This window comes from Anolis sagrei, chromosome Y (assembly GCF_037176765.1).
Source record: "Anolis sagrei isolate rAnoSag1 chromosome Y, rAnoSag1.mat, whole genome shotgun sequence".
Taxonomy (NCBI): domain Eukaryota; kingdom Metazoa; phylum Chordata; class Lepidosauria; order Squamata; family Dactyloidae; genus Anolis; species Anolis sagrei.
In genome coordinates, this window is record NC_090035.1 from 66946534 (window position 1) to 67005376 (window position 58843).

At 42.2% G+C, this 58843-nt stretch overlaps 1 protein-coding gene across 1 annotated transcript; it reads right to left on the reverse strand.

Annotated features, from left to right (window-relative positions):
* Window positions 1-2175: 2175 nt before the first annotated feature.
* Window positions 2176-34478, reverse strand: LOC137095491 (sialic acid-binding Ig-like lectin 8). Its single transcript, XM_067462226.1, has 7 exons — window positions 34396-34478; window positions 32031-32324; window positions 30512-30562; window positions 26902-27138; window positions 19135-19243; window positions 6849-6930; window positions 2176-3049 (listed from the first exon to the last, which is right to left on the reverse strand). Exons 1-7 carry the CDS (start codon window positions 34454-34456, stop codon window positions 2867-2869), a joined length of 1017 nt encoding a protein of 338 aa, XP_067318327.1. The 5' UTR covers window positions 34457-34478; the 3' UTR covers window positions 2176-2866.
* Window positions 34479-58843: the final 24365 nt, after the last annotated feature.

Genomic DNA, 58843 nt, shown 5'->3' on the forward strand with positions numbered 1-58843 from the left:
AATAACTCTTGTCTGCTTGAGACAAGTATGAATGTTGCAAATGGCCACCTTGATTAACATTTAATAGTCTTGCAGCTTCAAAGCCTGGCTGGTTGCTGCCTGGGGGAATCCAGGCAGCAACCATGGCTGCTAGAAATGCACTCACATTGCATGCATGTGCACACACATGGAACACATGACAGTTGGATGACTAAAAAATGGATGTTTATTTGCAGCGGAAACAGCTGGGAGCTTTTGGTGCTTTCTGTCTGGATTGCACCGCACTTGCAAAGGGCAGGTGGCCCATCAGAGCTGTCATGCAAGTCATATGGTTACAGATCCCTGTCAATGTGAGATGACAGGTGGCTTGGAAAATGTATGTATGGCTTCCCTTGCTCACCTCTCCCTTTGTCTCTTCTTTCCAAAGCATTTCAGACACAGTGCTTATCTTTTTTCCATGTATTTATTTTAAAATTCTGTTTCACATTTTTGCCCCATGTTTAGGGTAACTTTTCTTTCTTATTACAATCAAATACAATGCAATAGAATACAATATATAAATTACACTATTATTATTATTTTAAAAAAATGCCATGAAGCCTGACTTCGCCACAGTAGTCCACGCTATTGTTGCATCCTGTTTAGACTACTGCAATGCGCTCTACATGGGGTTGCCCTCAAAGACTGTTCGGAAGGTGCAAATAGTCCAACGTGCTGCAGCCATATTGTTAACTGGGGCACCACATAGGGAAAATACAACCCCCATGTTGCAGCAACTCCACTGGCTGCCTATTAGCTACCGAGCATGATTCAAAGTGCTGGCTTAAATGGCTCCGATCCAACTTACCTGTCCAAACATATCCCCCTCTATAATCCAGTTCATAGATTAAGATCTTCCGGGGAGATCCTGCTCTCATCCCCACTGATCTCACAGGTGCAGCTGGTAGGGGACAAGGGACAGGGCCTTCTCGGTGGTGGCCCCACAGCTGAGAAACTCCCTCCCCAGTGAGATCAGGTCGGCCTCTTCCTTCCTGACCTTTAGAAGACAGTTAAAAACCCTTTTGTGGAACTAAGCATTTGGCCCATCATAGAAATATTTAAAGTCAAATTGAAAGTTGAAAGTACAATGACCCAGGAGTGTTTATGGACAATGTGATATGTAATTTTATGTGCTGTGTTTAATGATGTTTAATGTTTTATCGGGGGGGGGGGGGGGGGTCAATGTTGATGTTTTATACTGTTTTTTATCAAAGGCATTGAATTGTTGCCAACACTGCGAACCACCCACAGTCCCCTTTTGAGGTTGAGAAGGGTGGTATAAAAATACCACAAATAAATAAATATCTGAAATAAATGAAGGCAGCAACGTGACACTGGATGGAGGGTTAGGGGAACAAACAGCCTCAGACTTACAAAAAGAAATTGTGGGGCTTTCAAATAATAAAATAATCAGAAACTGAGGACATCATAGATACAAGTCAAATATCATCGAGGAAGGAGACAGGCAGATCATCCAGGATCAGGTATTACAATTAAATAAATTACACCCAGTTATCCACATTTGTAGGTTTAACTCTCTTGAAATGTCTAAATTCTGGTTGATGTTGACCATTCAGTAACACTGAAGGACCTAAAAAAATCCTAGAGAGGGAATCTCTCAGGTTAAAAAAAAAATTCCTTTCTATTATTTACAGTTTTTCAACAAGACTTCCATCCCCTCAAAGGTCCTCCCAGATATTTTGAACAGTCCAAACCAATATGGCTGATGATAAGGTATTATGGCAGTTGTAGTCCAAAGCCAATGCAAGACCAAAAGTTCCCTAATTCCCCCAAGCTTTAGATCATTTTATGGGGGTTATTTTACTGTGTCCCTACAATATTCTTACAATACAATAACGATCTCCCCTCTTGACATCTAAACAGGCATGTAGCCGGGGGGGGGGGGGGGGGGGGGGGCTTAATTCTGATGGTGGTCTGCGAGAAGGCCTTACTGGTACATTATTTAAACTGTTATGTTTATTCATATCATGATCTGATCACCATGCTCAATATATCCCATATGCATGGGGGTATTGGGGTAACGATACAAAAGGTTTGCTAGGGTAGACCCTCTTTCACTCAGACTCAGCCCCCCCCCCCCCCGAACCAAACTCAGCCCCCCTGAAACAAACTCAGCCCCCCCCCCCCCCCCCGGAAACAAAATCCTGGCTACGGGCCTGCATCCAAACACCATCAAGGAGGAAGACAACCAGATCTTCAAGAGCTGGAGATCACCATTATACAAATGAATCATTAGAGTCGGCCCTCCAATTTTCTGGATTTGATGTTTTTCTGATTTGATTAACATGGCTTCTTTAGAAATCTCTAGTTTCTCCATTGCAACTCTATGGTCTGGACAACATTGACCATAGAGTAACACTGGAAGACTGAGAGATTCCTAGAGAGGTATCAACAATCCATTCCAGGATCAGAGGTAATCCGATCCTGGAATGGATTGTAAGCAAATTACAAATGTTAATCATGCTCTACAATTGAGGATTTGATTGTTTCCAGATTTGATTAATATGGCCTCTCTAGGAATCTCTTGGTCTTCCAGTGGGACTCTATGGTCACATTCTGATGGGTCTAGACCAAAGAGTAACACTGGAAGATCGAGAGATTCCTAGAGAGGCCATATTAATTAAGGTCTTGGTGAATGGTCAGGATGGCAACTATATTATTAGTTGAAGCTGTGTAATCCAGTACAGGCAAGGCCATAGAAGGAAATGATTTCTTCTAAAGGCATACAGGAGATCAGAACCAGGAGGCAGCCTTCTCCTCAATTTCAATTAGACTGAAGAGTCTTGTTACTTGATGTTTGTGTTTTCACCGAACTGTCTGAGAGCAACTATCTCTTGATTTCAGCATACTCTGTTTGAATTTCTTCTGGAATCACATCTGGTATGTCCTGCCGTGCAATAAACGTCAAAGATGCATAATGAAGGTCTTCAGGGTCATTGGGGACTTTGTCAGTGGATTCTTCAGCTTTTTCTGGTTCTTTGGTAACATCATTATCTATGGGGTTGGGATCCTATTGGCAAGAGGAAGAACAAACACCCAATATTATACAAATGCCACAATTCAGCTAGTATTGCAACCTGTGTACAGGACTGTAATTCTGGAGGAATTGAAAAAAATAGCACACTGAGACATGCCAGGAAGAATAACACTCCTACCTTCTGATGGAATCCATCTTGCTCTGTACCATCTCTCCATGGTCAATTAATGACTAGTGGAAAGAGGAGCAGCAAAAAAAAAAAACCCAAAACATCTGGCTATGTGGCTGCAGCCAGATAAACCATAATGATGTCAACCTATGAGACCTTCTCAGGATCCTTAGAGTTCCTGGAGGACAGCTCTGTCCATAAGCCTTTAGTGTCATTGCCAGTTTTGATAGTAAGGATGAGCTGGAGTGGCCAGCAAAGGAGATGGAGGTCAGCAGCTCCCAGAAGTCTCCCCAACCTAGCTCAGGTACTGCTGAAGATGACCCTTTAGCAGTAGCATTTGCTCCAGCAATCTGATTAAGCTGAGGCAAATACACCTGAACAGGCTATCAACAAACTAAACATACACCCAGCTTTGGAACACAGGAGAGAATCATAGAATCATAGAGTTGGAAAAGACCTTGTGGGCCATCCACTCCAACCCCTTGCCAAGAAGCAGGGCAATCGCATTCAAAGCACCCCTGAAGATGGCCATCCAGCCTCTGTTTAAAAGCCTCCAAAGAAGGAGCCTCCACCACACTCCGGGGCAGAGATTTCCACTGCTGAACAGCTCTCACAGGCAGGAAGGTCTTCCTAATGTTCAGATGGAATCTCCTTTCCTGTAGTTTGAAGCCATTGCTCCACGTCCTTGTCTCCAGGCCATCAGAAAACAAGCTTGCTCCCTCCTCCCTATGACTTCCTCTCACATATTTATACATCATGTCTCCTCTCAGCCTTCTCTTCTGCAGGCTAAACATGCCCAGCTCTTTAAGCTGCTCCTCATAGGTCTTGTTCTCCAGACCCTTGATCATTTTAGTCGCCCTCCTCTGGACACCTTTCAGCTTGTCAACATCTCCCTTCAATTGTGGTGCCCAGAATTGGACACAGTATTCCAGGTGTGGTCTAACCAAGGCAGAATAGACAGGTAGCATGACTTCCCTGGATCTAGGCACTAGGCTCCTATTGATGCAGGCCAAAATCCCATTGGCTTTTATGCTGACACATCACATTGTTGACTCATGTTTAACTTGTCCACAAGGACTCCAAAATCTTTTTGACATGTACTGCTCTCGAGCCAGGCATCCCCCATTCTGTACAGCATGCTGAATTTTGCTAGTCTGCTATTTTTGCAAGATTAGCAGAGAAACGAGCCTTAAACAAGCAACAGCTGACAGCATAGGATAAAGAGATTCTCAGTGTGAAGGTTTGTACTGGCAGTCAACATGGTTGTTTTTTGACTGAACCTTGACTGCTACTATTAGGACTCTTAGCATGCAGGACCCTGGATTGTGGCCTTGGCTATTGTTTGTTTTTGAAGTGACTCTGTATTTCTCTGGCTTGACCTTGCTAATAGGACTTTGGATCACAGCATTGGCTCACCCTATTGGCTTGTTGTTTAAACTTTATTTTTTAAAAAATTATTATTCTAGACTCTCGACTTTGTTTGGCTTACTCCTTTCTGCTATTCATTTTGGACTGCACTTCTGATCAAACTCAGATGTTTTTAATAATGAATTTTAAACTTCCACTTTATGTCTAATTTTTGTTGGTGTATTTTAATGTGTATTTTATGGAAATATGTTTTAATATTAATATGTGTATTCTACGGAGTATGTGTGTTTTGATTTTGTGTTTTGGCAATGTTGTAACCTGCCTCAAGCTACGAGGAAAAATGGGGAAGAAATAAAATTGTTATTATTTGAAACACAACAAGATTAGTAAACAGCAAACAAGATCACTATGCTGGTTGTTGTATTGGAGCACACATCGGACACTTCCCAAGTGTCTAGGGCTATGTGATGTATCGGTGAATAATGTGTGCAGATCGCATTAGGGTGGCCTTTTGCAATTGATAGATGGTAATTTTGTTAGCGCCAATTGTGTTTAAGTGCAGGCCACGGTCTTTAGGCACTGCGCCCAGTGTGCCGATCACCACTGGGACCATTTTGACTGGCTTGTGCCAGAGTCTTTGCAGTTTAATCTTTAAATCCTCGTATTGTGTCAGCTTTTCCAGTTGTTTCCAATTATTATTATTATTATTATTATTATTATTATTATTATTATTTGAAACATAACAAGATGAGTCCACAGCAGACACTCTGTTGGCTGTTGTATTGGATCACATGTCGTACACTTCCCAAGTGTTTAGGACTGTGTGATGTATCGGCGAATAATGCATGCAGATCCCAGTAAGGTGGCCTTTTGCAGCTGGCAGATGGTAATCTTGTCAGTGCCGATTGTGTTTAAGTGCAGGCCAAGGTCTTTAGTGTGCCGATCACCACTGGGACCACCTTTACTGGTTTGTGCCAGAGTCTTTGCAGTTCGATATTTAAATCCTCATATCGTGTCAGCTTTTCCAGTTGTTTCTCGTTAATCCTGCTGTCACCTGGGATTGTAACATGGACAATCCACACTTTGTTTTTTAACATGATCGTAAGGTCAGGAGTATTATGCTCCAAAACTCTGTCTGTCTGAATCTGGAAGTCCCAGAGTAGCTTGATGTGTTCATTTTCTGTAACTTTTTCCGGCTTGTGATCCTACCAGTTCTTTGTTTCAGGCAAATAGTATTTTTTTGGCACAAGTTCCAATGAATCATCTGAGCAACGGTGTTATGCCTCTGCTGCGCGTTCTTCTGTCTGTGCGATCTTCTTGTGGCAGCTGAGAATGTGATCTATTGTTTCATCTGCTTCCTGGCAGAGTCTACACTTGCAGACTCTACACTTACTACTACTGCTACTACTACTACTACTACTATTATTATTATTATTCACGACATCTGACTACAGACACATAACAAGATACTTCTCCGCCATTCCCTGCACTCCACTGGCCACCAAATGGCCATGGGAGGCCCAGCAGCAAGGTGGGCTTTGAGGAGAATGGGGAAACTTTGAGTGAGAGTAATAATGAATTTTTCCTTCCCCAGTGATTAAAAGAAATACATCTGCTACTAATACACAGTTCTCTTTCAGTCCCACCATGTTTACTCCTCTGCCTATATAGGCAGAGAAGTGTCCATATGGAATCTTTGCTGTCAACTTTATCCTTGGGAAGATATGCAGAGCCATAAGTGTTTTCATTTGTGGCCTCAAGAGAGCAATGCAAATGATTAGCTCAACCTTTAGCAGAATCTAATCTTGCTGCACAATTTGCAGATCCATAATCTTGAATCCCTCGATCTTAGAGATACTAGATAAATCAGGCATGGGCAAACTTTGGTCCTCCAGGTGTTTTGGACTTCAACTCACACAATTCCTAACAGCTTCAACTCCCACAATTCCTAACAGCTGGGAGTTGAAGTCTAAAACACCCGAAAGGCCAAAGTTTGTCCATGCCTGAGATAAATACTAGTAAAGCAGTATAAGGAACCCTGGGAGCAAGGCTTGGAAAGATTACTTCTCAGACTACTTCCCCCAAATCCAATACATGGCAATGGGATTCTGAAAGATATTCCTAAAAATGTTATTTATCTTGAGAGCTGCTTTGGGAGTGAAGAACCAGTAGGGACTCAAGACCCACCTGAAGGTCCGAAGACCCAGCTCCAAACCCTTCACATTGGCTGCTGGTCAACCAAGTGTTTATATGGATGGCTTAACAGTAAAAAAGGAGAAAGGAGATGCTACACACCTGGTCACTAGGGGGGAAGTCGCTATGGAGTGTTTGGAGTCTTTTATGAGATTCCAAGTCCATCATAGATTTCCTCCGGTACCTGAAAAGAAATGTCATTTCCTTTATATCTAACAGAGCTTAGACCAGCTCCACATAAAATACCAACCCTCCATGAACACAAGCAATTTACAGATTCACCGCCATCAATTGTACACATTCATTGCTATCCATAATGATAACAGCGACAGAAGAGTTGATTGTGTTAGTAATGGTTTAGTGGGCATGATGTAAATCATGATTTGCAGAAACACAATCAATGCACTGTAGAATATTTAGACACGCACAGAACATCCAAGGTTCTATTTACACTATACAATTATAGAGAAAGGAGTCCACATAACAGCCATAGCTCTATCCTATTAAATCCACGGATTGGCAGTTTAGGGAGGAGTATTTTGAATTCTCAGTCGGAATGTTCAAATGGCTCAAAAGACTACAAATCCCAGCCTTTCATAGACTAAAGTGAAATAATAGCACTATAACCATGTAGTGCAGCATTTCTCAACCTGGGGGTCGGGACACCTGGGGGGGTCACGATGGGGGGTATCAGAGGAATCGGCAAAGACCATCAGAAAAACAGTATTTTCTGGTGGTTATGAGGGTTCCAATTGGCCCAATTCTATCATTGGTGAGATTCAGAATGCTCTTTGATTGTAGAGGAACTATAAATCCCAGCCACTACAACTCCCAAATGTCAAGCTTTATTTTCCTCAAATTCCACTAGTGTTCACATTTGAGCATATCGAGTATTCATGCCAAGTTTGGTCCAGACCCTTCATTATTTGAGTCCACAGTGCTCTCTGGATGTAAGTGAACTACAACTTCAAAACCCAAGGCCAATGCCCATCAAACCCTTTTCAGTGTTGGTCATGGGAGTTCTGTGTGCCAAGTTTGGTTCAATTCCATTATTGATGGAGTTCAGAATGCTCTTTGATTGTAGATTAACTATAAATCCCAGCAACTACAACACCCAAATGACAAAATCACCCCCACCCCCAACCCCACCAGTATTCAAATTTGGGCATATCAGGTATTTGTGCTAAATTTCATCCAGTGAATGAAAATACATCCTGCATATCAGATATTTACATTACAATTCATAACAATAGCAAAATGACAGTTATGAAGCAGCAACGAAAATAATTTTATCTTTGGCGGTCACCACAACATGAGGAACTGTTTTAAGGATTCGTGGCATTAGGAAGGTTGAGAAACACTGGTGAATAGGCTACATATGTGTTCTAATCCTTTAAAAAACCCAAAACAAAAGCAGTTGCCCTAGACTTCTTCCCTTGATAGAAGAACCTTTCCAGACATTGTTTCCTCCAAGAGATATCTCTCTCTTACATTCAATTCTGAACGTAAGAAGCAATGTTCTACATCTTCACATACCAAGAGAGATGAGATTGTCTAGGTTTTAATAAAAGATCATAATGTAGGAAGCATGCACTAGTAAGGGTGAGGGGAAATTACACAGACTTGCTTTTTTGTTTTCAAAACCAGACAAAACCCAAGACAAAAATGGAACCAAGGACAGTACGCTGCATTTGGATCCTATGCACATAATGCAGATGGGCATCAAAGAGATTTATTCCCAGTATGATTTTCTCTGGATGTTACACATTAATGGCAAAAAAGGAACGTTAGTTGACAGAGAGTTAGTAGAAGTACAGGTGCTGAAAAGTATCATTTGAAAGTTTTGGTTTCAGAACTAGTTAAAAGTGTCAGTAACAAAGCAGGAGACAGATGGTATCATCAGAAGAATACAATGATAATTTAGACAATAGATTAGACAGACAAAAAAGGGAGAAAACAGAATAAAGAAGCTTACCTGAAGAATCTGGAGAATATTTTCCAGAACACCTGGAAAAGTTATTTGCTTGTTTAATAGAAATAATGTTTATCAATGAACAGTACTGCTTTGGGCACCTTTTAGAATTAACATTGCACATCCTCTAAACATGTAATACATGAGGATATGATTTTGAGACTTCAAAGGTGCAAGCAAAATGAATAGAATTCAAAACTGGCAATAAAAAGGATGTGGTGCAGATATATCTGATGTATAATTGTGATTGCTTCAAAGAAATAAGATGGGGAGGAACTATTATGTTTAAATATGCAATTTGAAAAGTTTATAAATGATTATTTTGAAGGACCTGATCAGGCATAAATGATTTCTTTTTTGCTTCTAGACTTGAACAGAATCCACAGTTCCTAAAATTATCGGAATGAGGGTTTACAACAGCAATCTGAATTCAGACCTAGCTAGAAAGTCTAAAAGCAGCATAATCCATAAGGGCAGTTATGCAATGCAAGTAATACTATCAGGAGAGTTGTAAAATATTAGTCAAGGCAACTCTCTCTTGTTGCCAGTGGTCTGCAAGAACTAGAATATGGTCCACAGTCTCACCATTATATGATGATTACTGAATGGCATATGTTCTTTATCAGAAACTAGAGCTGATGTGGTCTATCCAATGCAATTTTCTTAATCAGCATCCCAAATAACCAAACCAAATCCAAAGTTGACCAAAACCCAATTCATAAGCCTTTTGGTACTAATGTTGGAGAGTGGTCCCTGGTCAAAAAAAGGTTGGGAACCACTGCACTATATGGAGTGATCTATAGTACTTCCACCATGTTTTCCACATGAATACAATGATAATTTAGACAATTATGGATTTTTATTCCCACAAGAATAAAAACCCACAATGGGTCAAACATTTAGTAGAAATGTCTGTGCCTTCAAGTCACTTGTCGATTTCTGGTAACTCCATAAAGAGTTTTCTTAGGCAAGTAATACCCAGAGGTGGTTTTGGCAGTTCCTTCCCCTGGGATATAGTCTTATAGCAGGGCTTCTTAAACTTTCCCCACTTTTCCCAAAAATATTTCTGGCTGAGATATTTTGATGTGATCCCAGGTATATATGTATATATGTATATATACATATATATACTGTTTTAATGAATGTTTTACTTATTGTTTTAATTGTTATTATATTAGGTTCTTGTGGGTTTTTTCGGGCTATAGAGCCATGTTCTAGAGGCATTTCTCCTGACGTTTCGCCTGCATCTATGGCAAGCATCCTCAGAGGTAGAGGTCTGTTGGAATTAGGACAATGGGTTTATATATATCTGTGGAATGGCTGGGGTGGGGCAAGGAGCTCTTCCCTGCTCCAGTTAGGTGTGAATGTTATTATATTGTTGTGTTATATGTAGTTGCATCAAATTGCTGCCAAATGTAAGCCGTCCTGAGCCCCCCTTTGGGGGCTGAAAAGGAACAGGATAGAAATACCAGAAATAAATAAATAAATAATATACATAAATATTAAAAAACAAAAATTGACTAACAATAAATCAGCATTTCCAAGACTTACTACACAGGCTGATTTTCCTTTTTGTGGAATAGGATGCTAAGAAATCCTAAGCAATATGTCCTAAATGCACTTTACGAGAGACTAGAACTGTCTGCACGCCCACCTATCCCTAAAATATCTATCCTATTTCCCTTGAACATGCCCAGCATTTTTAAATTTTAATCCTTACATTTGGCCCTGCTACATGTTTTTAAAATGTGTCATTTCATTATTGTATTGTTTTGCTTTGTTATGAGTTATTTATTGTTGTTTGTTGTTGTTATGTTTTATGATGTATTTGGGCTCGGCCTCTTGTAAGCCGCATCGAGTCCTGCGGGAGATGGTAGTGGGGTATAAATAAAGGTTTATTATTATTACAACTGAAGCATTTTCTGCAAAATTGCACTGCAAACACTAGCCATTGTTGCTAACAGATTTGTGTGAATGGGTGGCATTCAGAAACTTTATCCTGTTGCTAATTTCTTGGGGACCCCCAACATTGAGCAACATTGGGGCCAGAACCCACATTTTTAAGAAGCTGTGGTCTATAACACCTGATATCCTAGTGTTCATTGCTTGTTTCCCACCCAAAACTAACCAGGACTGATCTTGCTTGGTTTCCAAGATCAAACAGGATCTGGTGCCTTATGCAGGCCTACTTTATAAAGGTATCTGTAAGCAAACAGATCAGTGGAAAGATCTGTCTCTGACTTTAGATGTACTGGTTTAAGTGTTGGTGACTAGGGTTCAAAACCCTTCTTGGCCCAAGAAACCCACTGAATAATCAAGTCATACACTCTCATCCCTAAATAAGGCATTTACAAGCTCACTCTGAAGACTTTCCCCACAAGAACAACTCCACAATAGGTTTCCTTTGGGGTTGCCATAAGGTAGATATAACTTGAAGGCATGCAACAATAAGCTCCCTTCAGTTTTCACTTGGGAAACCTCTGAAAACAGGAGACCTCAGCACCCCTGTTCTCATCCAACTCTTCCAACCCTACTTTGTCAGGAAACACAAGCTTCTTCATATTCTGTGAAGAAATGAAGGACAGAATATGGGCAAGACCAGATGCCTGTGTCGTGTAGAGGTTAGTTTTAGAACAAGACTCATTGGAATCCTGGTTATAATCCCTATGGAGCTGTGATTTTCTTTGAAGGGTATGTCAGCTTTCCATGTGCAAGTTATATGTTTACTACATGGCATGGCTGAGCCTTGCATAAGGAGCTGTTCTCCCTTTTCTTGTTGATGTGTTTCTCTCTTTAGTTACAGGTCTGATTCTATGCATGCAAACAAACAGTCATGGGTTAAATAGTGTGATAAATGAAGAATAAACAGCAGACTTTTTGAAAGCAATCTAAGAATATATTAGTTAGTCAAAGAACACATTGATTTAAGCCTCAGGCATTTGAATATGTTACCAAATGACAAATCGGGGAGGCTGTTCTATGAGCCAATCATTATTACATCAAAAGAAAAATAAGCAAACTTGGATTTTGGATTGATTCACAAATATATGAATAAGGGAAGGATAACTTTGGTGATGAAGGAAAGCTATTCCTTAGAGAAGCTAATATTAGGAATGTGTTTCAGACTTCAGAGAAATTGTTTTTCTTGGACTACTGTTCCAAGTATTCCTTGTGGTCAGGGTGATTGGGGGAGTTGTAGGACAAAATAATTTTTAAGATCTGGGATTTTCGATACCAAATCACCAGCCAATATTAGTTTTCAATATTATTTGGCTATTATCTTATTAGACCTCGAGAGGTCTATGCAAAGGTACACATGATTTTTCCACATTAGATTTGACTAGGGTTGCCAGAGTAAAAACTGGAGAGGGCTAGTGTACCTTTGATGAAGGCATTTCAGCAAGTATTGTTGACATTCCCTCTTCTGTACAACTATTAAAGGTAAATGAGATATCTCAAGATTTCTGTCTCCAAAGCCTGGGTTCAATTTATATTTGTTTAATAGAGGAATACAGACATGTTTTTAGCAAACAGAAACATGGAGAGACCAGTATGAGTGCACCCTCCAACTGTCCTACAAGTGAAAAGGTTTCCCCTGACATTAAGTCTAGTCATGTCTGACCCTGAGGTGTGGTGCTCATCTCTATTTCTAAGCCAAAGAGGCAGCGTTGTCTGTAGATGCCTCCTAGGTCATGTGACAAGCATGACTGCATGGAGCGCTATTGCCTTCCCGCCGGAGCAGTACCTATTGATCTACTCACATTTGCATGCTTTCGAACTGCTAGATTGGCAGAAGCTGAGGCTAACAGTAAGACCTCACCCCGCTTCCCGGATTCAAACTGACGACCTTTTGGTCAGTAAGTTCAGCAGCTCAGTGGTTTAACCTGCTGGACAACCTAGTACTGACACTCAGAGGCTATTTAACAATCCAGCTTTTCATGAGGATATTCTGGCCACTAGGGGAGCTGTCGCTTCAGCGTCCATTTGTGACACTGATGAAATACTTCCTCATTCCTTGCATGCTTGCTGGAGATTTTTATGGTCTTGTAAATTAGTTAAATTAGTTAAATTAGCCTCCCCACATAAATTTCCTACTTGACAGATGCAACTTGTCTTTCGGGCTGCAAAGGTCGACAACAAGCTACACAAATTGGTCGGAAGATCGCTCCAACCAGGGCTGGCTTCGAACTTATGATCCTTCGGTCAGTAGTGATCTTAATGCAGCTGACTCCCAGCCAGGATGTTTTCAAACTAGGTTGGCAGAAAGTGGATCTACTTAGGTAAAGACAGACCCAGTTAATCCTCTGTTCTCCCTCTTTTACATCTACTGTTAAAATGCCCCAATTTCCCCTTAGATTACTTCAACTGCTGTAAAAGTAATTTTTGTGCAATTAAATCAGCCGGGACTGGGAAAGGGGGTCAGCATCTTGCTCTTCCCAGTAAGTTCAGGCAAATGCAAACTGCTGTAGTCTATTCTAGCTTGCATTTTCTTGCGAATGAATAACTTTTGCTTTCTTGACCACATTGTAATGTTGCATGCCCTGATTTCCAGTATAAAGAAGGCCTGGGCTCATGTTTGCAGCCCACATCTGGCAGGTTCGATCCTTAGCAGAAGGCTGAGGAACATCCAGCCTTCCAGATTTTATTGGGTCCTGTCTTGTCAACCTGCACTATAAGCTGTGTTGGTAAGGTCTGATGGGAATTGTAATCAAAGAACATCTCAAGGGCAATATTTTGCTCATCCCTAACCATAGGCACACTAGTAAATAATAGGTATTTTAAGTCTCATACTTGGAAAGAGCATTGTCAGAGACCTTGAGGAGACCTCTGTACCAGTCACTTTCATATGAAGCTGAATGAACCAACGGCGTGTCTCCGTATAAACCAGATCTATCTTCCTGATTTCTCCCTGCTTCAGAAATATCTCTTTTTTTCAAGCTGCCTACTTGGGAGCTTTGGCAGAAATTGATTGTAACACAGCATATTTAAGTTGATCAATTATAAATAAGACCGACTTTGCTCTGGGAAATTAAATAATTTGTTATTGTCAGACAACGAGGTAGTGTACTGATGAACTAAGGGGATTTTTTTTTCAGACTTAATAACACTCCCGAGAAGGATAAACTAACTATATGGGAAACTAATAAAGCTTATATGAGGGAAGCATTCATAAAAATTTTCATATTTGAATTAAAGAAGAAAAGGGAGAGAGAAGAATATATTAACAACACTGAAACAGTAAAAAATGGAATGTTAAGAGAAAAAGGACAGATTATCTTCTGCATAAAATAGAAGAGAAGCTTTTAAAATAAATCTCAGAGATTATTCACAGTGCAGATAATCTTTTCAAGGAGAAAGGAGAGAATATATACAGGCAAATCATCGCTTAATGGAATAAACCAGCCTTCTGCAAGATGTGTTGGTCTATATCTCCAGTATTTAGCTTGGGTTGGCTGGGATGATGGGAGACATAGTCCAAGACATTACGATTATAAATGAGATACAGTAGAGTCTCACTTATCCAACATAAACGGGCTGGCAGAACATTGGATAAGCGAAAATGTTGGATAATGAGGAGCGATTAATAGGGAAAAGCTTATTAAACATCAAATTATGTTATGATTTTACAACTTAAGCACCAAAACATCATGTTTTAAAACAAATCAGCAGAAAGAGCAGTTCAATACATGATAACGTTACATAGTAATTACTGTATTTATGAATTTAGCACCAAAACATTGCAATGTATTGAAACAGGTGTGGACCCAGGTGGAAGGCAGACTGCGTTGGATAATATAGAACGTAGGATGAACGAAGGTTGGATAAGCGAGACTCTACTGTAACTGGAGTAATATACTTCTTTAGATGTTTGGCTGGCCCTTGAAACACCAGAGTTCTAATTTACATTTAGCCATGACATTCACTTGGTGCCCATGGAGCCAGTAAATCCCAGCATGGCCTTCCTTACAGGATTGTTGTGAAGTTATGAGGAGGATTGGGAGAGCCATATATACTGCCTTGAGGATCTGTGGTGTAAATAGGGCTGCCAGGTTTGCTTAAAGCAATAAAAGGCAAGGTCCCCCCCTTTCCAGGTCAATTTAAGACTAACCAGGGCTAACCAGGGCAGAAGCAGGGTGTCTATACAAGTCTCATGCAAGAAGTTATAGGGAGGAGGGGACAAGCTTGTTTTCTGCTGCCCTGGAGACTAGGATGCAGAACAATGGCTTCAAACTCCAAGAAAGGAGATTCCATCTGAACATTAGGAAAAACTTCCTGATTGTGAGAGCTGTTCAGCAATGAAACTCTCTGCCCCGGAGTGTGGTGGAGGCTCCTTCTTTTGAGGCTTTTAAACAGAGGCTGGATGGCCATCTATTGGGGGTGCTTTGAATGCAATTTTCCTGCTTCTTGGCAAGGTATAGGACTGGATGGCCCATGAGGTCTCTTCCAGCTCTATAATTCTATGATTCTAAGTGGAGCCCCTGGTGGCACAGTGGGTTAAATCCTTGTGCTGGCAGGAAGTCTAACTGACAGGTCAGCAGTTCAAATCCGGGGAGAGTAGGTCGGGCTCCCTCTGTCAGCTCTAGCTACCCATGTGGGGACATGAAAGAAGTCTCCCACAAGGATAGTTTAAAAAAATCAAACATTCAGGCGTCCCCTGGGCAATATCCTTGCAGACGGCCAATTCTCTCACTCCAGAAGCGACTTGCAGTTTCTCAAGTCACTCCTGACATAAAAAAAGAAATAAGCAATCCCCCTGAAATCTCTCTGTGAGATTTCAGCTCTTAAGAGAACCCAGAAAACATGCTCTTAATCAGAAGAGAAAAAGGTCACAGTGCTGCTTAAACAGTCTCTGCTGTCCAGAGGCAGCAGCAATGTGGTCCCCATAGAAGATCCTTAGGTTGCAATGAGGTCTGACTGCCATAGTCAAATGCTCAGAGAGTGTGACCCACATTGTTCAAGTGACATAGGATATAGGCTCCAAGCTCTCAAAAATAGGATGTCCCATATGAAACAGTTATAAATCTAGCTCATAGATGTATGCTGTTGATGTATTGTCAAAGGCCAGGCATGTAGCCAGGGGAGGGGGGGGGGGAGGGGACTCAGAGGGCTTCAGCCCCCCCCCCCCCCCCCCAATTCTCATGGTGGTTCGCGAAAAGGCCTTACTGGTGCATTATTTAAACTGTTATGTTTATTCCCATATGCATGGGGGTATTGGGGTAATGATACAAAAGGTTTGCTAGGCTACACCCTCTTTCACTCAGACTCAGCCCCCCCCCCCCCGAAACTCAGCCCCCCCCTGAACCCCCCCTGAAAATGTTTTAGCCCCCCCCCCCCCCCCCCCGAAACGAAATCCTGGCTACGGGCCTGTCAAAGGCTTTCATGGCTGGAATCACCAGGGTGTTGTATGGTTTCCGGGCTGTTGGCCATGTTCTAACAACATTTTCTCCTGACATTTTGCCTGCATCGGCGAAATGTCAGGGGAAAATGTTGCTAGAACATGGCCCGGAAACCGCACAACACCCCAAGGCTTTTGATGTTTGTGTTTTCACACCAATGTGCCTCTGTACTACCCTGTGTGAACTTTCTCTCCAAAGACCAATTCCAATCACTAGGTCTATAAAAGATCTATGTGATAAACATTTGAGAAAATGGGTTTGACTCCATTTGCTACTGCAAGCAGAACTGTTGATAGCTCGCCTCAACTAGCCTGTCCTGCTACTATGTCATTTTTACCTAAAGCCCTCCACTTGCTGCTATCAAATTGACTGGGAGAGTGTAGAGTAGGCATGGGCAAACTTCAGCCCTCCAGGTGTTTTGGATTTCACTCCCACAATTACTAACAGCCTACTGGCTGTTAGGAATGGTGGGAGTTGAAGTCCAAAACATCTGGAGGGCTGAAGTTTGCCCATGCCTGGTCTAGAGCCTGTAATTCCAAAAAGAGATTTTCCAAAGCATAGGGAACAGAACAGAAGCAGTTAGTGGGAATTTCAGAGTTTGCGTCTTATTAAATGTTCGACAACCTCGTTTTTCATAACTTTTACATATTTATTAGGCATAGTCATATTCCCAGTGAGCTCAGGGTAATGTCAAGGCTATCTTCCACCTAAAAAAGCATGTTCACAACAATCTTGTAATTTGTACATTTCAAGGGAAAGGGCAAGAACAAATAAATGGACTGTTTTTCTCACCTTTGCAAGAAAGTCCTTGACAACTGTGGGAATTTTGAGGAATACTTACAATTCAAGATTTATTCTACTCCCATCTCCTTTCGCAAATACCCAAAATATGGGTTGCTTAATTGGAAAATTCCATTTTCGACATACAACAACAAAAGTGCATTGTTTCGTCTGTCCAAGATTCTCCTTGTCGGGGTTTCCAAGAGCCCAAACCTCATTTTTATCTCTAATTGATTTTTTAAACTATTTTATCTAACCTGTGATATAAGTAAAGCTGAGAAACATGGAATGGTTCAAAGCGATTGTGTTTGGGAGCTCAGTGGTGGCTTAAACCTGGACCTCCCAAATTCGCACTTAGTTAATCGAACAATGACACTCAAACTGGTTCTCTACCATGATAAGAACATCTTGGTAGGGAACCAGATGGCTTTCTCTGGACCCAACCAAAAATATATCTGGCCTGGTCCATGATCTTGATTCCCAAAAGTGATACACTAGATTCCTTTAGGAAGTTCAAAAGCAAATAGGAGTAGCAGCCCTGCCCCACATGGATCACCCAACAATGCATGCTGTGGGTTGTAGGTTTTTTGTGCTATATGGCCATGTTCTAGAAGCATTCTCTCCTGACATTTTGCCTGCATCTATGGCAACCATCCTCAGAGGTTGTGAGATCTGTTGAAACTAGGAAAATTGGGTTTATATATCTGATGCATGCTGTTTTGAGGTTTATATATCTAATGCATGTTGGTTTTGCAAATACATATCCATGGGGGATACATTCCCATACTGTGTGGATATGCAACACCATGGATAATAGCAAGCCCTATTGAAATGAAAACTTTAAGCCATAATATCATATAGTAAGACAGGACCTAAAATGCCTTTGTTGGAAGTAGATAAATGAAACTGTGGGTACTGGTCCTGTGAATACAAGAGTCATACTGTAAACATCACAACTATTACTAGAGGTGGGTGAGATTATCTGGATCTTCATCCCAGACAATGCCTGAGAAGGTTCTAGCAATCAGTCTGCAAAAGAGATTAATGGTCACAAAAAGCAGCCATTTACCCGCCAGGACAACAACAACCAGATGGGAAGTGTGGGTAGCCGTTCAGGACCCTTCCACCCAGCTATACAACCCAGAATATCAATTTATTTGTTATTTATTTATTTACTATATTTGTATACCGCCCTTCTCAGCCCTCAGGCGACTCAGGGAGGTTTACAGAGGCAACAATTCAATGCCCAACAACATCATAAAACATTTAAAAACATTAATACATAATATAAAACCAGAACAATAAAAACATAAATCGATTTCATCTCCTAGTTAAAACATTGTCCAATCTCATTGTCCAGTCGATGGACGATGCCCAATCTCATTGTCCAGTCATCAAGGCAAGAAATCATACAATATCTGCTTTGAACTGGGTTATCTAAGTCCGCACTGCCATATATTCCAGTTCAAGGCTTTCCTGCCTTGATATTCTGTGTTATATGGTTGTGTGGAAGGGCCCTTTGAGAGAAGATGAATGTCTGGGAAAGGTCCTAAGACTTGTCAGAGCTTGGAAAGATCACTTTGCATAGTTGATTCATGTTGTCTGGAAAACGTTTGACACTGTCCTACCTGAAAGCGACTTTTCCAAATTCTGAGAAGTGGCTCACATAATGTTGTAAACATTCCTATAAAATGCTCACCCTACTCAAAAGAATTAAAAGTTCATTTCAACTGCACATTTCTATCATTGTAGGAGACTGAGACAATGAACACCTTTCAGACTTGCAACATACAGGTGCTGTTTTCATTGCCTTAGTTATTTTGCCTTCCCTTTTTCTTTGGGTACCAAAACTGCACCGAGTTTCTAAAGGCTCAGCTGATGTTTACAGTTACTGCAATGCTAGACATTTGGGAACTGATGATGGAACATTTCAAGGGGGTAGAATTCTTATTTGGGGGCCGGATCCCCTCCCTTACCTGTAGATGACACTATTGGGGATTTGCTTGGCTCAGTATGATCCAGCCATTTTTATATCAGGCTGGATGCTCATAAAAATCATCTTGCAAAATGGAAACAACAACAAACTATACTGTGTGTGTTCATGTGCATAAGGATCACAGTTCACTCACAATGCTTTTCACCTTCTTGCCACATATTCTCCCTGTTCCAGCTCCTTTTAATTGTCAACTCGCTTCTCCATCCATCCAGAAATTAACAAAAAGCAATAATTGTTACTTACCTTTTGAAAATCAAGATGATTGCAATGATCAACGCGATGACCGCAATCACAGCCAGGGCACCCACCACTGCATAAACAGCATTCGATGGCTCCGTCGGATTCCCTGATGCTAGTTATGAGAAGGAATGGTAGAGGTCAGTGGAGCAGAATGTTTGTCCTTCCTAACAACTCAGCCTCCCAATATATCTTGTTTTATTCCTACTGTACAGCAAAGAGATTTGGTGCACAAGCCACACATTCCCTAGAAGTAGGAGCAGGGTAGTTAGCAGCAGCCAGTGGGGTGAGCTAGTCCACTCTAGTTTTAGTCCAAAGTTTAAATGTTATCTCCCATGCAGAACCTATGAGGATTAGGGTTTTATATTTCAGATAGTTCCTTTTCATTCCTGACTCAAATCGGAAGGTGGATTTGGGGGTTAGATGTTCTCTGTATGTGGATGATGTTCAGCTCTATCACTCCTTCCCACCTGTCACTAAGGAGGCTGTACAGGTCCTGAACCGGTGCTTGGCTGTTGTGTCAGTCTGGGTGAGGGCGAACAAATTGAAATTGAATCCAGACAAGACAGAGGTACTCCTGGTCAGTCAAAAGGCCGAACAGGGTATAGGGTTACAGCCTGTGTTCGACGGGGTTGCACTCCCCCTGAAGACACAGGTTCGCAGCTTGGGGGTGATCCTAGACTCATTGTTGAACCTGGAACCCCAGATTTCAGCAGTGGCTAGGGGTGCTTTTGCACTATTAAAACTTGTGCGCCAGCTACTCCCGTTCCTTGGGAAGTCTGACTTGGCAACGGTGGCCCATGATCTTGTTACATCCTGAATAGGCTACTGCAACGCACTCTACCTGGGGCTGCCTTTGAAGACTGCCCAGAAGCTTCAACTAGTCCAACGGTCGGCAGCCAGAATGCTCAGCGGAGTGGCGTACAGGGAGCATACAATTCCTCTGTTGTGCCAGCTCCACTGGCTGCCGATCTGCTACTGAACACAATTCAAAGTGCTGGTTATAACCTTTAAAGCCCTAAATGGTTCTGGTCCAGACTACCTGTCCAAACTTATCACCTGTTACAAACCATCATGAAGTTTAAGATCATCTGGAGAGGCCCTGCTCTCAATCCCACAACCATCACAAACACAATTGGTGGGGGCAAGGGACAGTGTCTTCTCAGCAGTGGCCCCCCGTCTGTGGAATTCTCTCCCCAAGGACATCAGACTGGCCACCTCCCTCCTGTCCTTTGGAAGGAAACCCAAGACTTGGCTGTTGGGCCACTCGTTTGACCATTGAATAGCAGCAAATGAGAAGAAGACTTAAGCAACCTGAAGCAACAATGAACTGACCTGGAGTTTGATTTTAACTGGCATGTTTTTAACAATTGTTTATTTAATGTCCTGTTTTTAATGAATTTGTTGAATGTCTCTATAATTGTGATGGCACCGAACGGTGCTTGCTGTGAGGCCGCATCAAGTTCCCCCTCGGGTGTGAGAAGGGAGGGATACAAATGTATGAAATACATAATAAATAAATTTACCATCCTACTGATATGGATATTTCCAGTGGAGAACCATAGAAATGGCACCTAATTTGTTGTAGAGTGACTCTGTAGGGACAAAATGGTGCCATGCTCCAGCCCATGTCAAGAAGAGGGGTGTCCGATTCAGAAAAAAACCATGCCATTTTCGGTCCTGTTTTTGGCTCCCCCCCCCCCCCCAGTTCTGTTTACCTGGAAGTTCCCGAAACCAGCAAGGGGGTTCTGTTTTTCTTCTGGTAAGTTTTGAGCCATTGGTGCTAATGAGGAAGGTATTAGAGGCTCATTTCTCCATCATTTTTAGGCCTATTACCATGAAACCCGACTCACTTTTAGGCCACAGTTACGAATACAAGCCTGCCAAGTTTCAGAACATTTCGCCAATCCAATGATTTTTGGGACTGAACAGGCTGACATTCAACATGCAATATCTCATAATTAAAAATAATAATAACAATAAAACCCATCACACTGAGGGTAGTATGCTACTTCATGAGCTTAAAGCCAAACTGTAGGTTACATACAACTTTGCCCTCCAAGGGATAAGGAGGAACCAATGGCTATGTTCCCACATGCACACATACATATAAACATCTGATGCTTGGGGCAATTCTTATATTGCCTAATGATAGTGTTGGCCGTATGTGAAACTTTCAACATTATGTATTGTCGAAGGCTTTCATGGCCAGAATCACTGGGTTGTTGTGAGTTTCTGGGCTATATGCCCATGTTTCAGAGGCATTCTCTCCTGACATTTTGCCTGCATCTATGGCAGACATCCTCAGAGGTTATGAGGTATGTTGGAAACTAAACCCATTTTCCTAGTTTCCAACAGACCTCACAACCTCTGAGGATGCCTGCCATAGATGCAGGCGAAACGCCAGGAGAGAATGCTTCTGGAACATGGCCATACAGCCCAGAAAACTCACAACAACCCAGTTTCAGTATTACATTCAAAATGGCATTTTCTACACTTACAAACTTTGTTCCAGCCTTGCTTTTTGAGGCAGCAGAGAATAAATCCATTCCATCTCCTTCCAAATGACTAGTTACATATTCAAAGGCAGCAAGCATGTTTCCTCATAATCTTTCCCAGCCTAAGCAAAGACTTATTTCAGCTCTTTCGGCGCTTTCCATTATTACTCCTAAGACACAATTTCCAAACCTAATCACACCTTTCTGAATATGGACACTTCTATACTACACCCTTTCTAAATTATGAGTTCTTAGATTCTTTCCTCCTCCTCCTCCTCCCTTTCCAAAATCAATTGGCTATGCATGGCTGCAATAAATATATTTCAACAAGGCTGCACGTCATCGCTTATTAAATTTTATGGTTTGCCCATTAAATGAACAGATGTCAAAATGTGCCTGAAAAATAAGCAATGTTCTGGTCTCTTCACTCTACCCCTCCTATTTCAAAGGCTTTCTGTTTGTAGTTATTTAAAGGTCGAAAGGACATGGTCAGCATTTGAAAATGTGATTGTATCTTATTGTTCTACCCCATGAACTAATATATGTGGTTAGAACAGTCCATTCCAACCCTTTCAGACCAAGGTTGGCTTTTTTATGCATATTTTTTTCTTCTTGCAGGGAAATGTTTTCCATCCATATTCTTCCCCCATCACCTTCTCTTGGCAGGTATCACTCCATTGGGTATGCCCTCATTTGTAGACTGGTGTATAATGTAGGGGGGGTGAGATCATCAATTGAGTTTTCTAGATGCACCAATAAGCCTTTGTAATCCCTAAAACAACATTTGCAGCTATTCCCATTAATATTGTTGTTGTTGTTGTTGTTATTATTATTATTATTATTATTATTATTATTATTAAACTTTATTTGTACCCCACTAGCATCTCCCCCGCTAGCATTTCAGGACTCGATGCGGCTTACAAAGGTCAAGGCCTCAACACACATATACAATACAAAACCTAAGGAAAATTAAAACAATTAAAGCAATATAAGCAACAAGCAATAAACAATACACTAAGACACAATAAAACTGGGCCGGGCCAGAGTAATGGGTACAGGATTAAAAGTGCTGATGTGACAGGTGGTATATAAGGCTTATAGGGCAAGTGCAGTGTGCAGTGTGCAGCAATCTTAGTTCTAATAAAGTGCTTATGGGACTTGGTATTGGAGATTTCCTATTCTGGGAAGGCACATCGGAACAGCCAGGTCTTCAAGTTCTTTCTAAAGACTGCCAGTGTAGGGGCCTGTCTAAGATCTTTGGGGAGGGTGTTCCAGAGTTGGGGGGCCACCACAGAAAAGGCCCTGTCTCGTGTCCCCACCAAACGCGCTTGCGACGCAGGCGGGATCACGAGCAGGGTTTCTCCAGATGACCGAAGTGAACGCGTGGGTTCGTAGACAGAGATGCGGTCACGCAGGTAGGGTGGTCCCAAACCGTTCAGGGCTTTGTAGGTAAGCACCTGCACCTTAAATTGGGCTCGGAAAATAAACAGCAGCCAGTGGAGCTCCTTGAACAGGAGGGTTGACCTCTCTCTGTAAGGGGCCCCAGTTAACATCCTGGCTGCTGCTCGTTGGACCAGTTGGAACTTCCGAATATTGTTCCCATATTCGAAATGGAAATATCAAGGCAACAAGATCAGAATTTGTCCAAAGCCTTCTAGTGCAGCATTTCTCAATCTGGGGATCGGGACCCCAAGGGGAGTTACAAGGGCGGGGGGATCAGAAAGGTCAGCAAAACCCATCAGGAAACACAGTATTTTCTGTTGGTCATGGCAATTATGTGTGGGAAGTTTGGCTTAATTCGTTGACGGGGTTCAGAATTCTCTTTGATTGTAGGTGAACTATAAATCCCAGCAACAACTCTCAAATGTCAAGGTCTATTTTCCCCAAACTCCACCAGTGTTCACATTTGGGCATATTGAGTATTAGTGCCAAGTTTGGTCCAGATCCATCATTGTTTGAGTTCACAGTGCTCTCTGGTTGTAGGTGAACTACAACTCCAAAACTCAAGGTCAATGCCCACCAAACCCTTTCAGTATTTTCTCTTGGTCATGGAAGTTCTGTGTGCCAAGTTTGGTTCAATTCCATCATTGGTGGTGTTTAGAAGGCTCTTTGATTGTAGGTGAACTATAAATCCTAGCAACTACAACTCCCAAATGACATAATCAATTCCCCCCAACCCCACCAGTATTCAAATTTGGGAGTATTGGGTATTTGTGCCAAATTTGGTCCAGTGAATGAAAATTCCTCCTGCATATCAGATATTTACATTATGATTCATAACAGCAGCGAAATTACTGTTATGAAGTAGCAACAAAAATAATTTTATGGTTGGGGGTCACCACAACATGAGTTACTGAATTAAGGGGCCACGGCATTAGGAAGGTTGAGAACCACTGCTCTAGTGAATTCACAAATGAGTTGGGTTTCGAACCAGGGTGTTGTAAGACCTACATATCCCACCATTGTATTGCAGTGTTGTATGTGTTTGGTCAGAAGGAAATCCAATGAATTGAATGGGGTGATTCCCAGCTCTCCAGTCTCCAGTGAATTGGACAAAGGATCTTTTATGAACACAGCAAAGACGTCTTCCAGTCTAGCATTAAATGAGCGGCAATTGCCAATGTTATCCCTCGTTAAAACTGCACCTAAAAGCATGGCGATGATTTTTAAAAATCGGAAGTATTATCTCTACAATTAAAAATAAATACATGGAAGTGCTCATGCTAATTACTTTCTTTGGCTAGCCATTAGAAGAAAATAATAAACTTTTAACAGTTCAGCACTAAATTATTCTAATAGCAATCATTTATCTCTAAAATTAAAGTTATTAACGCGGATACACTTAATAAAATTTCACTCAAGCTTGCCTTCGGGCCAAATGCTGAAAGCTCTTTAGAGAATTGGGAGGAAAGAATGATAAAAATCACATTTGAAAACTCAGGAAAATACAGTGCTGGTCCAAATCTTCATTTCAAGTCAGTAATCAGTCCCTACTACTGCGGTTTGCCAAGGCCAGGAATTGATTTCTGAAAGTGAGTAAAGAAACAGGGGCGTCTGAACATGTACTGAGTGCCTGAGACAGAGATGAAAACTGAGTAAACAGCTAGTTGAGAATGGAAGTAAGGATGGAGGGAGGGAGGAAGAGGGAGGTGACGGAGGAAAGAAAGAAGGAAGGAAGGAAAGAGAGAGAGAGAAAGGAAGGGAAAGGAAAGGAAAGGATGGTGAGAGAGAGAGGAGGGCCTAAGAAAAGAGCCCAAGGGACCGCATCCGGCCCCCGGGCCTGGGTTTGCCCATACCTGGTTTACAGTGGACTCTGAAAGAAAATGCTTCAGCTATACTTCATAAGAAGGAAAATCTACCTGTCTAGCAAGTATTGCAAATGTTGATTTATTATCATTAAATGTTTAATTTTTATGCCTATTTTCTATGTTTATATACCTGAGGTCATGTAAACATTTCTCTTCCTGAAAGGTGATCAGGAGTGAAATATATTGTCGAAGGCTTTCATGACTGGAATCACTGGGTTATTGTAGGTTTTTTCGGGCTATATGGCCATGGTCTAGAGGCATTCTCTCCTGACGTTTCACCTCCATCTATGGTAAGCATCCTCAGAGGTAGTGAGGTCTGTTGGAACCAGGAAAAAGGGTTTATATATCTGTGGAATGACCAGGGTGGGACAAAGGACTCTTGTCTGCTGGAGCTAGCTGTGAATGTTTCAACTGACCACCTTGATTAGCATATAATGCCTGACAGTGCCTGGAGCAAACTTTTGTTGAGAGGTGATTAGATGACAAAAATTTGCTCCAGGCACTGTCAGGCCACTATATGCTAATCAAGGTGGTCAGTTGAAACATTCACACCTAGCTCCATCAGACAAGAGTCCTTTGTCCCACCCTGGCCATTCCACAGAATTATAAACCCTTTTTCCTAGTTCCAACAGACCTCACTACGTCTGAGGATGCTTGCCATAGATGCAGGCGAAATGTCAGGAGAGAATGCCTCTAGACCATGGCCATATAGCCCGACAAAACCTACAACAACCCAGAAGTGAAATAGTTTAAGATGTCAGGAATGACTGGCTTCCCTTTCTCCCAATACGGTGTTTCCTCACTTATTGCAGGGGTTACGTTCCAGGACCTACCACAATAAGTGAAAAACCACGATGTAGGGATGCTATATTTATTTTAATATTTATACATTATTTTAGTAGTTATACGCTATTTTACTTAAAATAAAGTGAAGGAAAGGAAGGAAAGGCCCTTCAAGTCTGGGGGGAGGGAAGACTGAGGAGGGAAAGCGCTTTGGAGAGTGGTGGCAGCAAAAACCCGCAAAACAGCAAAAATACTGTGATATATATTTTAAATTAATTTTTTTTAAACTGCAAAACAGCGAGTCCACTAAAAGCGAATCGCAAAGTAGCGAGGGAACACTGTATACCTCTTGGGAGAAGGGAACTAGATTCAGTAAATTATAAGACTTGGAATGGAATTCCTAACTGGAGAAGAAACTAGGAATTCTCTCCCCACTTGTTGCCCAGAAACTTGTGGGGAATTCAGAATGTTGTTGGATTGCAATTCCCATCATGCTTTGACATGTTACCTGAGCTGGTACGAAGCTATAGGCACTCTGGACCTGCTACAAATCACAGGATATAATTATTTCTCTTTGCCAGGCTCTAATTCAGCTTCAGGTCCCAAGACCAAGAGGCAATTCAGACCTACAAAGGACCTGGAATCTGAAGTCTATTGAAATATAGTTCAGCCTATTTAATGACGTGGTACATATGCAAGGTAGTAAAGGTAAAGGTTTTCCCCTGACATTAAGTCAGCTGTGTCCAACTCTGGGGGTTGGTGCTCATCTCCATTTCTAAGCTGAAGAGCTGGCGTTGTCCATAGACACCTCAAAGGTGATGTGGCCAGCATGACTGCATGCAAACTGTGCATTAAAAATTAAATCCCTGATTTATAGTTCCCTAATTATGTCTTTTTTAGTTGATGTAACATGGATAAAAAGCAAAGCATGATTAAATCGTTCTTAATTTTGCTAGCTACATAAATGAGCAATGCTTGACTGGAGGTCACTTGTTTTGGGGAGAAACCCCTCCCTTTAGGTCTAAATTTCCATCACCATAGAACCCATATAGAGAGGAAAGATTTGAAGACTAGTCTCCTAGAAAATTAGAATGATTCTTGCTGGACTAGACCAAACACCTCCAGTTCAGATTCACTTTCCCACAGTGTTCCCCACATGCAAATCTGAAAGCGGCATTACTTACATTTTAGGAGGATGCGGAAGTCTTTATTATTGGAGCCCTCTGAATTTGTTGCCAGGCATATGTAGTCACCTTGGGTCTTGACCTTGTAAAGCTTCAGTTCATTGTCTGCTATGATATCATTTGATCCATTTGACCATGTTACGTTGGCTGATGGGTTGCCCACTGCTTTACAGTATAAGACCACACTTTCGCCTTCCTCTATGGTGATCTGGGAGGCATCTGTTCCATTTTCAGAACCTGAAAGATTTCAAAGGGACAGTGAATTGGGCAAGATGGTGGGCTAAAATGCACGGCAACTCTCTTCAGGAATAGTCCCAGGCATCTGAAAGGTTATGGCCACCCTGTTCTCATTTCACAAGCTGCTGACTGGACTGCAGGTTGAATACTAGCGATGGAACAACATCCTTAACTATTTCTGAGAATGGAAAGCCAGCTAAGGACAATAAGGCAAGCTGTGAGACACAGCCAGTTCTCTGTCCTGCAAAAGAAGAGGATGTCCAGTGAGCTGTGAAGCAGTGTTTCTCAACCTAGGGGTCAGGACCCCTGGGGAGATCATGAGGGGGTTTCAGAGGGGTCACCAAAGACCATCAGAAAACATATTTTGATGGTCGTAGGAACCCCTTTATTTATTTATTTATTTATTATTCAAACTTATATGCCGCCACTCCCCTGGGCTCGGAGCGGCTTACAAGAATGGCTAAAATCTAACTCAATTTAAAAACAATTTAAAACAATTTAAAAACATCAATATTAAAAACCAAAGGCCAGTCGAAACAGGTATGTCTTGCATGCCCTGCGGCAAGCTGATAAGTCCCGCAAGGCACGGACTTCAGGTGGCAGAGTATTCCAGAGTGATGGTGCCACTGCTGTAAAGGCTCTGCATCTGGTTGCTGTTAGACGCAAGGTCTTAACACTGGGAATTTCCAATAGATCTTGGTCCTCAGAATGGAGGGATCTCTGGGGTTGGTAGGGGGTGAGGCGGTCCCTCAGGTACATCGGCCCCAGACCATGCAAGGCCTTAAAGGTGCGTACCATCACTTTGAAAGTGATCCAGTGCTCAATTGGTAACCAATGCAGCTGCAGTAAGATTGGTGGCATCTCATCGGAATTCCCACAAGAAGCCAAGCAGCTGCATTTTGTACCAACTTGAGCTTCCGGATAACCGACAGAGGAAGGCCAATGTAGAGGGTGTTACAGTAGTCCAGTCTTGAGATGACCGTGGCCTGGATCACCGTAGCTAGGTCGTCCCTGGACAGGTAGGGGACCAGCCGTCTAGCCTGCCGCAGATGAAAGAAGGCGGTTCTGCTAACGGCGAAGACCTGGGCCTCCATCGTCAGCAGAGGGTCCAAAAGGACTCCCAGACTTTTTACCAATGATGACAGGCGTAGCGCCTCGCCATCCAGGGTAGGCAGCTGGATGCCCCCACTGCCCAGTCGACCCGGCCATAGGATCTCCGTCTTTGCTGGATTCACCCTTAACCTGCTGGCACACAGCCATCCAGTAACGGCCTCGAGGCACTGATGGAAACAATCGGGTACAGAGTCCGGTCGGCCTTCCATCTTCAGCACCAGCTGAGTGTCATCAGTGTACTGATAACACTCAAGCCCAAAACCTCGAACCAGCTGAGCAAGTGGTCGCATATAGATGTTAAATAACAGAGGGGAGAGAATGGCCCCCTGAGGAACCCCACAAGATAGAGGGGACCTCTCAGAGACCAGACCTCCCCTCTCCACTCGCTGTCCACGGTTGTGAAGAAAGGAGGACAGGCAGTTTAAAGCTGTCTCCCTGACTCCAGCAACAGCAAGACGGTGGATCAAAAGATTGTGGTCGACTGTGTCAAATGCTGCTGTGAGATCCAATAACACAAGCAGCACTGACCCTTCCAGTATTTTCTGTTGGTCATGGGAGTTCTGTGTGCCAAGCTTGGTTCAATCCATCATTGGTGGAGTTCAGAATGCTTTGATTGTAGATGAACTATAAATCCCAGCAACTGCAACTCCCAAATAACAAAATCAATCCCCCTCCCAACTCCACCAATATTCAAATTTGGGTATATTGGGTATTTGTGCCAAATTTGGTCCAGTGAGTGATAATACATTCTGCATATCAGATGTTTACATAATAATTCATAACAGTAGTATAATTACCGTTATGAAATCACAACAAAAATAATGTTATGGTTGGGGGTCACCACAACATGAGGAACTGCATTAAGGGGTTGTGGCATTAGAAAGGTTGAGAAACACTGTGATAAAGGAACAGCATTTGCCTGGTATACTAGAAGATCAGTTCTTCTCTTTCTACTTTCTACCTTCTCCTGTTAGGAACTGAAGCTGCATCTACATCAGGCATGTAGCCGGGGGGGGGGGGGGGGGGGCTCGGGGGGCTTCACCCCCCCCCCTCCGAAATTCTCATGGTGGTTTGTGAAAAGGCCTTACTGGTGCATTACTTAAACTGTTATGTTTATTCATATCATGATCTGATCACCATACTCAATATATCCCATATGCATGGGGGTATTGGGGTAATGATACAAAAGGTTTGCTAGGGTAGACCCTCTTTCACTCAGACTCAGCCCCCCCCCCCAAAACTCAGCCCCCCCTCCCCGAAACGAAATCCTGGCTACGGGCCTGATCTACATGATGGATGTAATGCAGTTTGAAACTACTTTAACTGCTGTGGCTCAATGCCATGGAGTCCTGAGAGTTGTAGTTTGGTGAGCCATCATATTACTGAGCTGAGCTATGGCAGTTAAAGTGGTGTCAAACTGCATTACTTGTACAGTATATATACACCCTTTGTTCAATAAGCTAAAGTAGTTCACATTCAATTAACAGCAGCAGGGGACATATTTTTGTCCTTTCCAGTAAAGACACTTTTCCTTGTGTGTATCTTCTTCCTCATTAATAATGTTGGCCATCTTGACCACACTCTGGTTTTAGTTGAATTGTTTTCATTCATGAAAGGTTGGACAGACTGCTGCAGTGCTCCTCTATAGTAAAGGTGAAGGTTTTCCCCTGATATTAAGTCCAGTCATGTCTGACTCTGGGGTTGGTGTTCATCTCCATTTCTAAGCCAAAGCACTGGCGTTGACCATAAACACCTCCAAGGTCATGTGTCCGGCATGACTGCATGGAGCACCATTATCTTCCCACGGGAGTGGTATCTTTTGATCTATTCACATTTGCATGTTTTCGAACTGCTAGGTTGGCAGAAGCTGGGGCTAACAGTGGGAGCTCACCTTGCTCCCTGGATTTGAACCTGCAACTTTTCGATCAGCAAGTTCAGCAGCTCAGAGGTTTAACTCACTATGCCACCGGGGGCTCCAGTGCTCCTCTATGGGTCTGTATTATTTTACAGATGGGAAACAGAGGCTTGGGATTTGGAATGGCCACAAGCACCCAAAGACTGCACAGCAGAAGTGTCAATTGATTACAATAGCCTCAAAATGCAACATGGGTAACCCAGGCACATAACTTTTCATGCAAGGGTCAGTGGTTCTTAAATTGATTAAGATTCATTGCTGTTGCCTAAAGAATTTGTAAGGTAAACCAACAACCTAAATATAATTTTAATAATACCATGGCTTTTCAAGTACATGAAAACTTACTGTTATCTAGATGTCTAATTTCGTAATTGATAACTGGCGTCTGGGGTGGGTCTGTAAGACAAGAGCAAGAACTTTGTGTGAGTGAACCATCCTGCTGAGAATTCAGGATATTTTAGAAGAGACTCTGGTATTGGAACTTTCCCATCCCACTCCGTTATTAAAGCAGAAAATCATAATGTTGGCTTTGTCCATGTGGTCTCCTGCAGTAACCAACCAGTATTAGTCAAGGAAACTGGGATTACGGTGGGTCATTTGCAAATAATTCCCCCAAGGGATGCAGACATTGTATAGCTAACCTCAGTAAAAGCTGGGTATATCTATCATATTCCATTTTTCAACACTAGTAGGATTGTGTGATGAGTTAAATTGGGGTTCAAATCTCCATTTGGTTACGGAAACCCACATTCTTCAGCCTTAGATGAAGGCAATGACTATCTGCTTCTAAGCAAATTTTGCCAGCGAAAATCCTACCTTGGGGTTGCTATAAACAGGAAATGTCTTGAAAGCACACAACAACAACAACTACTACTACTACCTACAGACAGCAGGACCTGGATTCTTTAGCTGCTTCAAAGTCTTGAGGTCCATTCATTATATGTCTAGAATTACTTGAAGGCACACAACAACAACAACAACCTACAGACAGCAGGACCTGGACTCTTTAGCTGTTTCAACGTCTTGAGGTCCATTCGTTATATATCTAGAATGACTTGAAGGCACACAACAACAACAACAACAACAACAACAACAACAACAACCTACAGACAGCAGGACCTGGACTCTTTAGCTGCTTCAAAGTCTTGAGGTCCATTCGTTATATATCTAGAATGACTTGAAAGCACACAACAACAGCAGAAGCAGCAGCAACAAATTTTCCCCAACAGCAATATGCTGTACATCAGGACTAACAAATTCAGGTTGCTTAGCATCAATGTATTGTTGAAGGCTTTCATGGCCGGAATCACTGGGTTGTTGTAGGTTTCTCGGGCTATATGGCCATGTTCTAGAAGCAGTCTCTCCTGACGTTTCGCCTCAGGGGTTAAACAAATTGTGTCTTCATATACTGTACTTTGTTCATTCTTTTTTTTACAGTTGTGTCTGGATACTCCTGTTACATTTTAATAGTGAGTCTGATAGAACTCACCAATTAACCCACTGACCGATCCATTGGTCTATATAAAGATCACCTTGAGATCCAAGTACCTGATCCAAGAAGGGATCATTGGGGGGGGGGGCACAGTGGGGAACAGAACCCAAGGGCTTGGAACTGTGGGACAGTTCCAGAGAGGAGATCCATCACAAGGATGCCAAAAGCAATGCTCAGACAAAACACCTGCTTTCAGAGGCAAGAGAATGAATAATATGACTGACAATTATTTTATGCAGAACCAAGCCTTTTCTTGATGTGTTCTCCCTCGCATACCTATTTCAGTCCCACTCAGACTAATTTGAACAGCAGTGTTGGTAAAAACATTAAGACCTTAAAATGCTCCTGCTACAAATAGCAAGAGCCACTCACATGTGACTTTCAGAAGGATAGTTGTCTCCTTGTTGATAGAGGTGGTTCCATTTCCATAGGTGACTGTGCAGGTGAGGTTCTGCTTGTTGTCTGCCACTGAGGGTGTAAAATCAAACACATTGTGAACGTGGGAATCATTTGACACAGAGGCCCTCAGTGTGAAATTTCTAGCCACTGTTTTACAGGAGACATGTGGAGGCTTCAAGTAACAACTTCCTGGCACTGTGAAAGTGATATTTACAGGATCGTTCGCCTTAAGTTTCCCAGAAACGTTTATTACTGGGCCTTGCAATCCTAAGGAAGGAGGAAAAGAGAATCATTAGTATACAGCTACTCACACCAACCCTGTATTCTTTTCCCACAACTGGGCTTCATCTCACATAGAATACAACATGTTTTGTCGAAGTCTTTAATGGCCGGAATCACTGGGTTGTTGTGAGTTTTCTGAGCTGTATGGCCATGTTCCAGAGGCATTCTCTTCTGATGTTTCACCTGCTTCTATGGCAAGCATTCTCAGAGGTTGTGAGATCAGGCCTCACAACCTCTGAGGATACCTGCCATAGATGCAAGCAAAACGTCAGGAGAGAATGCTTCTGGAACATGATCATACGGCCCAGAAAACTCACAACCACCATACAACATTTTGGTTGGTTGTTCCACTCCAGGAGATTATAATGGGTACATTTAGTTTTCTATGCCTATGTCCCAGGATATAAGGAATCGGCAAAAGAAAAATGGGAAGTCTCTGGAGTTCAACCTGGAAGCCATTCTACATATATATGAATGAGGAGTGTCATTAGGGGAAGGGGACCATAAAACACTCCTGTTGATGCAAATTATTTCCTAAGCACCTGGATAGTTCTCCTTGGTTCTTGGATATCCATGCCTACAATTTGCCTGCCAACATATTATAATCCCATAGGTTTCACAAAGTTTTCTCAGGCAAAGAATACTCAGAGGTGGTTGTGCCATTTCCTTCCTCTGAAACAGCACACAATGCACAAAAGAAGGGGTTGCAAATAGTAACCTTCAGTAAAAAAAAAAGACAGGTTTGCCCTAATATTAAATCCCTATGCTGTATTTGTTATGCTGGAAATGTGACACAAATTTCTACCATATCCCCACAGCTCTGGGTTTCTCAGGTTGGGCAATTTAGTGGAGGAGTGTGGCATCTTGAGCAAGAAGGACGGCATGAAAAATGGGCACTCTTGTGACACCGTATGATGAGTGGGGAAAAGGAGCAGAGGAATGTCTGTGACAGCTCTTCCTTGGGATGCCTTTATTTTAGGATGCATAAAAATGAGGATATTGCATTCATATGTGAATGTATGAAGAGGGATGGGAGTGCAGTTCTCAACATCTTTAGACATGTTTACGATGTTTGGAAATGCTCAGTATTGTCTCAGTAATCTCTTTATCCAAGAGGAGCTACGGAGACCTTGGGAACTATCCAATTTTCACCTCATCACTTCTAGAGGAGCCCCCAGAGGTGCTATGGATTAAACCCTTGTGCTGGCAGAACTGCTGACCGAAAGGTCAGTGGTTTGAAACTGGGGAGTGGGGTAAGCTCCCATCTGTCAGCTCCAGCTTCTCATGTGGGAATATGAGAGAAGCCTCCCATGGATGGTAAAACATTTGGGCATTCCCTGAGCAACATCCTTACAGACAGCCAATTTTCTCACACTAGAAGTGACTTGTAGTTTCTCAAGTTGCTCCTGACACCAAAAAACCCCACTTTTTGAGATGTATTTGCATGGCGATATAAATAATATGGGTACTTAAAGAGAATAAAAGCTTTGTCAAGGGTTGGTTTGAGCGAGTCTCAGATGTCCTATTGAAATGACCCAAGGGTCTCCACAGTCCTCTGAGTTTCAAAGGCAGTCTGATTCAGAGGGCAAAGGATTCCACTTGCTCTGGAATTGACAGAACCCCCATCCTCAAATGCTCCCATTTCTCCCTCTTACACTATATTACATTCCTATTACATACATGTGCCTGTGTTTGTGGCATAAAGAGTGTACACTACATAACATAGAATGGTATGTGGCAGCAGAACATGTTCGCTATGCTTTTAGCAGGAGACAGCTTTGATAACCAGTGAGGGATAAAGGAGCACATAGACAGTTGAAAAGTAGTGCCACAGTTTGTAACCCCTGCTTGCCCAGACCATTAATTGTGAATTTGACAGATCCCACCCATTGTCAATTGTTGCTTCTTGTTGAACTTTGGTTTGTGCCTGTGTTCATAGCACACCACATTTTTGGAAGAGTGTATGTGGAGAAGATCCTGTCTGGTGGCAAAGGATGCATTTGTGTATTTCACTTTAATCTTCTGCAGAGAGACTGATGTCCCTATCACCACTCACCTTTTACAGTCACTGTCAGTTTCTCTTTGAAATTATACTTTGCTTTAGTTTCTTTCTCCATTCTGAAGCAGTACTCCCCACCATCACTTATTTGGGGATCATTGATGACAAAAGAACAGTTGCCTTGTCCCACTTCCCTTGAAAGAAAAAAGCGATTCCGAGCATTGTCTGCTATAGTTTTATCATAATTTGGATTGTTGGTGACCACTAAAGGAGAAGAAAATGGACATCCTCCCTTGGACCAGTATCCATACAATGTAGAAGTGTTGCTGGCATCAGCTGGGTCATAAGTGAAGTGGCACTGGATGAAGACACAGAGTCCCTCTTGGACTGTCACAGGTTGGACATAAAGCTTATATAGTTTTTCATCACATTGCACACCTGGAAAGACAAGAAATTTAAAATTTACAGGCAGAGAACACCAGACTCACTTTTTCCCCTTGCTCACATCTGGGGATGATCCAGAAAGTGTATGCTGTATTCCTCCTCGCCCTCTTCCCAGTTCTTACCCTCCCAAAGCAGGCCAGTTGAAAGAAGCCCAAAAACCAAGATTTCAAGGGAATAGCCCATCTTCATTTCTCTTCTTGATAAAATGTTGGTCTTAATTTTTAATTCTGCTGTTACCCAAAGGATCCTATGAAATGGAAAGAATGAGAAAGAAGTGAACACCAAAGCAAGAAGAATGAGACCTTTTTTGGGGGGGAAAAAAACGATGAGATGAGGACAATATGTTTGGAATAAGATATTAACATCACATCCATTCCTGTTATGGGACACGAGAGAAGCCTCCCATAGGATGGTAAAACTTCTCGGCATCCCCTGGGCAACATCCTTGCAGACAGCCAATTCTCTCACACCACAAGCGATTTGTAGTTTCTCAAGTCATTCCTGACACAGACATACAAAATTCTTTGTTGTTTGTTTCTGTTTCTAGTTTTTACTTAGGATCTGGAGATGGAACAGTATCCCAGACACATATCCAGAATCTGGGAATCTAAAAAACCACCAGTAGCCTCCAGAAACAGACTGAACAAAAAGGACATTGTATTTTATTTATTTGTTTATAATTCAAACTTATATGCAGCCACTCCCCTGGGGCTCGGAGTGGCTTACAAGAACAGGCTAAATCTAACACAATTTAAAAACAATTTAAAACAATTTAAAAACAATTTAAAACAACAATGTCAGAGATCAAAGGCCTGTCGAAACAGATATGTGTTACATGTCCCGTGGAAAGCTGATAGGTCCCGCAAGGCACGGACTTCAGGTGGCAGAGTATTCCAGAGTGATGGTACCACTGCTGTAAAGGCTCTGCATCTGGTTGCTGTTAAACACAAGGTCTTGACACTGGGAATTTCCAATAGATCTTGGTCCTCAGAACGGAGGGATCTCTGGGGATGGTAGGGGGTGAGGCGGTCCCTGAAAGTAATACTGCAGTGAATCCTCAAAGGATCTCTGCCAAATTTCTGAGGTACAAAAAAGAGCTGGATTCCTGCATTTTAATAAATGTCTAGATGCATGTGTTTGTTGTCATTAATTTCAAAATATGGCAGGTTTGTAAATGAGAGACTGCCAAGTATCCTACTTATCAACAGCCCTGTTCAGCTCTTGCAAATTCAGGGGCCTAGATGCCTTGATGGAGTCCATCTTGATGAAGGCCTTCCTCTTTCCCTACTGCCCTCAATTCTACCTAACATTTGGGAAAATGATGCCATAACCTTTTGGAAAATGGCATTCACCATAACCTTTTGGGAAATCAGGAAGCTTCCTGAGAAGGGTTAAAAACTCGCTTGAGTCAACTTAGTGGTAAATATCCCCTACTCTCTCTTTCACTCTCTCTCTGCAGAGAGAAGCAGGGGTTTTTTAACATCTGTAGGGAGACCAATGTGCTTATTTATAAAGCTATTATCCTCCCAACCCTGCTATATGCCTGCGAAACCTGGACTGCCTACAGACACCACACTCAACTCCTGGAACGATACCATCAATGATGCCTCCGAAAAATCCTGCAAATCTCTTGGGAAGACAGGTGGATAAATGTCAGCATGCTGGAAGAAGCAATGACCACCAGAATTGAAGCCATGCTCCGACGCCATCAACTCTGCTGGACTGGTCATGTTGTCCGAATGCCTGATCACCATCTTCCAAAGCAGTTACTCTACTCCCAACTCAAGAACAGGAAATGTAGCATTGGTGGACAGGAAAAGAGATTTAATGATGGGCTTAAAGCCAATCTTTAAAACTGTGGCATAGACACTGAGAACTGGGAAGCTCTGATCCTTGAGCACTCTAACTGGAGGTCAGCTGTTACCAGCAATGCTGCAGAATTCAAAGAGGCATGAATGAAGGGCAAAAGAGAGAAATGTGCCAAGAGGAAGGCGCATCAAGCCAACCCTGACCGGAACCGCCTTTCACCTGGAAACCGATGTCCTCACTGTGGGAGAACACGCGGATCAAGAATCGGGCTCCACAACCACCTATGGACCCACTGCAAAAACACCACATTTGGAGGACAATCATCCTCGGGCTACAAGAGATTGCCTAAGTGAAATTTACCCTAGCATTCATGCAAGGCAATGGGGTTTCTCAGCTGGTAAACTGATATATCTAGATATTTCTTTGAACTGTTAGAAACAAAGATATGCCAATGCACTATGTATATGTGTATATATATATATGTAGCAGTTTCAGAAGTGTTCTTTTCAGTTGCCCAAAAAACATCTGCTCTCCCTTAAAACATCTTGGTTTAAATCATGTTCTCAAGAGACAAAAATAAGTGGTCTTCATTGTAATAACATCGTTGGTTTACTCACAAACTTCATGTATTCAGCATTCAGGTACATTGCATATCAATCCAGTTACAGATAGGATTTGAAGTAGTTTCGCTGTGCAGATAACACAGGGCATCTTTCTTGTAATCAATAGTCCTTAGTCTAAAGCATCTCTCTATATTTGAGTGCAATAGAGTCTCTAAAGTCTGTTTCAATAGTCGTCTAAAAGCATACTGTTTCTACTGGCATCTGAAAGCATACTGTACTGTATCTAAAATGGAGTCTGAGTCCTGAATAGTACCAGTTCTGATCACATGTTCTGCAGCCCCTCCCACAACATAGAGTTAAGGAAAACAGCATACCAATACACACATACCAATACACACAGTAAGCAATCTAAATTATATACCTAACAAATAACCAGTGGAGGCTTGAAGAAGGTTGCTATTTCCAACACTAGCAATATCATATTTTTGATATATCCAAGTCTCAGTTTAGTCATCTTTATTTTAGCGAGAGTTCAGGATTGATTTAGGACGCATCTACACCATAGAATTATGACAATGTTTTAATTGTTTTGGCTCAGTGATATGGAATCCTGGGTGTTTCTGTATTAAAAGGCCTTAGCCTTCTTTACCAGCGAGGACTGGTGATTCCATAGTACTAAACCATGACAGTTAAAGTGGTGTCAAACTGAATTAATTCTGCACTGTAGATACACCCTCTGACTGGGGCCCCTTCCACACAGCCCTATATCCCAGAATATCATGGCAGAAAATCCCACAATATCTGCTTTGAACTGGGTTATCGGAGTCCAAACTTAGATAATGTGGGGTTTTCTGCATTGATATTCCAGGATATAAGGCTGTGTGGAAGGGTCCTCACTTGTTTGTCTTTTTGGGATCTAGATGGCTTCCTCCAGCACTGCATTTCAAAGGCATTGTTTCTCTTCCTGACAGCCTTCTGCATTTGCCCAGTTTTCAGAACCACCCATTCCATAATAATCAGAAATGCTATGGCATGAATAATCCTGACACTGGTATTCAGTCTCTCTATTTACATTTGAGGATCCGATCTAGTTCCTTCATAGCCATCTCTAGTATTCCGAGAAAGCTACTTTTGCTGATATTTTCCCTTGTACATAGTTATTATAAGTCTGAGAGGTCTCATTTGCATTTAACCACTCTAGCCCTGTACATCCATCCAATTTCCTTCTTCTTCAGAGTTATTAAAGAAAGAAGCACGTCATCCTTTTTGCATCTAGTTACCCATATTGATTCTCCTGGTTAAAGTGTAACTACAGAAAAAGGAAGCTCAGCAACAAAATATTAGATGGGGAAAAGGCTGTTCTTTTGTCTATCCTGAATTTTCCACAATTCAGTTAATGGAATAATTTTACCTTCTGTTTATGGTAAGAGGAACAAAAGGGCAGAGGGAGCATGCAAAGACTTTCTCTTTTCACTTCTTCAATGTACTTCATGTAGTAAAGGTAAAGGTTTTCCCCTGACATTATGTCCAGTCATGTCCAACTCTGGGGTGTGGTGCTCATCTCCATTTCTAAGCTGAAGAGCCGGTGTTGTCGTAGACACCTCCAAGGTCATGTGGCCAGTATGACTGCATGGAGTGCGGTTACCTTCCCGCCGGAGCGGTACCTAATGATCTACTCACATTTGCATGTTTTCAAACTGCTAGGTTGGCTGAAGCTGGGGCTGACAGTGGAAGCTTATGCTGCTCCCTGGATTCAAACCTGCGACCTTTCAGTCAACAAGCTCAGCAGCTCAGCACTTTAACCCACTGCATCACTGGGGGCTCCATCAATGCGTGTATATATATATGTGTGTGTGTGTGTCACTTCACACAATCACACTAAATGTCCTTTTTACTAAAGTTAAAATCCCCAAATGTCAAACCAGCCTCACATATCTGGGTTCTGGAGAAATGTCAACATTCCCAGGCCCTACTTCTTCCCTTTTGTAAGTGAACCATTTGTGGTCTTTGTAATGTACAGGGCGGTAAAGAGGAACCAAAATGTGATGTTCTCTGTGCAGAACATGCTGCTTTCCTTGCAAAACCACACATTTATTTTTGAATATAATTTCCCTCTCTCGTCAATATAAAAAGCCCAACTCTAGCAGTTAAAGTGCCATCAAACTGTATTCATTTGGCAGTGTAGAAATGCCCTAAGAGGATAATTCTAAAGCTTACAAAAAACTCCAACTTTCACCCAAGTCAAAAGAAGAAGCACAGTTGCAGCCCTGGCAGACTTGCAAAAAGAATCTGCAAACCCCACCTTCTCCAAGGGGAACTGAACCACCTAAACTGGGCTCTACAGGCTGATGGAGACTCCACCACAGACATCAGAAATGCTACAAGACCAAGAACAAGCCATGGAAGGAAAGATCAACCCAGAGGAAAAGATGGGTTCAAAGCCAATCTTAAAAACTGTGGCATAGACACTGAGAACTGGGAAGCCCTGGCCCTTGAGCGCTCTAGCTGAAGGTCAGCTGTGACCAGCAGTGCTGTAGAATTTGAAGAGGCACAAATGGAAGGTGAAAAGGAGAAACACACAAGAGGAAGACTCATTAAGCCAACTCTGACAGGTACCACCTTCTGTCTGGAAACCGATGTCCTCACTGCAGGAGAACACGCGGATCAAGAATAGGGCTCCACAGCCACCTACAGACCCACCGACAAGACACCACAACTGGAAGACAATCATTGTCAAGCTACAAGGGATTGCCTAAGTAAGTAAGTAAGTAAGTAAGTAAGTAAGGGAACCACTGACTGCAGAAGGAAGCTGATGAAGAAACACAACCTACAAATTATCTACAGACCCATTAAGAAAAACCAACAAATGATATGTTCTGCAAAGGACAAGAGGGATCCCCTCACCTCTGTAGAAATCTAGCATATACCATGCAGCTGTGGACAAGTCTACCATAGGGACCACTAAATGCAGCTCCCAAACACGAATCGAGGAACATGAAAGGCACTGCAGAGTACTTCAACCAGAGAAGTCAGCCATAGCAGAGCACCTGATGAACCAACCTGGACACAGCATATTATTTGAGAACACAGGAATCAGCCAGGCTTTGAAGCTGCAAGGCTATTCAATGCTAATCAAAGTGGCCAATTGCAACATTCACACTTGCCTCAAGCAGACAAGAGTTCTTTATCCCACCCGGACATTTCACAGATATATAAACCTCACTTGCCTAGTTTCCAACAGAAAAAAGCAGAAAAACCCACATTATCTGAGTGTGGACTCAGATAACACAGTTCAATGCAGATATTCTGGGATTTTCTACCTTGATATTCTGTGGGATATATATGGCTTTGTGGACTGGTCCTGAGCTGCAAGGTCAGACAGAGAGCTCAAACCACATCATTTTATTTTCAGCCCTCCAAGTTCCTCCAGGCAGTTCAACTTCTGTGTTTCTTCACTTAACTTCCTACATTCACATACCATAAATTTCCAAAGCATCTGATGTTGTTTCACTTAATACTGTGTGTGTGTGTGTGTGTGTGTAGTTCGCCTACAATCAAAGAGAATTCTGAAGCCCACCGATGGTAGAATTGGGCCAAACTTCCCACACAGAACCTCCATGACCAATAAAAAATACTGTGTGGTCTTTGGCGATCCCTCTGCCACTCCCTTGCGACCCCCAGGTTGGTAAATGCTGCCTTACATCAATTATTATCGATATCATTATTATCACCTGCCTTTTACCTATTTTGGAACTCCAACAGTTAAAACAAAGATATTTAAAAATGAATGGCTTCAAAAGGTCACAAAGCAATTAAGCTAGCCAAAAAGTAACACTAGTTAGAAATATAAACCATTAAACTTAAATTAAAACAAATAGCTTTAAAAAGGTTAAAAACAAAGCAGTTAAGCAATCCAAAAAGTAAAGCTAGTTTGAAACATAAGCCATTAAAGAAAAACAACATCTCGAAGTCTATCATATTATCCATATTATCTAAAAAATCAATTCCCAAAGCCTGGTTGAATAAATAAACATTTTACCTGCTTGCAAAATGATAGTAGGGCCAATGATACTGGGAAGTTATTTTCTTTGCCTAAGTCATACCCTTCAAGAAGACCAATGGTCTTACCTTGTTTCAGTGTTGTTCTTAACTCGCTTAGAGTCTCGGTGCTGTTGTGCCTCTCCTGTTCTCTTGACAAAACTGTACTGAAGGAAGCAGAGTTTCCTGGAAATAAATACCTACAAAAAGCAGAAGTGGTTTTATCCCAGAAACTGTCAACCATCAATTGCAACATCATTTCAGTGTGAACAGTGAAACGTGGAGATATGGTGTTGGGCAACACTGGCAGGAGCATCTTTGAGTACAAGTGATTCCCTATTGACTCAGTCCATTTTGATTCAAATTTGAAAAATATCTACCTATCCAGCATGAAAGATCCTTGGAGTTAAAAACCTATGATTATGATAATTTTCCTTGGCAAGAAATGGTTGAACCCTGGGGGGGGGGGGGGGGGTCAGAGGGGTCACCAAAGACTATCAGAAAACACAGTATTTTCTGTTGCTAGGAAGTTTGGTCCGTTGGTGGGATTCAGAATGCTCTTTGTAGGTGAACTGTACATTCCAGCAACTATAACTCCCAAATGTCAAGGTCTGTTTTCCCTAAACACCACCAGTGTTCACATTTAGGCATATTGAGCATATGTGCCAAGTTTGGTCCAGGTCCATCATTGGATGCAGGTGAACTACAACTTCAAAACTCAGGTCAATGCCCACCAAACCCTTCCGGTATTTTCTGTTGGTCATGGGAGTTCATGTTGGCCAAGTTTGGCTCAATTCCATCATTGGTGGAGTTCAAAATGCTCTTTGATTGTAGGTGAACTATAAATCCTAGCAACTACAACTCCCAAATAATAAAATGATTGAAAATTGCATTCAAAGCACCCCCGACAGGTGGCCATTCAGCCTCTGTTTCAAAGCCTCCAAAGAAGGAGCCTCCACCACACTCTGGGACAGAGAGTTCCACTGCTGAACAGCTCTAACAGTTAGGAAGTTCTTCCTCATGTTTAAGTTGAATCTCCTTTCCTATAGTTTGAAGCCATTGTTCTGTGTCCTACTCTCCAGGGCAGCAGAAAGCAAGCTTGCTCCTTCCTCCCTATGACTTCCCCTCACATATTTATCAATCACCAAATCAATACTAGGAATGGGGAGACATTAGTTCACAGGCAATTTATGCCCCTCTGGTGTGGCTCTACCCCATCTCCAAGGTCCCTCTACTGCAGAGGCTTGTGGGGCCTGAAAGGTGATGGGTTGCAGCCCTAACACTCCAACTCAGTTGCTTTCCAGGAAGCAAAATGTGAAATTTACTGCATGCTTGGCCAGTGTTTCAATGCACCAATTGTGTACTAAGGCTAGGACCCAGCTAAGTAAGCTCTTTGAAATCATCATGCAAAGGGATCTGTAATACCTGAGAAGTTGTACTGCCTCAGATGCATCTGAGGAAGAAGACTTACCATCAGTCTTCAGAAGTTTGCTACCAACTTCCTTTTCTCAGTGAGTTTCTAAGGTGCCACAAAATCCCTTTGTATACTGAATCCAAGCTAACATGGCTAGGTCTTTGAATTAATCAATGTTTTGTGAGAGTTCAGTAAATCTCATTTGTCATCTATGTTGTCCATGGAAGCAACAGAAAGTTGGCTGTGCATGAAAGCTGTGGGTGTGTCATGCCTCCAACTTTCCCAGGTGGAAAACCAGGAACACGGGTGGCCAAACAAGATCAGAGTGTAGTTGAGACGCCAAAGGTTATGAATGAGAAAGAACACACATGGTGAGAGCATTCTATTTTTGCCTGAGCCTCCTGTGAAGGACAAGATCCTATCTTCTCCTGTCTGAGTTAATTGAGTGCAAACTACATTTTTGCTTTGAAATCAGTTGAGGCAGGATCAGAAGAAAGAAGAAAAAGAAGGAAAATCTGGGATAGTTTTAAAGCAGTTAAAAATGTGGGAAGGCAAAGAATTAGACAGGAATGTTCCTACAAAATTGGGACAGTCTCAGGGTATGTAGTATGTATCAGGAAGCAGGGGAAAGAAGCAGAGAGAGTGAAGTTAAGATTGAGAGGGAGGGAGGGAGAGGGGTGATAGCAATTTGCGGTGTGGAGCTATGGATAGGTTGGGTGCTTGCTGTTTTCCTAAAGCTGTGTCAGTGACATAATGTTTGAGGAATTTGACCATCTTGTGTCTAGAAGGGAAGATACTGTGTATAGAAGGAATGAGAAGTCTTCAGGGATTTCAAGTACTCATGAAGTGAGGTGATGTTATCTGGAAGGTATAGTCTTTACAGAGTAGAGACATCACACTGACAATGAAGATCTGCATAGTTAAAATAATGATATTCCCCATAGTAATCTATGGATGCGAAAGCTGGACTATAAGGAAGGCTGAGCTAAGAAAGATAGATGTTTCTGAACTGTAGTGTTGGAGGAAGATCCAACCAGTCTATACTCCAGGAAATAATGTCCGGCTGCTCACTGGAGGGAAGGATATTAGAGGCAAGGATGAAATACTTCTACCACATAATGAGAATACAGGAAAGCTTAGAGAAGACAATGATGCTGGGGAAAATGGAAGGAAAAAGGAAGAGGGGCCAACCAAGGACAAGATAGATGGATGGTATCCTTGAAGTGATTGTCTTGACCTTGAAGGAGCTGGGGGTGGCGACTGCCAACAGGGAGCTCTGGCATTGGGTGGTCCATGAGGTCACAAAGAGTCGGAAGCGATTGAACAAATAAACAACAGCAACCTAGTCTTTACAAGCAACTTCATACTGAACATGTGCAGCTCACGCTTATATCAAAAATACAACGTGCGGCTCCTATGCTCCAAATGAAAGTAGGGATAACAAAGCCCCCAAACCATTTCTATTCAGGAAAGTTGGGAGCTCACAACTGTACTAGTTGACTCACAACCATAGTATTCATGCTTTTTGGGAACCCTGGGTTTGAATTTCTGCAGAATTTCATTTAAACTTTTCAAATAAAACAATCTACGTATGATGAAGATGCAGTCAGATCTTCATGGGAAGTATCTCAGTTTCTGTCAACTCAAAAAAGAAGGTTGGTTCAGTGAGTTGACTGTAACAAGGAATTATACCGGATGAACTTGATGCCATCATTTTCTCATAGGCTCAGATGTGAATAAACAGAATTCTGTCAACCGGATGAGTTAAGTCACATGTAAGAAAAAAAATGGGAGAACCTTTCTTCTTTGCCAGTGACTAAGACTGATTGCATCACCCCTACAAATGGGCATGAGATCACGGCTGGGTGATGCATGAGATATTGACGGTGACTGATCTACCTAAAGCGAAAGTGGCCATTAATCAGTTTAGGTCAGGGGTCCTCAAACTAAGGCCCGGGGGCCAGATAAGGCCCTCCAAGGTTATTTACCCGGCCCTTGCTCAGGGTCAAACTAAGTCTGAAATTACTTGAAAGCACACAACAACAACAACAACAACAACAATCCTATCTCATCAGCCAAAAGCAGGTCCACACTTTCCATTGAAATACGAATAAGTTTATATTTGCTAAAATTGCTCTTCATTTTAATTATTGTATTGTTTTAAAGTGTTTTTCCACTATAAATAAAATATGTGCAGTGTGCATAGGAATTAATTCATTTTTTTTCCAATTATAATCCGGCCCTTCAACAGTTTGAGGGACTGTGACCTGGCCCTCTGTTTAAAACGTTTGAGGACCCCTGGTTTAGGTCAAGGGTACTCACACTTTTTCAGCTGTGGAGCCCTTTTTGAAGCAAAAGTTTCTGGTGGAGCCCAATCAATGTTTGTTTATTTATTTATTTATTTATTTATTTATGATATTTATACCCCACCTTTCTCACCCCGAAGAGGACACAAAGCAGCTTACAAGTAGGCAACAATTCAATGCCACATAAACAGACATATAAATAAAATACATATACATTAAAACCAAAAAGATAAAACATCTAAACATTAAAACCAATAATGAAAGTCACACAATTCAAAATCACAGTTCAGGAGTCATTCCAGTCGTAATTGCACTTATTTCATATTCACTTGTTGCACGGAATTATTGTTCAAAGACTTGGTCCCACAGCCACATTTTTATTTATTTTTTCTGAAGGTCAGATGGGAGGGAGCTGATCTGACTTCACTGAGGAGAGAGTGCCACAGGCAAGGGGCCGCCACTGAGAAGGCCCTGTCTCTTGTCCCCACCAACCACACCTGAGAAGAAGGTGGGACCAAGAGCAGGGCCTCCCCAGAAGATCTTAACCACCAAGATGGTTCATAGAGGGAGATACGCTTGGACAGATAAGCTGAGCCAGAACCGTTTAGGGCTTTATAGGCTAAAGCCAGCACTTTGAATTGTGCTTGGTAGCAGACTGGCAGCCAGTAGAGCTGACGTAACAGAAAAATTGTATACCTTATATTATATGTAATGTATATATTATCAGACACGTGCTGGACCAGTGACAAATGGATGGAGAGTGTTTGTTTGAACTAATTCACACAGTGCAAAAATATATATACAATATTTAGATGAAGAACAATTTTAATCAGTATAAACTTAACAGTATTTCAGTGGAAGACCACCAGGGCCATCCAGTCCAACCCCCTCTTGCCATGCAGGTAAAACACTACCAACAGATAGCTATCCAGCTTTTGTAATAATAATAATAATAATAATAATAATAATAGCAGAAACCTCAGAGGAGTAGGGGTGCCATCGGAGCCACTGAGTACCTCTTGCTGAGCCCCTAGGCAGGCATGTAGCCGGGGGGGGGGGGGGGGGGGTTCGCGAAAAGGCCTTACTGGTGCATTACTTAAACTGTTATGTTTATTCATATCATGATCTGATCACCATACTCAATATATCCCATATGCATGGGGGTATTGGGGTAATGATACAAAAGGTTTGCTAGGGTAGACACTCTTTCACTCAGACTCAGCCCCCCCCCCAACTCAGCCCCCCCCCGAAATCCCCCCTGAAAAGAATTCCCCCCCCCCCCCCAAAACGAAATCCTGGCTACAGGCCTGCCCCCTAGGGCTCCCCAGAGCACAGTTTGAGAACTGCTGGGTTAGAGAGCTGTATTTGTCCTTCAAGAAGCTTTGGGGATTCTGCCCCCCCCCCCAAAAAAAATCACTGTTTGCCCCCAAATGTCCCTTCATGTTCCTTTGGGCAAGGAGAGATTTTTTTTCACATTTTCCACCTTCCTAGAATTGATTTACTCCCATAAATGTGCCTTCTTGGTAGCACACTTACTGCTAACTCACTTCATGTTTTTCGAGTTTTTTTTGAAAAAAAAAATCATTTCTTGGCATTATTATTATTCCTTTGTTGTTGCTGCTGCTCCCCCCTCTGCTAATTCCTTCTTTCCTTTTATTTTGGAAGGCAGCTTCAATTAACTCAATTTAGGCAATTTCCCCATGCTTAACATGAGTACACTAGAAATTGTAGAGCACTGAAGCCTTACCAACATTTGGAAATGTTCCAGTTTTTTAACAATGAGGTACACATTTATAATGATTCATTGTTCCTTTTTCATATCAGAATATGGCAATATTTTATGAATTAAAACATGTCAAGAGGAAGGTGTATTAAGCAAATCCTTGTCAGGACTGCCTTCCATCTGGAAACCAATGTTCTCATTGAGTTGCTGTGAGTTTTCTGGGCTGTATGGTCATCTTTCAGAAGCATTCCCTCCTGATGTTTTGCCCACATTTTTGGGAGGCTTCCTCAGAGGTTGAGAGGTCTGTTTGGAAACTAGGCAAAGTGATCCCAACAAAGGATCCCCCCTGACAGCAACCAGCCAGGCTTTGAAGCTACAAGGCCATTAAATGCTAATCAAGGTGAACAATTGCAACATTCACACTTGCCTCAAGCAGATAAGAGTTCTTTCTCCCACCCTGGACTTTCCACAGATATATAAATATCACTTGCCTAGTTTCCAAACAGACCTCACAACCTCTAAGAATGCCTGCCATAGATGTGGGCAAAATGTCAGGAGAGAATGCTTCTGGAACATGGCCATACAGCCCGGAAAACTCACAGCAACCCAGTGATTCTGGGCATGAAAGCATGCAACAACACAATGTTCTCATTGTGAAAGAACACACAGCCCAAGAATTGGTCACCTACAGACCCATCTCCAAGACCCTACACTTGGAAGGCAATCATACTCGGTCACGAGTGAAAGTCTGCGATGATGATGATGATGATGGCGATGTTTATTTTGATATAATATTTTGTTTTATGCATATATTATTTTGCATAAAATAATATATGCATAAAACTCCCAGCTGCAAAACTCCTTGGACCCAAGACAACCAGAGACTGTAATGTGTATTTTCCTTTACCCCTTTGAAACTTCCAGCTTATTGCCTTAAAGGGATAACTCTTTGTGAACAATTAAACTTATTTTGAGTTATCTACAATGTTTTGGTCTTTGGAAGTTCCAGTTTTCCTAAAGGAGGGCAAGAAGCAATCCCCTGGGGGAAAGATGTCATGTCCATGCCTCTTTCACTAAGAGTTATAGCCCCCAGGCACGACGGCACAGTACATCCTGAAAAGTTGGCTATTCTGCAATATGTGTATGAGATGTTTCCAGTCCTCTTTGCTCTTTTAATCCTGGTAGGTGGTTGTATTTACAATGTTAATGAGGTGGAGAACCAAGATAGGTATTAATTTAATTTTTATGTGCTATCCAAGCTGTTGAAAATATCAAGGAGGAATAGGATTCAGCATCTTGGATAGCTTTAAAATTAGGACCACTATAATAAACAGGAGCTCCCGATTACACAGTAGGTTAAACCACTGAGCTGCTGAACTCGCTGACTGAAGGGTTGGTGGTTCGAATCCGGGAAGTGGGGTGAGCTCCATCTTTTAGCCCCAGCTTCTGCCAGCCAAGCAGTTCAAAAACATGCAAATGTGAGTGGATCAATAGATACCATATGATTGTATAATTAATGTTATGTTTTTAATTTATTGTATATCTATGGTTTTATATTGATGTTCATTGTGATATTGTGGAATCAAATTGTTGCCAATGTTAGCCACTCTGAGTCCCCCCTCGGGGGTTGAGAAGGGCAGGGTAGAAATGTTGTAAATAAAATAAATAATAAATACCACTTCAGTGTGAAGGTAACGATGCTCCATGCAGTCATGCCGGCCACATGAACTTGGAGGTGTCTATGGACAATACCAGCTCTTTGGCTTAGAAATGGAGATGAGCACCACTCCCCAGAGTTGAACACTACTAGACTTAATGTCAGGGGAAACCTTTACCTTTACCATAATAATCAAGAAAACACCTATAATAACTTTTAGATTTAATGATTGTATAGTCTAGATTTTCTTTTCTTTTTTTAAAGAACATTATGAAAAATAACTCCAGCAAAGGATCACCGCCTTGTCGGGGCGCTGGAGCTTGAGCACCTCAATGATGTCATGAGTGAAACCGTGAAGGGCCACCCAAGACGGGACGGTCGTGGCAGAGAGGTCAGACCAAGCGTGATCCCTGGGGAAGGCAACGGCAAACCACCCCAGTATCCTTGCCAAGAAAACTAAATGGACCAGTACAACCAGAGATATGTCGGTATGCCATTGGAAGATGGGACTCCCAGGTCGGAAGATGGCCAAAATGCTACTGGGGAGGAGCAGAGGATAAGTTCAACTAGCCCCAGATGTGATGACGCAGCTAGCTCAAAGCCGAAAGGAAGGCTAGCGGCCGACGGTACTGGAGGTGAACGACGAATCCGATGCTCTAAAGATCAACACACCATAGGAACCTGGAATGTAAGATCTATGAGCCAGGGCAAATTGGATGTTGTTATTGGTGAGATGTCAAGACTAAAGATAGACATTCTGGGGATCAGCGAACTGAAATGGACTGGAATGGGCCACTTCACATCAGATGACCACCAGATCTACTACTGCGGACAAGAGGAACATAGAAGAAATGGAGTAGCCTTCATAATTAATAAGAAATTCGCTAAAGCGGTGCTTGGATACAACCCAAAAAATGACAGAATGATCTCAATTCGAGTGCAAGGAAAGCCTTTCAACATCACAGTGATCCAAATATACGCCCCAACCACAGCTGCTGAAGAAGCAGAAGTAGATCAGTTCTATGAGGATCTGCGGGAACTACTGGATAATACACCAAAAAGAGACATTATTTTCATTACAGGAGACTGGAATGCCAAGGTGGGAAGTCAAATGACAACAGGGATCACAGGCAAGCATGGTCTGGGAGAACAAAATGAAGCGGGACGCAGGTTGATAGAATTTTGCCAGGAAAACTCGCTGTGTATAACGAATACTCTCTTCCAACAACCTAAAAGACGGCTTTATACATGGACCTCACCAGATGGTCAACACCGAAATCAGATTGACTACATCCTTTGCAGTCAAAGGTGGCGGACATCCATCCAGTCGGTGAAAACAAGACCTGGGGCTGACTGTAGCTCAGATCACGAACTTCTTATTGCCCAATTTAGAATAAAACTAAAGAGATCAGGGAAAATACACAGACCAGTTAGATATGATCTCACTAACATTCCTAGCGAATATACAGTGGAAGTGAAGAACAGATTTGAAGGACTAGATTTAGTAAACAGAGTCCCAGAAGAACTATGGACAGAAGTCCGCAACATTGTTCAGGAGACGGCAACAAAGTACGTTCCAAAGAAAAAGAAAACCAAGAAGGCAAAATGGTTGTCTGCTGAGACACTGGAAGTAGCCCAAGAAAGGAGGAAAGCAAAAGGAAACAGTGAAAAGGGGAGATATGCCCAGTTAAATGCGCAATTCCAGAGGTTAGCCAGAAGAGATAAGGAACTATTTTTAAATAAGCAATGCATGGAAGTGGAAGAAGACAACAGAATAGGAAGGACAAGAGACCTCTTCCAGAAAATTAGAAACATTGGAGGTAAATTTCAGGCAAAAATTGGTATGATAAGAAACAAAGATGGCAGGGACCTAACAGAAGCTGAAGAGATCAAGAGAAGGTGGCGAGACTATACAGAAGATCTGTATAGGAAGGATAACAATATCGAGGATAGCTTTGACGGTATGGTGAATGAATTAGAACCAGACATCCTGAGGAGTGAGGTTGAATGGGCCTTAAGAAGCATTGCTAACAACAAGGCAGCAGGAGATGATGGGATCCCAGCTGAACTGTTTAAAATCTTAAAAGATGATGCTGTCAAGGTGATGCATGCCATTTGCCAGCAAATATGGAAAACACAAGAATGGCCATCAGACTGGAAAAAATCAACTTATATCCCCATACCAAAAAAGGGAAATGCGAAAGACTGCTCAAACTTCCGTACAGTGGCCCTTATTTCTCATGCCAGTAAGGTAATGCTCAAGATCCTGCAAGGAAGACTCCAGCAATACATGGAGCGAGAGTTGCCAGATGTTCAAGCTGGGTTTAGAAAAGGCAGAGGAACCAGAGACCAGATTGCCAATATCCGCTGGATAATGGAGAAAGGCAGGGAGTTTCAGAAAAACATCTACTTCTGCTTCATTGACTATTCTAAAGCCTTTGACTGTGTGGATCATAATAAATTGTGGCAAGTTCTTAGTGGGATGGGCATACCAAGCCACCTTGTCTCTCTCCTGAGGAATCTGTACAAGGACCAAGTAGCAACAGTCAGAACTGACCACGGAACAACAGACTGATTCAAGATTGGGAAAGGCGTACGGCAAGGCTGCATCCTCTCACCCAACCTTTTTAACTTGTATGCAGAACACATCATGCGATGTGCGGGGCTGGATGAATGCAAAGCTGGGGTGAAAATTGCTGGAAGAAACATTAACAACCTCAGATATGCAGATGACACCACTCTGATGGCCGAAAGCGAGGAGGAGCTGAGGAGCCTTCTAATCAAGGTGAAAGAAGAAAGCGCAAACGCCGGGTTGCAGCTAAACGTCAAAAAAACCAAGATTATGGCAACAAGAATGATTGACAACTGGAAAATAGAGGGAGAAACCGTGGAGGCCGTGACAGACTTTGTATTTCTAGGTGCAAAGATTACTGCAGATGCAGACTGTAGCCAGGAAATCAGAAGACGCTTACTTCTTGGGAGGAGAGCAATGTTCAGTCTCGATAAAATAGTGAAGAGTAGAGACATCAGACTGGCAACAAAGATCCGCCTAGTCAAAGCCATGGTATTCCCTGTAGTAACCTACGGATGTGAGAGCTGGACCTTAGGGAAGGCTGAGCGAAGGAAGATCGATGCTTTTGAGCTGTGGTGTTGGAGGAAAGTGCTGAGAGTCCCTTGGACTGCGAGAAGATCCAACCAGTCCATCCTCCAGGAAATAAAGCCCGACTGCTCACTGGAGGGAAAGATACTAGAGACAAAGTTGAAGTACTTTGGCCACATCATGAGGAGACAGGAAAGCCTAGAGAAGACAATGATGCTGGGGAAAGTGGAAGGCAAAAGGAAGAGGGGCCGACCAAGGGCAAGATGGATGGATGGCATCCTTGAAGTGACTGGACTGACCTTGAGGGAGCTGGGGGTGGTAACGGCCGACAGGGAGATCTGGCGTAGGCTGGTCCATGAGGTCACGAAGAGTCGGAGACGACTGAACGAATGAACAACAACAACATGAAAAATAAAACCAAGGACAATAAGTATGTTCATCAGCATTCAGAGATCAAATCCAATCCCTGGCTCAGTTTGGATTTCCAGCTAAAGAAGGCCCAGCAAGGAAAAAAATAGGGCATTTTAAAAGCAACTGAAAAATAACAGGATTAGCTGGGACTGCCCCTGCCAAACTGGAACAAATGGAAGCTATATAAAACCAATATTCTCCATCAGTTACTTACTTATGTATATCAAGTTATGTCTTGTGGTCCACCTCCACACAAAATCTGATAGAAATGTCATACACCTGTGTACCAATTGTTGGCAGAAGGGACTTCTTGGTGCCCAATTAAGTAGGTTGGGAGAACTGTTAAAATTATGGCAATGGTGTCTCAATCATTAATGAGTAGTAATGGTCATTGATGAGTAAATTCACAATGTCCCAAAACAACATATATACACTGTTTAACAGCTCATTTGGTAATTATTTGAAGGCTAAATACAGTAAATGTGTTTCTATGGAAGAATAAATATTATAATCATGGTTTCATCAGCATTACAAACTCAAACTTAAATTGCATTTTCATATCAGGTGTTCAAATTGCTATCTCTCTGCAGCCATGAGCTGCTCACATTATTGAAGCACAGAGTTGCAACCCTCCCTTACATTTCCCATGCCATTTTGTGACACTTCTCCAGATTTGGGTCTTTAATCCTGTTAAGGGCACATGCATATTTTGGAGAGGAAATGCAAAAAACAAAATTCCGGAGTGATAAACAATTATGTGAGTGTATACTAAAGTTGTGCAAGGAATTTGTTTTTCCTGTTTTCTTTGTTTCTTTTGTTTCTTCAGGAGCACAGAACAGAAAGGCCTCTCCTGGTACAAAACTTAGCATGACAAGAAAGCAAGCAGGAGCAAGTCCCTGCTCCTGGCATGCTTTTCAGCATCACAGAGTAAGGGGCTTGGCTGCAGGCCCTTGCAGGTGTGAGTGCTCCCACATGTCACATATGCACTCTCCTTGGAGTAAGTGGTGCTTACAGAGTAAGCGGTGCTTGGTTGCAGAACCTGGCAGGTGCACATGCTCTGGGCCTGCACACCACACACACACTCTTTCCAAGGAGAGTGCGTGTGTGGCATGCAGGATGTGGGGGTTGGTAAATGTAAATAAACAGAAGCTTTACCACATTTTCTGAACCAAACTATACTCTGCAGTATAATAAAGTGTCACTTGGGCTTATGTATTAAGTAACAGTATCTTTACTTCCATTCAAAAGATCAAACAAGGCAACAATATATACAGCAGTCTCTCTAAATTCACACAGAGAACAGAGGGAATAAACAGTCCTTTTAAACAGTTTTTAAAATATGCTTCATGCCTTAGAAATGATCAGGCTTCAGAGAGTTGGCAGCCATTTCCTTCCTAGCTGTTTCCAGTCAGCGCTCTCTTCACTCTCTGAGGTGAAAGTGGCAGTTAAAACTGTTTGTCTCAGTAGCAAGCCAGAGACAGCAGCTATTCAGAACTCTGGCTCCTGATTGGCTCAACCAATCAGCTGTCGACACAAGTCTTTCCAGACAACCCATCATGGTGCCTTTCCATCATGGTGTCTTTTTACAATTCCCCACACAGGAGAACTCATGCCTTCCAGGGCTTGCAGCCAAGTGCCTACTCTAGCTTAGAAACAGCAGGTAAGAAGAAGACTCCTTAAAGTGCGTGCTAGAAAGGGGAGCCTGTGTGGGAAGCCCCTACCCCCATAATGGGCTGATAGAAAATGGATCTTTTGGCACCAGAGAGTGAAAACAGAAATCTGCCCTCCTGATTTCAGGAATCTCCCAAAAATGGATCAGGGTCCCCAGGCCCGTAGCCAGGATTTCGTTTGGGGGGGGGGGGCTGAGTTTCGGGGGGGGCTGAGTTTCGGGGGGGGGGCTGAGTCGGAGTGAAAGAGGGTCTAGCCAAGCAAACCTTTTGTATCATTACCCCAGTACCCCCATGCATATGGGATATATTGATTATGGTGATCAGATCGTGATATGAATAAACATAACAGTTTAAATAATGCACCAGTAAAGCCTTTTCGTGAACCACCATGAGAATTTCGGGGGGGGGGGGCTAAAGCCCCTCAAGCCCCCCCCCCCCCCCGGCTACATGCCTGAGGGTCCCCACCTAAAGCCAGGACACAAAATGGGTCAGGGTTTACCTCTAATGCACAACTCTATTGTATACCTTTGGGAGGGGGGCACTGTGTCTATAACTGTTCCATATTCATGATAAATACTTATTCCAATTTTGGCACGTTGATTGTTTCACTCTCCTCTCTTCAATCTACTTCGTCAGCTTCATGCGGAGAAGGAGGTTCATTTTGCTAATGATCAGAATGATATTTTTGTCTGGTTGGTGATTGGGGTCAGGTGAGGTTACTGGGTTAAGTATGTTTGGCTAAGCTGATAGCGAACACTAGCCAATATCAAATACTTAAACTACGTAACCTTTTACATTCTACATTCCTATTAAAGATATTGGCTCAGACACCAAGTGTTGCATAGCCATATCTTAGAATAGGCCTATATTGTTCTTTTTTTACTGTGGCAATGGTAGTATTGAGCAAGGGCCAGGCCTCACACGCTTACATGAGACAGAGTTCTTCCTCTTACTGTATTGCACCCTGTGACTTTTCTTCAAATGGCACCACTTTTCACAAACCACAAGCATCACAGCCCTTAAACCAGGGGTTCACAAACTTTTTAAACAGAGGGCCAGGTCACAGTCCCTCAAACTGTTGGAGGGCTGGATTATAATTTGAATAAAACATAAATGAATTCCTATGCACACTGCACATATCTTCTTTGTAGTCCAAAAACACTTAAAAACAATACAATAATTAAAATGAAGAACAATTTTAACAAATATAAACTTATTAGTATTTCAATGGGAAGTGTGGGACTGCTTTTGGGTGTTGAGATAGGATTGTTGTTGTTGTGTGCCTTCAAGTCATTTCAGACTTAGGTTGACCCTGAGCAAGGGCCGGGTAAATGGCCTTGGAGGGCTGTATCCGGCCCCCGGGCCTTAGTTTGAGGACCCCTGCCTTAAACTGAAGTTCAAACTGGGGAGATTAAAAAAAAGTAAGTTCTAAATTCAAAACTCAGATTTGCCTCCATTATGTATAGTACGCACAACTTACACACACACACACACACACACCTTGCTTTGTATGATATTTGTGTTTTAAAATATCTGAGTAAGTTGAGAATAAACAGTAAGAAAGGTGTTCAAGTGTTCTAATGGGCTTCCAAAACACATTAATTTGCTGATATGAAGGACAAAAATCTGTTCAAAAGCACTCAAAAAAACATCAGCACTTGCTCTTAACCAAAACTGAGTAACAACTGAATTTGTCATCGAAGGCTTTCATGGCCGGAATCACTGGGTTGCTGTGAGTTTTCCGGGCTGTATGGCCATGTTCCAGAAGCATTCTTTCCTGACATTTCGCCTGCCTCTATGGCAGGCATCCTCAAAGGTTGTGAGTGTTATGAACTAGGCAAGTGGGGTTTATATAAGTTGAAGGCAAGTGTGAATGTTGCAATTTGCCGCCTTGATTAGCATTGAACAACTGAATGATTCTTTAAAAAAATCGACTTCTATTTTTATATAATCTGTTCCCCCCCCCCTTTTCTTTTCATTTTCCTTGCTTTCTTCTTTCTTCTTTTCTTCTCTTTCTTGTTTGCTCTTTTTTCATCTTTTGTTCCACTTGCACTTTTGTCAAAATTCTATTTTAAATTTATCTTTTATGAAAAAAACCACAATAAATATTATGTGAAAGTAAAAAATTGACTTAGTTAATGAACTGTGAGTAGCGTGACATTTTATTGTGTTTTTCAAATTCAGTACACAAACATCCCAATTAAAAGTCCCTTTGGGGAGATGGTGGCACAGTACAAATAAAGATTATTCTTATTAACAACAACAATAATAATAATATTCTCTGTTTCTGACCTTGGCTAATTCTCCTAATCGCTTTAACACATATTTCAATGTCTTCATTTCTTGGAAATGTTTCACTGATATCCTGTTTTCATTTTTTTTTTCTGTAATGGCCAGAGTGTCTTAGACTCTGTTGCCCAAGTGTGATTCATGAGGAACTAGTCTCTTTTTTTCATGTCAGGAGTGACTTGAGAAAGTCACTTCTGGTGTGAGAGAATTGGCCATCTGCAAGGATGTTGCTCAGGGGACGTCCGTATTTGTTACCATCCTGTGGGAAGCTTCTCTCATGTCCCCGCATGAGAAGCTGTGGTTGACAGATGGGGGCTCACCCTGCTTCTCAGATTTGAACCGCTGACCTTTTGGTCAGCGGTTCAGCCGGCACAAGGGTTTAAACTATTGCTCACAATGGAACCTCCTGGGCACACAGAAGACTGGGCGACTTGGAAGGCTCTGAATAGGCTGTGCTCTGGCACCACGAGATGCAGAGCTAACCTTAAGAAATGGGGCTACAAAGTGAAGTCCACAACATGTGAGTTTGGAGAAGAGCAAACTACAGTACTTACTACAATGCAGCCTTAGCCCTGTCACATGCACAATGGAGGACCTTCTCACACCGATACCAGAGGCATTCCAAGTGGCCAGTTTCTGGTCAAAGGAAATCTAGTATAATGCCAAGTTTCTAGAATGATAGAATCATAGAGTTGGAAGAGACGTCATGAGCCATCCAGTCCAACTCCCTGCCAAGAAGCAGGAAAGATGCATTCAAAACACCTGTTGTATCCCAGAGCAGGAACACCTCTGTCCTTAAACACCACACCAGTATAGTAAAATCAGCAAGCAGCTTATTGAAGGATATATGTAAGCAAAGCAATAAAAATGATAGAAACAGTATAGTCCAGAACAGTGTTTTCCAAAGTTCTAAAGGTAACAAATAGTCCATGAACTTCAAGGTACAAAGGTAAAAACCCCAGATTCAAGGATGCAAAATCCAAAAGAACAAGACCGCATAGAAATCCAATAAACATAACAGGAACCTGGCAAAAACTTGAAACATGAAATTAGAAATCCACTTAGAAACAAGACTGTCATGAAAGTTCAACATTGATGAGACTGAGCTAAAATCCTTTCCCACCTCATATAAAGTTTTTCCTGTCCCATGAAATGAAAGGAAAGCATTCCATTTGCCTTTAGAACCAGATAAGGATTTCTTATCTCTCTTTTCCCGCAGACCTTCGGCGATCTTGAGAACCTTGTCTTAATGTATTGTCGAAGGCTTCCATGGCTGGAATCCCTGGGTTGTTGTAGGGTTTTCAGGCTATATGGCTGAGGATGCCTGCCATAGATGCAGGTGAAACATCAGGAGAGAATGGTTCTAGAACATGGCCATATAGCCTGAAAAACCTACAACAACCCAACCTTGTCTTAATTTACAAAAATCTTGTCTTTTATCTTCAAACTCATTAAATTCTGCACCTGACAAATCATTCTCAGAAGACAGTTTCTCAGAGAAATACTGCTGTGGGCCTCTTCCAGGAATTTGACCTTGGGAATCTACAGGAGAAGCACTCAGTTCATGAGGAACCTCAGGCCTCTCAGCAAGGCCTGGGCTTGACTCACGCCCAGGAAAATCCTCATCCCCATTGACATCAGACACAGACCCAGGAAAACCATCATCCCCATTAACATCAGACACAATTGCAGACTGAACTACAACAGCACCCCTGACAGATCACCATCCAGCCTCTGCTTAAAAGCCTCCAAAGAAGGAGCCTCCACCACACTCCAAGGCAGAGAGTTCCACTGCTGAACAGCACTAACATTGTTTGTATTTTTAAAAAATACCTAACTGTACCCTCAATTCACTTCTGACACAATAAGTAAATAAAATTTAACTATCATGGCAATATCCCTTGAAATCCTGGGATTTGCAGTTTAGGAAGGATTATTCAGAATTCTTAACCAGAGGACACTAATCCTCACCCAGGTACAAACTCCAGGTTTCCATGGGATGCAACCAAAGAAGTGGAATTATTGTGCTAGATTTGGAACTGGTTGCTGTTATTTACACGGACATACCTCTTTCATGCTACTTTTGAAGGATATATGAGTCTCCCTTCTGGGGGGGGGGGGGGGGGTGGAGAAGGGCTGGGTAGAAATGCATGAAATAAATAAATAATACTTTTCCAAATCATGTTGACACTTTGGCGAGTATCACACTGGTTACAAGCAACAATGGAGGGTGATTTCATGTTCCTGGTTGCTTGTTACTATATCGGCAAGAGGGCAACATTCATCAGTGCTGGGGCAGCAGGATGTGTGACAATGCAGACACACTGAATCAGCCCTGGGGGGAGCGTAGATATGCATATGCCTGCTTATCTTCTAAGCACTACTTTAAAAAATATATTCAACGTAGTTCCCCTCCCTCCTTCTCTCAGTTGACTCTACACCATCTAGTGTCCAATCTTGAATTTGCAAGCTAACCCTCCCCCTTGGGTTCTGTTTTCCAACCATTAACATTTTAACAGCATCTTGACCTCTAACCTGTTGAATAAGCTGGATATGAATGCACTTTGCAATACACTGTAATTCCTGGCTAGGGAAAATTGTACAAAGTCTCGGAGACCTTCCACACAGTTATATAACCCAGAATATCAAAGCAGTCATGGTGACCTCCAACCATAAAATTATTTTACTTGCTACTTCATAACTGTCATTTTGCTACTGTTATGAATCATAATGTAAATATGATTGTAAATATGAGTTGTAGTTGCTGGGATTTATAGTTTACTTACAATCAAAGAGCATTCTGAACTCCACCAACAATGGAATTGAACCAAATTTGGCACACAGAACTCCCATGAACAACAGAAAACACTGGAAGGGTTTGGTGGGCATTGACCTTGAGCTTTGGAATTGTAGTTCACCTACATCCAGAGAGCACTGTAGACTCAAGCAATGATGGCTCTGGACCAAACTTGGCACAAATATTCAATGTGCCCAAATGTGAACACTGGCGGATTTTGGGGAAAATAAACCTTGACATTTGGGAATTGTTTTTGCTTATAGTTAACCTACAATCAAGGAGCA

What these genes read in the sequence shown, in the direction of transcription:
- LOC137095491 (XM_067462226.1), bottom strand. Translation starts at nt 34,456, where the DNA reads ATGGAGAAAGAAACTAAAGCAAAGTATAATTTCAAAGAGAAACTGACA. An exon ending in TATCCTTCTGAAAGTCACAT is followed by an intron (nt 30,563 to 32,030) that starts GTGAGTGGCTCT and finishes CTTGTCTTACAG; the next exon opens with ACCCACCCCAGACGCCAGTT. An exon ending in AATTAGACATCTAGATAACA is followed by an intron (nt 27,139 to 30,511) that starts GTAAGTTTTCAT and finishes GAAATCTTTCAG; the next exon opens with GTTCTGAAAATGGAACAGAT.